Here is a 72,089-nt window from a genome sequence, read left to right on the forward strand (position 1 = left end):
AATCTGTTTTTCATTTTGAAAAAATCATTCTGATTTTTTTATTTACTTGACGTGTTTGAAGTTTACGGGAGTCTGATGTTTCCTCTGAAACTACGACTTTATAAACTACGACAGGACTAGTGATGGTTAAGCTTCAAGACCAAGGACTAGTGATGGTTAAGTTTCGAGACCAAGGACTAGTAGTGGTGAAGCTTCGAGACACAGGACTAGTAATGGTGAAGCTTCGAGACCCAGGACTAGTAATGGTTAAGCTTCATGACCAAGGACTAGTGATGGTTAAGTTTCGAGACCAAGGACTAGTAATGGTGAAGCTTCAAGACCCAGGACTAGTAATGGTTAAGCTTCATGACCAAGGACTAGTGATGGTTAAGTTTCGAGACCCAGGATTAGTAATGGTGAAGCTTCGAGACCCAGGACTAGTAATGCCAAAGCTTTGAGACCCAAGACTAGTTATGCTGAAGCTCCGAGACCCAGGACTAGTAATGGTGAAGCTTTGAGACCCAGGACTAGTTATGGTGAAGTTCCGAGACCCAGTTCTAGTAATGGTGAAGCTTCGAGACCCAGGACTAGTAATGGTGAAGCTTCGAGACCCAATACTAGTAATGGTGAAGCTTCGAGACCCAGGACTAGTTATGGTGAAGATCCGAGACCCAATACTAGTAATGCTGAAGCTTCGAGACCCAGGACTAGTAATGGTGAAGCTTCGAGACCCAGGACTAGTTATGGTGAAGCTCCGAGACCTAGTTCTAGTAATGGTGAAGCTTCGAGACCCAGGACTAGTAATGGTGAAGCTTCGAGACCCAGGACTAGTAATGGTGAAGCTTCGAGACCCAGGACTAGTAATGGTGAAGCTCAGAGACCCAGGACTAGTAATGGTGAAGCTTCGAGACCCAGGACTAGTAATGGCGAAGCTTCGAGACCCAGGATTAGTAATGGTGAAGCTTCGAGACCCAGGACTAGTTATGGTGAAGCTCAGAGACCCAGTACTAGTAATGGTGAAGCTTCGAGACCCAGGACGAGTAATGGTGAAGCTTCGAGACCCAGGACTAGTGATGGTGAAGCTTTGAGACCCAGGACTAGTAATGGTGAAGCTCAGAGACCCAGGACTAGTAATGGTGAAGCTTCGAGACCCAGGACTAGTAATGGCGAAGCTTCGAGACCCAGGATTAGTAATGGTGAAGCTTCGAAGCCCCAGGACTAGTGATGGTGAAGCTTCGAGACCCAGGACTAGTAATGGCGAAGCTTCGAGACCCAGGATTAGTAATGGTGAAGCTTCGAGACCCAGGACTAGTAATGGCGAAGCTTCGAGACCAAGGACTAGTGATGGTGAAGCTTCAAGACCAAGAACTAGTGATGGTTAAGTTTCGAGACCAAGGACTAGTAATGGTGAAGCTTCGAGACCCAGGACTAGTAATGGCGAAGCTTCGAGACCCAGGACTAGTGATGGTGAAGCTTCGAGACCCAGGACTAGTATAGCGAAGCTTCGAGACCCAGGACTAGTGATGGTGAAGCTTCGAGACCCAGGACTAGTATAGCAAAGCTTCGAGACCCAGGACTAGTGATGGTGAAGCTTCGAGACCCAGGACTAGTGATGGTGAAGCTTCGAGACCCAGGACTAGTTATGGTGAAGATCCGAGACCCAATACTAGTAATGCTGAAGCTTTGAGACCCAGGACTAGTAATGGTGAAGCTTCGAGACCCGGGACTAGTTATGGTGAAGATCCGAGACCCAATACTAGTAATGCTGAAGCTTCGAGACCCAGGACTAGTAATGGTGAAGCTTCGAGACCCAGGACCAGTAATGGTGAAGCTTCGAGACCCATGACTAGTAATGGTGAAGATTCGAGACCCAGGACTAGTAATGGTGAAGATTTGAGACCCAGGACTAGTAATGGTGAAGCTTCGAGACCCAGGACTAGTAATGCCAAAGCTTTGAGACCCAAGACTAGTTATGCTGAAGCTCCGAGACCCAGGACTAGTAATGGTGAAGCTTTGAGACCCAGGACTAGTTATGGTGAAGCTCCGAGACCCAGTTCTAGTAATGGTGAAGCTTCGAGACCCAGGACTAGTAATGGTGAAGCTTCGAGACCCAATACTAGTAATGGTGAAGCTTCGAGACCCAGGACTAGTTATGGTGAAGATCCGAGACCCAATACTAGTAATGCTGAAGCTTCGAGACCCAGGACTAGTAATGGTGAAGCTTCGAGACCCAGGACTAGTTATGGTGAAGCTCCGAGACTTAGTTCTAGTAATGGTGAAGCTTCGAGACCCAGGACTAGTAATGGTGAAGCTTCAAGACCCAGGACTAGTAATGGTGAAGCTTAGAGACCCAGGACTAGTTATGGTGAAGATCCGAGACCCAATACTAGTAATGCTGAAGCTTCGAGACCCAGGACTAGTAATGGTGAAGCTTCGAGACCCAGGACTAGTAATGGTGAAGCTCAGAGACCCAGGACTAGTAATGGTGAAGCTTCGAGACCCAGGACTAGTAATGGCGAAGCTTCGAGACCCAGGATTAGTAATGGTGAAGCTTCGAGACCCAGGACTAGTTATGGTGAAGCTCCGAGACCCAGTACTAGTAATGGTGAAGCTTCGAGACCCAGGACTAGTAATGGCGAAGCTTCGAGACCCAGGACTAGTTATGGTGAAGCTTCGAGACCCAGGACTAGTAATGGTGAAGCTCAGAGACCCAGGACTAGTAATGGTGAAGCTTCGAGACCCAGGACTAGTAATGGTGAAGCTTCGAGACCCAGGATTAGTAATGGTGAAGCTTCGAAGCCCCAGGACTAGTGATGGTGAAGCTTCGAGACCCAGGACTAGTAATGGCGAAGCTTCGAGACCCAGGATTAGTAATGGTGAAGCTTCGAGACCCAGGACTAGTAATGGCGAAGCTTCGAGACCCAGGACTAGTGATGGTGAAGCTTCGAGACCCAAGTATAGCAAAGCTTCGAGACAGAGGACTAGTGATGGTGAAGCTTCGAGACCCAAGTATAGCAAAGCTTCGAGACAGAGGACTAGTGATGGTGAAGCTTCGAGACCCAAGTATAGCAAAGCTTCGAGACAGAGGACTAGTGATGGTGAAGCTTCGAGACCCAGGACTAGTATAGCAAAGCTTCGAGACAGAGGACTAGTGATGGTGAAGCTTCGAGACCCACATGAGCTGTTAAGTGTTAATAAGAGGCTATTTATAGTTACATATGTTGATAAAAATAACTTTTAGCCTTGTTCAGAGCCTTGTTCACAGCCTTTTTCGCACCCTTGTTCGCACCCTTGATCGCACCCTTACTCACAGCCTTGTTCACAGCCTTGTTTGCACCCTTGTTCGCACCCTTGTTCACAGCCTTGTTCACAGCCTTGTTCACAGCTTTGTTCACACCCTTACTTGCACCCTTGTTCACAGCCTTGTTCACAGCTTTGTTCACACCCTTACTCGCAGCCTTGTTCACAGCTTTGTTCACACCCTTACTCGCAGCCTTGTTCACAGACTTTTTCACAGCTTTGTTCACACCCTTACTTGCACCCTTGTTCACAGCCTTGTTCACAGCTTTGTTCACACCCTTACTTGCACCCTTGTTCACAGCCTTGTTCACAGCCTTGTTTGCACCCTTACTCGCACCCTTGTTCACAGCCTTGTTCACAGCTTTGTTCACGCCCTTACTCGCAGCCTTGTTCACAGCCTTGTTCACAGCCTTGTTCGCACCCTTGTTTACACCGTTGTTCACGGCCTTGTTCGCAGCCTTGTTCACAGGCTTGGTCAATCCCTCGTTTACAGCCTTGTTCGTAAGTTATTCGCGGTCTTATTCGCGGCCTTGTTTGCACCCTTGTTCGCAGCCTTGTTCGCAGCCTTGTTCACAGCCTTGATAACGCCCTTGTACGATCCCTCCTTCGATCCCTCCTTCGATCCCTCCTTCGCAGCCTCGTTCGCAGCCTTGTTCGCAGCCTCTTTGTGTTCCGGAACAATCTTAAATAATTCTCTATATTCTCATTTTAACTCTCACTGTAAGACCAGCATCTGTCACATGAACTCGGGGTCAAGTGCTGACGTGGCTAATGATCTCTCACATGAGGTTTCCTTCTCTTTCTTTTCATTCCACCTCCGACTCGAACCTGCTCCCGACACGAACCAGATGTTCCTCCTCGTCCCCCCTTGGGTCCGGTCCGTCTGTCTTCACCCCCGTCCCACCGTCCATCACTTCTCTGCGTCCCTCCTCCTCATCTCCCTCCATCACGTCCTCTTGTTTACGTCGCAGGAAACAAACGTACGACGGAGGATAAATCGGTCGATAAACAAAGCTTTAAGATGCGATTCCTCACTTTCTGACGATCCTCGTTCGTCCGGAGCTTTTCCTCATTTCTCTTTTCACTGGTTCGTCTGTGATTGAACCATCGATTCACTTAAGGAGGATCCAATTAGGCTGTTGAATGATTCGCTGGACGCCTGGAAGAGAAACAAACCAGCAGCTTAAATTTATCCTCAAAACTTTCCCATCCGTCATCTCCCGGCGAGAGTGCTCCGACCTGACATCCATGATTCCTCAACGTAATTAGCAAAAAGGATCTTAAACTAAAGACAGAATGGACGATTATTTTTACTTTGATTTCCTCGTTGATGAATGTGACTCCAGACTTCAAGTGATAGTTTCGCTCAAACTTTCTACTCTCATATCGACTAATGTGGATTATTTTCATTAGTACTCTGTTCTTTTTTAAAATTGAAGACAAAAATGTTTGTTCATTTTAATGTAGCGACTGGAGCTCAGTTGTCTTCGTCTTCATCTTCTTCCGAAAAGACACTTAAAAACATCTAAATACCTCCTTACTCGACGAGAGTATTGTTCGGTAAGAAATTAAACAAAGCTGTGTCTTGTACTTGTGTACTTCAACTTAGTATTTTTAGTGCATAATTGCGTATCAATTCTTAGTATGTAAATGTAGTGCTCCATACACACTAAATTGTCACTAAAACACTCACAAAACTGAGTATGGATCGATGAACACTTTCTACACTAAACGACTCCATCTTAGTGACGTTGACATAGTAAACGGAAGTTACGTCATATATATATATTTATGCATGTACTTACAGGTGCATTTTTAGCCAGCAGCGGGTTGAAATCATCATTAAATAGTAGTATAAGAAGAAGCTGTCGCATCATTTCCTGTTAGTGTGTAGCAGCAGAGTTTGATTTGAGACATACTATCTGTGGAGGATTAGTTACTAGTTAGTACGTACACTATCATGATGCACACTAACCAGTGCACTAAGAGAAGTATGCGATTTGAGACACAGCACAAATCTGTATTTTAAGGTTGAAGCTAACATGCTAACATATTAACACAAGCTTCTACTGTGTCTTTCACGGTTTGGTTGAGCATGAATTAAAAAGCAGTTTAAAGGTTCAACAAGAAGTATATTAAACATGTTATTATTGCAGACTGTGATGTTCAAGCCTCGACGTTTCTGTTCGGTCGAGATCAGAAGTTTATCTGGTAGATTTCAAGCTTTCGATGAAGTGAAAGGAATTTGAAGGAAAGACGAGAAAGCAGATGTGCGGCCATGAGAACAAGCCTCTCAAGTGAATAAGAATTTGTTGTTGGCTCCCGACGTGGTTTGAAACATTCGTCCTCTTGATTGAATTTGACACGAAACTTTTCTAAAAGTGAAAATATCTTCGCAAAAATCAACACGATTCTTGATATGATATGAAATACATTGTTTTTTATCACTGGAGATCTGGTGATGATTTCATTTGACTTTCTTACTGTTAAAGATGAACTAAAGTGTGTGTGATGTGTGACTTTATTGTATCATCAGTGTGTGTGTGTTGTTGTGATGTGTGACTTTATTGTATCATCAGTGTGTGTGTGTTGTTGTGATGTGTGACTTTATTGTATCATCAGTGTGTGTGTTGTTGTGATGTGTGACTCTATTGTATCATCAGTGTGTGTGTGTGTTGTTGTGATGTGAGACTTTATTGTATCATCAGTGTGTGTGTGTGTTGTTGTGATGTGTGACTTTATTGTATCATCAGTGTGTGTGTGTGTTGTTGTGATGTGTGACTCTATTGTATCATCAGTGTGTGTGTGTTGTTGTGATGTGTGACTCTATTGTATCATCAGTGTGTGTGTGTTATTGTGATGTGTGACTCTATTGTATCATCAGTGTGTGTGTTGTTGTGATGTGTTACTCTATTGTATCATCAGGGTGTGTGTTGTTGTGATGTGTGACTCTATTGTATCATCAGTGTGTGTGTGTGTGTGTTGTTGTGATGTGTGACTCTATTGTATTATCAGTGTGTGTTTGTTGCTGTGATGTGTGACTCTATTGTATCATCAGTGTGTGTGTGTGTGTTGCTGTGATGTGTGACTCTATTGTATCATAAGTGTGTGTGTTGTTGTGATGTGTGACTCTATTGTATCATCAGTGTGTGTGTGTTATTGTGATGTGTGACTCTATTGTATCATCAGTGTGTGTGTGCTATTGTGATGTGTGACTCTATTGTATCATCAGTGTGTGTGTTGTTGTGATGTGTTACTCTATTGTATCATCAGGGTGTGTGTTGTTGTGATGTGTGACTCTATTGTATCATCAGTGTGTGTGTTGTTGTGATGTGTGACTCTATTGTATCATCAGTGTGTGTGTTGTTGTGATGTGTGACTCTATTGTATTATCGGTGTGTGTTTGTTGCTGTGATGTGTGACTCTATTGTATCATCAGTGTGTGTGTGTGTGTTGTTGTGATGTGTGACTCTATTGTATCATCAGTGTGTGTGTTGTTGTGATGTGTGACTCTATTGTATCATCAGTGTGTGTTTGTACAAAACTCTCTTTTCATTGAAATATTGACATTAGAAAATTATCTTAAGCTCCGCCCACTGAAAACAATTATTCTGGAGATGAAATCTTGTTCACCATAACCACAATCCTTAAAGTCTCCACCTCCAAGGGACTTGTTGAATAAACAAAGTGGGGTGTGATTACAGCTTGAGGAGGATTATTACGTCATAATGGACTCTCGTAACCTCTCGTTCGTCCAGATTTCAGAGCAACTTTATAAAGTAATAAAGTGTAAAACATGGTCATGATGAGAAGTTACTGCGTCTTGAAGAACATTCACTACATGAGAGGAGAGTTGAGTTTAACATTCATTAATCTTTAAGAAATTATGTTAAGACAAACAAATATAAAAACACGAATGATGAAGACAGAACTTGTGTGGACAAGAAAATTGACTAATTGTTTAATAATAAATAAAAAAAAAACATTATTTGTTGCTGCAGTTCATATAAAACTCTGCAGACAGATTTCTGAGCCGCTCAAGTTGAAGAACTCACATTTCTCTGATCTTTAAATCTAAGCCTTGGAACCATCTCTAGGTTTGATGATCCACTGACTCCTTCAAGAAACATCTGTGTTTGATGATCTACTGACTCCTTCAAGAAACATCTGTGTTTGATGATCTACTGACTCCTTCAAGAAACATCTGTGTTTGATGATCTACTGACTCCTTCAAGAAACATCTGTGTTTGATGATCTACTGACTCCTTCAAGAAACATCTGTGTTTGATGATCTACTGACACCTTCAAGAAACATCTCTGTGTTTGATGATCTACTGACTCCTTCAAGAAACATCTCTGTGTTTGATGATCTACTGACTCCTTCAAGAAACATCTGTGTTTGATGATCTACTGACTCCTTCAAGAAACATCTGTGTTTGATGATCTACTGACTCCTTCAAGAAACATCTCTGTGTTTGATGATCTACTGACTCCTTCAAGAAACATCTGTGTTTGATGATCTACTGACTCCTTCAAGAAACATCTGTGTTTGATGATCTACTGACTCCTTCAAGAAACATCTCTGTGTTTGATGATCTACTGACTCCTTCAAGAAACATCTGTGTTTGATGATCTACTGACTCCTTCAAGAAACATCTGTGTTTGATGATCTACTGACTCCTTCAAGAAACATCTGTGTTTGATGATCTACTGACTCCTTCAAGAAACATCTGTGTTTGATGATCTACTGACTCCTTCAAGAAACATCTGTGTTTGATGATCTACTGACTCCTTCAAGAAACATTTGTGTTTGATGATCTACTGACTCCTTCAAGAAACATCTGTGTTTGATGATCTACTGACTCCTTCAAGAAACATTTGTGTTTGATGATCTACTGACTCCTTCAAGAAACATCTGAGTTTGATGATCTACTGACTCCTTCAAGAAACATCTGTGTTTGATGATCTAGTGACTCCTTCAAGAAACATCTGTGTTTGATGATCTACTGACTCCTTCAAGAAACATCTCTGTGTTTGATGATCTACTGACTCCTTCAAGAAACATCTGTGTTTGATGATCTACTGACTCCTTCAAGAAACATCTGTGTTTGATGATCTACTGACTCCTTCAAGAAACATCTGTGTTTGATTATCTACTGACTCCTTCAAGAAACATCTGTGTTTGATTATCTACTGACTCCTTCAAGAAACATCTGTGTTTGATGATCTACTGACTCCTTCAAGAAACATCTGTGTTTGATGATCTACTGACTCCTTCAAGAAATATCTGTGTTTGATGATCTACTGACTCCTTCAAGAAACATCTCTGTGTTTGATGATCTACTGACTCCTTCAAGAAACATCTCTGTGTTTGATGATCTACTGACTCCTTCAAGAAACATCTGTGTTTGATGATCTACTGACTCCTTCAAGAAACATCTGTGTTTGATGATCTACTGACTCCTTCAAGAAACATCTCTGTGTTTGATGATCTACTGACTCCTTCAAGAAACATCTGTGTTTGATGATCTACTGACTCCCCCAAGAAACATCTGTGTTTGATGATCTACTGACTCCTTCAAGAAACATCTGTGTTTGATGATCTACTGACTCCTTCAAGAAACGTCCGTGTTTGATGATCTACTGACTCCTTCAAGAAACATCTGTGTTTGATGATCTACTGACTCCTTCAAGAAACATCTGTGTGTTTGATGATCTACTGACTCCTTCAAGAAACATCTGTGTTTGATGATCTACTGACTCCTTCAAGAAACATCTTTGTTTGATGATCTACTGACTCCTTCAAGAAACATCTGTGTTTGATGATCTACTGACTCCTTCAAGAAACATCTGTGTTTGATGATCTACTGACTCCTTCAAGAAACATCTGTGTTTGATGATCTACTGACTCCTTCAAGAAACATCTGTGTGTTTGATGATCTACTGACTCCTTCAAGAAACATCTGTGTTTGATGATCTACTGACTCCTTCAAGAAACATCTGTGTTTGATGATCTACTGACTCCTTCAAGAAACATCTGTGTTTGATGATCTACTGACTCCTTCAAGAAACATCTGTGTTTGATGATCTACTGACTCCCCCAAGAAACATCTGTGTTTGATGATCTACTGACTCCTTCAAGAAACATCTGTGTTTGATGATCTACTGACTCCTTCAAGAAACTTCCGTGTTTGATGATCTACTGACTCCTTCAAGAAACATCTGTGTTTGATGATCTACTGACTCCTTCATGAAACATCTGTGTTTGATGATCTACTGACTCCTTCAAGAAACATCTGTGTTTGATGATCTACTGACTCCTTCAAGAAACATCTGTTTGTTTGATGATCTACTGACTCCTTCAAGAAACATCTGTGTTTGATGATCTACTGACTCCTTCAAGAAACATCTGTGTTTGATGATCTACTGACTCCTTCAAGAAACATCTGTGTTTGATGATCTACTGACTCCTTCAAGAAACATCTGTGTTTGATGATCTACTGACTCCTTCAAGAAACATCTGTGTTTGATGATCTACTGACTCCTTCAAGAAACATCTGTGTTTGATGATCTACTGACTCCTTCAAGAAACATCTGTGTTTGATGATCTACTGACTCCTTCAAGAAACATCTGTGTGTTTGATGATCTACTGACTCCTTCAAGAAACATCTGTGTTTGATGATCTACTGACTCCTTCAAGAAACATCTGTGTTTGATGATCTACTGACTCCTTCAAGAAACATCTGTGTTTGATGATCTACTGACTCCTTCAAGAAACATCTGTGTTTGATGATCTACTGACTCCCCCAAGAAACATCTGTGTTTGATGATCTACTGACTCCTTCAAGAAACATCTGTGTTTGATGATCTACTGACTCCTTCAAGAAACTTCCGTGTTTGATGATCTACTGACTCCTTCAAGAAACATCTGTGTTTGATGATCTACTGACTCCTTCATGAAACATCTGTGTTTGATGATCTACTGACTCCTTCAAGAAACATCTGTGTTTGATGATCTACTGACTCCTTCAAGAAACATCTGTGTTTGATGATCTACTGACTCCTTCAAGAAACATCTGTGTTTGATGATCTACTGACTCCTTCAAGAAACATCTGTGTTTGATGATCTACTGACTCCTTCAAGAAACATCTGTGTTTGATGATCTACTGACTCCTTCAAGAAACATCTCTGTGTTTGATGATCTACTGACTCCTTCAAGAAACATCTGTGTTTGATGATCTACTGACTCCTTCAAGAAACATCTGTGTTTGATGATCTACTGACTCCTTCAAGAAACATCTGTGTTTGATGATCTACTGACTCCTTCAAGAAACATCTGTGTTTGATGATCTACTGACTCCTTCAAGAAACATCTGTGTTTGATGATCTACTGACTCCTTCAAGAAACATATGAAGATACTTTTATTTGAGCTTTTCCCTGATTTTCTGCGACTCCTGTGTTCGTCTCTATGTTATCTTGACCTTTTAAGTATTTATTTTATTGACTATTGTTTTGATTGTTTAAGCGCTTTGTGACCCTGGTCTGGAACAGATCTACAAATATCACTTACTTACTTGAGCGTAAACACAAACATTAAACATCTGCAAATATTTACTGGAGTCGCAGGTTTTCGACGGAGATGAAATGTGATATCATTTTTTAACGTCTCAGCACGAACACACAACGATTACACAGACACACACATTAACGGTGACCTCATGCTGGACGGGGCCCCGGGGCCTCGCATGCTCGCATGAACAACTCTCGACGGAATCTCATAAATTGTGTTTTTGTTTTGTGTACAGCAACAGATTCACATCTGTTGTTTGTTTTTTTTTGTTTTTTTTACATCCTTCCCCTCCATCCTTCGCTTCTCACCTGCAGCGAACACATAGTCCAGGGTGTCATGTGACACGTCGGTTCCGGGGCCCGGTGAAGTTCGTTGTGTGTGTCGTCGCTGAAAGACTCACATCTGGTGCTTGATTTACGTCCTGGATTACAGGGAAGCGTCGGGAGGTAAACGCACATGTCAAGCGTCTCCGGGTTCGAAGGATTCACCGCAAGTTTCTTTCTCGACCACTTGACGTGACAACAGTCAGGTGTTCTTCTTCTTCTTCTTCTTCTTCTTCTTCTTCTTCGCCGCCGCCGTAAATCCCTGACGTCTCCACCCCCCGGTGACTTTTATGTTCCCAGGGGCCCCTAGAACCTCACACACCTGCCTCACACATTGTCTTCGTCGTCGTGTGGAAATCTGGCTGGAGGTCTCGGAGCGTTTAAACCCAGCTTGAGTCGTTGTTCCAGAGTCGTCTTCACGTCTTCACCTGCGTCGATGACGTCACTGCGACGTCCGAGCAGGAAATAAGATGCAGGTTTAGAATTTGAACGTGTTTTTGATGATTGTTTATATATTGACAAGCTGTTAACAGCTCAGGTTGTTTACTTTTAATGAATCAAAGATGAATTACGACTGTTTTTCCAACTCTGGCATCAATTATTTTTATTGTTACTATTTAATCGTTCTTTTGTTTTTGTATTTAAACAAAGGTGTTCATTTTAATATATAACATTATTTGAGGACAATATATTCTTTTAGTGGAATCCACTGTGATGAAGGGAAGTTATATATTTATGGAGCGACGTTCAGGAACAAAACTGTCAAAATAAAACACATGGAGTTAATGTTTCACTCATTTTCTGTAGTTTAAATGTGTTTTTTGTTCTTTAGTAAACTTGACTGAAACGAGCATCTTGACGCGTCACTGAATAATGTTCAATAAATTCCACCTTTTAATCATTTAATAATCATTGAATGGAAGATTTACAGAATTTTTGAAGTTAAACTCATCAAGTTGTTGTTGGACTTTGTCGACTTGAGTGACTTTATATTATAAACGTACTATATTACTTACATTGAAAGATGGATTTTGTGATTTGCAACCAATTAAATGAACTTTAAATTTTTTCTTTTATTACATTTTGACAAAAGATAAGTACATATAAGTTGCAGTTGTTGCAAAGGATGACACAGAGGAGGAACTCGAGGGGACACCCTGGAAAGGTCTTAATTCTATAGTCTGTGTTCAATCAGTTTTGTCTACAGTGAGATCAAACCGGAGTGTCCAGACCTCTGCCAAGCAGCTCATTCACACTCACTTTAGTTTGTTTTTTACCGAACATTCATTTTAATTCAATAATTATCGACAAAATTCTTCAAAAAGATCCGAAATCCAGCAGAAAACCAACGGTTTCTTGTCATTAACGTGTCCTTACGAGATGGAATTATACAGAATTTGATTCTTATACCACGTAACGTTGGCGACTGACCTTTGACCCGAAAACCACGACGGACCTGAGATCACATCAGAGACTCAACTGTGAGTTTTCGTCACAAACTTCACGAGCTGGCGTCGCTCCAGACCGAGCGAACCTTCACGAGCGTTGCAGCGAAACAGACTAAACACTCGTCCCGAGCATTTTATTGAGCATATATATTATATACAACCGTCTCTGGACTCGTCTGCGTCCTTGGTCTGATGAAGGTCGTTCTTCTTGGTCTGATGAAGGTCGTTCTTCTTGGTCTGCTGAAGGTCGTTCTTCTTGGTCGGCTGAAGGTCGTTCTTGTGTCTTTGTGTTAGCAACGTTTCTGGAGGTTTTGTTTTCAATGAGATTCTAAAGATCTCTGGACAAGTGATTTAAGATGTTAATGTGATGTTTTTTCTTTAGTTTTATTATGACTGAAGAAGGTTTGAATCTTCACTTGTACTAATGTTCACTCACTTGGTTCTCCTGAGAACAAGACAACAAAGAATCAAACGATCAAAACAGTCAAACAAACTTCCATGTGACTATTTGTTAATCTTTTATTTTCAAGTGTGTTAGAAAATATCAATACAGCGATATTTGTCTTTATATCGTTTTTCTTGATTCTGTGTCAATACTCGACAACACTGTATCAATTTGTTTTATTTTTGGCTTTAAAATTATAGTACTCGACAATACTACACATATATCCTTGTTACTACACTATCACAACACCAGAGTCAAGTACTGGACAATACTACACATATATACTTGTTACTACACTATCACAACACCAGAGTCAAGTACTGGACAATACTACACATATATCCTTGTTACTACACTATCACAACACCAGAGTCAAGTACTGGACAATACTACACATATATACTTGTTACTACACTATCACAACACCAGAGTCAAGTACTGGACAATACTACACATATATCCTTGTTACTACACTATCACAACACCAGAGTCAAGTACTGGACAATACTACACATATATCCTTGTTACTACACTATCACAACACCAGAGTCAAGTACTGGACAATACTACACATATGTACTTGTTACTACACTATCACAACACCAGAGTCTAGTACTGGACAATATTACACATATATACTTGTTACTACACTATCACAACACCAGAGTCAAGTACTGGACAATACTATACATATATCCTTGTTACTACACTATCACAACACCAGAGTCAAGTACTGGACAATACTACACATATATCCTTGTTACTACACTATCACAACACCAGAGTCAAGTACTGGACAATACTACACATATATCCTTGTTACTACACTAGCACAACACCAGAGTCAAGTACTGGACAATACTACACATATATACTTGTTACTACGGTTCATCACTATATATATCACTATATATCGTGTTGTTGTAATGTGATATTTATCGTATAAAAATAAACTTATACACAACACAAGTAAGATTTGTCTGGTGGTTTGCGTTCGAACTTCAAAACGACTGATTCTTGTGTCAATGTCGAGGTTCAAAAACAAAAAAAGACTGAGCGTCAATATAGAAGCGTTTCATGGAACCAGGGTCGCAGGTTAAAAAATCTTGGCATGAAGCGAAACATTGACGAATCACAGTCCAAACTCAACGTTCGTGCTCACGGAGAAACTCTGATTTAAAAGTATTCAGCGAGAAGTATGGAACTACTCAAACTGTTGATGGATCCAGAGACGGTCCTGGGCTGCGTCTCATATCGTGCACTTCTCTAAGTGCACTGCTTTACAGTACACTGTAAGACAGTGCACTTACTTTCACAGTGCGCACAGTGTAGTTCCGTCTTAAATCAAACTCTGCTGCTACACACTAACAGGAAATGACTCGACAGCTTCTTCTTCTACTACTTTTTAACACTGATTGTAACCAGTCGTTGAAACACTATCATCGACACTTGACACTTTTCTCCAATCGAAACAAGTTTTTAGTTGTCTTTCATTGTGTTATTGCTGTTGTTGTGTTGTGTTGTGGTAAAATGACTGTTTTCTCGAGACATTTTCGTCGGTATCTGCTGTGAAGACGCGTCGTCAGATGTGAATCTGAAACAAAACAAATCTGTACACAAAACAAAAACACAATTCATGAGATTGTGTTGAGAGTTGTTGTGAGTCTTCATGCGAGCATGTGAGGCAGCGGGTCACCGTGGAGCTAATGTGTGTGTCTGTGTAATCGTGTGTTCGTGCTGAGAAGTTAAAAATGATCACATTTCATCTCCGTCGAACTGAAGTAAACATTTGCAGATGTTTAATGTTTGTGTTTACGCTCAAGCAACAATTTTTTTTAAACTATTACTCAACTTTATTCATAAAGCGCTTTAAAAACACAACAGTCGTTACAAAGTGCTGTACAGCGACACAAAAGGAAGCACAGCTAAAACACACAAAGGTAAAAACAATATCAAATAAAACAAGTAAAAAGCACTAAAAACAGCTCAGAGTCTCATGCTGTGTTCAATAAAAGTGTGTTTTAAGACGAGATTTAAAAATGGACGGTGAGTAACTTCCATTTAGCGTCATCTACGTCACTAGGATGGAGGACGTTGAGGGCGGAAAGTGTCCATCGATCCACACTCAATTTCTGGCCGATTGAGTGCACTGATTGCACACTAATTTCTGCACACTGTTCATCGGGACGCACTTGTGCACTGAAAACATTAAGTGTAAGTGCAAAAGTGCGTGATTTTGGACACCCCCCCAGTGCTGTGTCTCAAATCACATACTCAAAGTTAGTATTTTTAGTGCATAAGTGTGTCTCAATTCTTAGTATGTAAATGTAGTGCTCCATACACACTAAATTGTCACTAAAACACACACAAAACTGAGTATGGATCGATGGACACTTTCTACACTAAACGACTCCATCTTAGCGACGTTGACGTTGTGAACAGAAGTTATGTCATATATATTTATATATATATATATATATATATATATGACGTAATTTCCGTTCACAACGTCAACGTCACTAAGATGGAGTCGTTTAATGTAGAAATATTAATATTTATATACTGTATACTTACAGGTGCATTTTCAGCCAACAGTAAAAGTATTTAGTGCCTCATATTTTTTCTTCATTTCTTCTTCCAAACTTGCAAAACGTGCTGCCAGCAGGTGGCGATAGCGTTCCAACAGTTGGTTGCAACCATTGTTTAATAGTAGTAGAAGAAGAAGCTGTCGCGTCATTTCCTGTTAGTGTGTAGCAGCAGAGTTTGATTTGAGACATACCATCTGTGGAGAATTAGTTACTAGTTAGTATGTACACTATCATGATGCATACTAACTTCTAGTATACTAAGAGAAGTATGCGATTTGAGACACAGCACTGGTCTTTTTTCCCCTCTTTGATCTGCCAGTTTGATTTTCCACTAACTTTAGACCCCCAGCTGATTGATCTTGACAAACGTGAGGAAGTTTTTTTTTTTTCTGCCAAATCAGTGAGAAAGCGAACCTATTTTACGTTGACCTTTGATCTTGAAGGTCATTTCATTGTTCTTTAATGTGTACTCTGTGTTTCATAAGTCAATCAGCTCAGCATCCATAAGGACTTCACAACAACAAAAAAAACAACAACATCCTGGCAACGGGGTCCGGTCCGGTGATTCATGGAGCGTCCCGGGACACGCCGCGACCTAAACAGCCACAGCTGGTCGAGCTCGACGACACCGAGAGACGCAACAAAAAACAAAAAAAAAAAACACCCAGTGACCTCAGCGAGTCCTTCCTGGCGTCCAACACATGGTCGCGCGGCAGCATGTAGGTCAACTCCTCTGTCACTCCAGGAGTTATGGCTTCATTAGGTCGGACCCCGGTGGAAAAAACCCTTTCATCCGCCGACAGACGCTCCCGATTTCAACGCTCGCGTCGTAAACAAATGTATCGTTAAAACCGTTAGCATCGGCGCCGACGCCGGCCTCGTCCCGACCAGCTGTTTCCCGGAGGAACCTCATCTGTCGTCCATACACTGTGTGGGAGAGAGAACGAGTCCGGGTTTCCACCCGAAAAAAGTAGGCCAGCGAGTTGGCCCGCGAGTCGGAGCGTCGTCCCCGCGGGAGGAGACTCCCTAGCAACCGCTGCGACCCTACAGACGCCCAGACCTGGACCACCGTCGCTCAGGTACCAAGCACCTGTGCGGCAGACGATCCGGTCTCCGTGGCGACGCCCGTATAAACACAACAGCCCGGGCGAGCTCACAGCTGATGGAGTCACGTGGACGAGCGGATCCTCAGCAGAGCGTCGTCCGTGATTGATCGCCATGAATCATGAGGGTTTATTGATCGCAGACTTCCGAGGTATCGCAGCTGCTCGAGAGGAGTTTGAACTCTGATGACATCACACGAGTCTCATGAGTCCTTCTTCGAGTCCACTTGATTTTTTATTGGATCCACCAGGAAAAAAGACGCCCCAGTCGTCCTTTTCTTTAGAGCTTGAATATATAGAAAAACATGATTTATTAATCGATTTTCCACCTTCACTTGTGTGACACGTGTCAGAGGTAAAGATGTGAGAAATATAGATACACTTAAATAATGATTTTCTTAACAATACCATTCAACAGCACTGTATCCATTTTTTTTTATATATTTATTTTATTCTTCTATTTTACATTTTAATACTTTTTTTGTCTTTAAAATCACATTTATTTGGATCATAGGTTCTGGAACCAGATGGTTATTTGGGCATCTAACAAATATGTCATTTTTGCGTTGAGTTTTGACCTCTGTGTGTCGTACTTAACCATTGTGTTTTCACAGGGTCAAGGTGACCCAATGGCTCATAAACAAATGTGTTTGTGGTATCCCTTGTGTTGTCTCTGGGTCAAGGTGAACGACCTCCACCACAACATATGTATTTATGGAAGCCAGGACGACATCACAAGAGATAGCACAGAAACATTTGTTTTCAGCCTTTGGGTCACCTTGACCCTGAGATAACGCAAGGGTTGAATAGCAACTAAGAGCAGAGGTCAACTAGTGATCAACTCTGGTATCATGTAGTAAATGTTCTTCAAGACGCAGTAACTTCTCATCATGACCATGTTTTGAATGTATTATTTTATAAAGTTGCTCTGGAATCTGGACGAACGAGAGGTTACAAGAGACCATTATGACGTAATAATGGCTTCACTCCTTCACTCCAGCCCGCTTTGTTTATACAACGAGTAGGGATGTATACTGAGAACCCCTGGTACTTTTTGGTACCGGCTCCTAATGGGGTCGGGACCAGGGTACCGTTAAGATTCTGGACAAACTGTACTGTTATCTGCACTTTTTTGGACGTCTACCAAACTGTCGCGTAATATACGACACCGTCGCCGTCGACTGGTGATGACGCGGCGCCTGGTTTTCTAAGGTTTGGGCTCGCTTGCGTCCAAGGGAAGGAACACGAGCAACATCACGAAACACTTGGAGTGCGCCCATAGTATAAAGCTTTGATTGCTATAACAAAGCTAGTAAAGTTAGCAGCCCAGCTAACGCTAAAGACTGCAGCAGCACCCGGTTTTTGTTTCTGCGACGCCAAGTCACGGTAAGTTTGTCGTAAAGTTTGTAATCATTACAGCATCGATTTCATCACCAGGGATATGTTACGCTAACCCTGTAGGCGGCATGAACCAGTCGACCCCGTTCACAGTGGCCGGACAAATGAAGACCAGAGCAGAAAGAATGCAGGAATGCCAGAGGGTCGTCACAAGGTTCATTGTGAAGGATCTCCAGCCCTTTTTTACAGTAGATAATCCAAGTGGTTACGGTAAGTAGGTAGTAGTTAGTCTACCTAAAGTCAGTGTGAGCACGGTTACCCTTCTTGTTAATCAGATATTAACTAGTTTTATGTTGCTTTTTTCTGTGATGGTGAGTGTTAGGGAGATTACTTTTTGCTTCTGAGAAGTAGTTATAATTGCATAGTTCCTGTTCTATTGAAGCTTTATTATGACCTTGTCGTCGTAAACATCTTGAAACGACATTATTTTTGACACAAATTTACATGTTGTAGTATCCATAAGAGTATCAATAAGTATCTGTGCCAATAAGAATTATCAGTACCAATAAAATCATAAAGATATATACATCCCTTACAAAGAGTCCCTTGGAAGTGATGATGACGCGTGGTGACAAACCTCCATGCTTGTCCAATCACAGCAGAGTGGGTGTGGTTATGGTCAACAAGATTTCATCTCCAGAAAAACATCTTCACTTTAAGACAGATATCAACACAGTCTACTGACTCCTTTAAGAAACATCTTAAGATGCTTCTATTTGTTCAGGCTTTTCCTTGAATTTCTGGAACTCCTGTGTTGTTCTCAGTATTATCTTGATCTTTAAAGTATGTACTTTTTTGAGTATTGTTTTGATTGTTTAAGCGCTTTGTGACCCTGGTCTCGAAAAGCGCTATATAAATAAATATTACTTACTTACATTAGTGGGTGTTTTGATTTTGATTGTTCAAGCGCTTTGTGACCCTGGTCTAGAAAGACGCTTTAAAAACGTAGTTTAAGTTCAATAATAAGTTGAAGTTGAAACAATAATATTTGATTTAAAGGTTCCTTTGGAGATATTTAAAACAAAAAAATCTGCTTTAAAGGAAAAACAATCCTGAGGTCTTTTACTTCCCAGATTGTACATAAACGGCTCAAAGATTGAAGCGAGAGTTGATGAATTTTTCAACAAACCTTCAGGGAGCAGAGCTTTGATGGATAACTGCCTCTTAAGTACTCACCAGCTCCTCGCTCAGCAGGGGGTCCAACAATCCTTCCTCAAGATTAATTCCTCATTCTCTTGAGCAGGCCTGGAAAAAATTAATCCTGTGCTGTGTCTCAAATCGTGCTCTTCTCTAAGTGCACTGCTTTAAAGTACACTGTAAGAGTGTACTTACTTGCTCACATTCGGACAGTGTAGTACTGTCTTAAAATCAAACTCTGCTGCTACACACTAACAGGAAATGACTCGACAGCTTCTTCTTCTACTACTTTTTAACACTGATCAACCAGTCGTTGAAACACTATCATCGACACTTGACACTTTTCTCCAATTGAAACAAGTTATTAAGTTGTTTTTCATTGTGTTATTGTTGTTGTTGTTGTGTTGTTTTGTGGTAAAATTATTTTTTTCTCGAGACATTTACGCCAGTATCTGCTCCGAAGACAAGTCGTCAGTGACGTAGCTTCAGTTTAGCTTCAGTTTAGCTTCAGTTTAGCTTCAGTTTAGCTTCATTTTAGTTTAATTTTAGCTTCATTTTAGCTTGATATCAGTCAATCAATCTTCAGTTTAGATTCATCTACGTCACTAAGATGGAGGACTTTGAGGGTGGAAAGTGTCCATCGATCCATACTTAATTTTCTGGTCATTTGAGTGCACAAGTTGAGTGCTCATAGCGCGATACGCAACTTATGACCTTTCTGTGTGAGTCTGTACGTTCTCCCCGTGTTGTTTACTCCGGACGCTCCGGTTTCCTCCCACAGTCCTAAATCCGCCAAACCCCTGCCTGTCGCCCCGAGAAACTGGGAAAACTGTATTTTTTAAAAACATTTTAAATAATTTAAATGGGAAATGTATCAATTAATTTTATTTTCTACCTTTCTTTGTTGTTTTTAAATGTTACATCAACACAGTTTTATATGAATTAAACTAAACTATTAAGCTTTAATGTTCTGATTTTGAATAAATATCTACTTCAATGATTGATTTAAAAACGTATTTAATGTTTGTATTTTCCTTCTTTTGCCCTTTTATTAGTTTCACCATCTATTCTTCCATCCATCCATCCAATGAATATTAATTTTAAAGTAAATATTAAATCCAATTATTTTCAAGTTCTGTGTTCGGACCACAACTCTGGCTAAACTTGAAAACGGCTTGACCACTTGTCGAAGGATATAAAGGAACTCGTTTCTCTTTCTTCGGTTTTTATTTTCTTTCTGATGATTTCAGTCGAAGATTCCAGTTCGGAATATAATTGTCAGTAAAGAATAGGTTAATAACTTTTATAACAGAAACATACATTAGTCTGAATACATTTCAATAAAGGTCAACGTTTTCTTAAATAAAATGTTAATATAACTTGCTTTTCAAACAAAGCTTTCAAAATTATTTAAGTATGTGCTTAAACATTCGGTTTGAAGTGTAAACAAAAGACATAATACAAGCTTAAATTAGCTTAAACAAAAGTTAGCACTCAGGAGCAAACATAATCCTCAATAAAAGTCGTTTTTTTTTCCTACCAGTTGCATCTTCGTGGTGATCAGGAGCTGTGGTCCTGTTTTCAGTCCAAACATTTAAGCCATGCTGTTCTGGTGGGTGCACAGGTGAATGTTGTCCTACTGGCAACACATGCCAGAATGTTGGTTCCACCAGAGTCTTTTGCACATGTTTGCCCTCTGCAGGTTTGGAGTGTAATTGAGTCTCAACTTGACAATTATCCATGTAAGCGTCCTCTCTGGGAGTTGAACTGCCAACCTCTGATGCTTGATTCTCCAGTTCAAATCTTATTTCTACCTTTTCGATCCGTTTCAATGTCGCCTGTTGTTGTTCCGCCACAAACACGATGTCGACACGTGACGTCAAGATAGAATGTTTTGGTTGCAATGTTCACTAACATGAGCTAATGGCTTCCAAGCACGCGAACAGTAGCTAATACGGCGGCGGGACAATGATCTACTGCTAACAAAGACGCTTTGAACTCCAGTCTTTATCTTTCACTGACATTTTTGTGGCTCTTCAGATTTACTGCTCGTCTGCCTGGTCCACTGGTCTGCACATGTTTCTGCTCCTCCATCTCAAATCTTCTCGCAAACGTCCGAGTGAATCCGACAGGAAGCTCGGAAACGTCTCCCTCCAGCTCCGGGATCTTGACGGATCCGGACTAAATGAGCCGAGCGTGTTGAAATACTTCATACGTATCTCCACACAAAGTGTTCCCCCCAAAGGTTCTTCAGGCCTTGAATAATTTTCCAATTATGACCACGCCGGGAAGGTTCCATTAAAGGGCTTTAATGAAAGTTCTGGGTCTCGTTCCTGTTATTAATGTCTTTTTTATAGAAGCTGAATAAAAGAAATAAACGTCTAATGAAGGATCCAGACTGAAAGTCTCTTCCCTCTGAAGGCTCTGAGGGAGCATTAGAGAAGTGGAAAGTGTTGAAGTCGAGGCGTCTGCAGCTTCTCTGCAGGCGGCGGATCAAGCTGTGATACGAAGAGAGACGTGTCCTCCATCACTGGTCTGGACATGAAGCACTGAGAAGTCTGGGCCAGATCCAGGAGAACATGCCAGACCCTCCTGAACATACAAAAGTTAAACACAGGAGGAGGACGACTGCTAAGAACAGGACGACACAATTCAGGAAAATAGATTTAGGTTCTACTCTGAGTCTCTTCCAGATGACGGAGCTGCTCGCCCAAGAGTCCAGAGCCAGTGGTGGGCAGTTAAACGTGGGCCAGGGGCCACATTTCAGGAGCCAAAAGTATCAAATGAAGTAATAAAATCAAGTTAAATATTTTTTTTAATATCGTTTTATTGTATTTTATATAACTAACTCAAATATGATAGAAATATTTCAAAAATGTTTCAATACGACTTTGGTAAACCAAGAGAAAATACGAGAGAATTATGACTACCATATTTTCCGCACTATTAGGCACCGGATTATTAGGCGCATCTTCAATGAATGGCCTATTTTAGAAGTGTTTTCATAAATAGTTTGGCCCATTATTATAAGGCGCATTGAATAAAAGATACAGTCAAACGTTTGACTGGGGTTGTGTTATGCATCCACTAGATAAAGATGTGCTAAAGGGAATGTCAACAAAACAGTCAGATAAAGCCAAACTTTATTGTTTGTTCTGACAACTCAGTTCACTCCCATGGTAACAATGTTCAAATGATGTTTAAAAGTGTTCAAGCAGCAGCGCAAGGCTGGTGTTGTGAGCAGACAAATGTTGAGCGAGCAGCAGTGAAGTTGAGCGCATGTATGACAGCTAGAGGGCACTGCGTATGAGTGGTTGAGCGGGATTTGGAGTGTACAACAACCGAGACACACTCGCTCAAAACTGTGGCAGTAATCTTACTCCGTAGACATCCGCCATGATGTGATGTGCGTCGTTAATCCCACCCCGTGATGACGCAATGACTTAATTCCGCCCACGGCGTGTCGACGCAGAGTCATGAAAGTGTGTGTAAACAAGTAACCCACCAGGTGTTGTTCATATATAAGGCGCACTGTCGTTTTTTGAGAAATTTAAAGGCTTTTAAGTGTGCCTTATAGTGTGGAAAATACGGTACTGTAGTCAGGAGCCTCATGGTAGCATGTTGTGTGTTTCAACATCACATCATAGTTTGTGTATATGAGGACCACGAAATGGCCTCTGTTAAGAGCCATGCTCACAAAGTGGATTTCAAACTCATCACAGAGTAGAACATTGGAATAAATGGTTAGAGAAGTGTTTTGTTTCTCTTAAAGCAGCTCTGGGTAGTTTCTTTGTACCTTAATACTTTTGTACTAAAATAACTTGTGATGACATCAATTAAAACTAGTTGAATGACTCTTGTACGGTAACTTGAGGTGTTTTGAGGGGGGGTGGGGTACAAAAACGAAGTTAAAGTATTATTATTTACAAACAAAAACAATGTAAAGGTTATGTTATTTACAAACAAAGTTAAAGTTATGTTATTTACAAAGAAAAAACAAAGTTAAAGTTATGTTATTTACAAACAAAAACATAGTTAAAGTTATGTTATTTACAAACAAAAACATAGTTAAAGTTATGTTATTTACAAACAAAGTTAAAGTTATGTTATTTACAAAGAAAAACAAAGTTAAAGTGATGTTATTTACAAACAAAAACAAAGTTAAAGTTATGTTATTTGCAAACAAAAACAAAGTTAAAGTTATGTTATTTACAAACAAAGTTAAAGTTATGTTATTTACAAAGAAAAACAAAGTTAAAGTGATGTTATTTACAAAGAAAAACAAAGTTAAAGTTATGTTATTTACAAACAAAAACAAAGTTAAAGTTATGTTATTTACAAAGAAAAACAAAGTTAAAGTTATGTTATTTACAAACAAAAACAAAGTTAAAGTTATGTTATTTACAAACAAAAACAAAGTTAAAGTTATGTTATTTGCAAACAAAAACAAAGTTAAAGTTATGTTATTTACAAACAAAAACAAAGTTAAAGTTATGTTATTTACAAACAAAAACAAAGTTAAAGTTATGTTATTTACAAAGCCGTCATATCATATTTCCTTACAATCTGATTCATGACCTCATCAGTTTCATCCTTCATGCTTACGAGATGGATTTCAAACTCATCACGTAGCAGAACATGGGAATAGATGGTTGGAGAAGTGTTTTGTTTCTGCATCTTATAGTTGGAACATGTTGAAAATGTCTTCCTGTCTGGTCGTTAAACTCTTTTTCAACTTGAATGACTTGGACTTGGATCTTGGAGCGTTTGTTGGTCTGCATCTGTTGACCCACATTCTGAAGTCAAACTTTTACAGCTCCAACAAGCTCGGACGTCTCTTCCGCTCCAACCGGGACTAACCGGGTATTTTCTGGGTTCCTCGTCAGAACGGCTGCATTCGTGGCCCCGCGGTGAGCGGATCAAAGCCGTAAACAACATGAAACATTTGGGCTGATGCTGCACGACTGCAATATTAATCTATCCTCCAATAAATCTTCTCGCAAGAACTGATACTGTTTGGCGGCGATCCAACCGCACAGCTTCTAATATCCATCAACATCTGCCTTCATTAACCAGCGCACGGCGGTGGATCGTATTCACTCTCCACCTGTGCTAGGTGTTGATTTAGAGCGAATATTAAGGCCATCATGTCGACACTGCACGGCGCGGAGCTGCTCGGCTGGATCTGCGCCGTGTTGGCGTTTCTTCCTGTTTCCCAGGCAGTGAAATATGATGTCAGAGTTAAGACCTTCTTCCTGGTTTGACAGCTGAGCCCAGGATAAGACGCCTTTCTTCTCATAATACACTCAATTTCCTGCCTGGGCGACGACTCTCTTCCTTCTCCGACAAATTCACACCTTTTCCACCGACACTTTTTCCACAGAGTTTATTTAAAAAAAATGCTTTTGAAAATATATAATTGATGCACCATAATGTTTGTATCCACTTTTGCATGTAAAAAAAATAACTTATTAACAATATAAACTTGAATAGTTTTGGTGTTTGCTACAACTGTGGGAGGAAACCAGAGCGGGAACACCCAGGTACAGGGTGAGAGCGGTAGAAAATACTATCACAACTTTTAAAATCTAGATCCTGATGTATATTAACAGACTCTTAACTCGCGACACATTATCTGAGTCAATGATTTAACAATATTTAGGAGCTGTAACAAAATCTTAAAAAGGGCAAAACAACTTCTTTGATAAGTCTTACAACATAAACCTGGTATTAGTATGAATATGTTGCGTGAGTTAGAAGATAAAACCAGTGTTGCATTTAAATAAAGTCATAAAACACTCTGAAATAAAACACATTTTCATAAAAACAGAAGCAGGCGAAGCAAACGTGATGTCGTCTGTTCGGGGAAAATGCCGATAGAAGATGTGTGAAGTCTTTTCTGTGCTTCATGCAGTTTCTCTGGGCGTCGTCGACAGTTTTGATCTACTCTCCAGTTCGTTACGAGATTCTCTGCTGCTCCGTGTGTTAGATCACATGTAGGTACGTGGTCTTGGTGTCCAGTCCTATCACATTTTTGGCAGTGCATCTGTAGAACCCGGTGTCTCTGCTGGTTGGATTCTGTATCACCAGGGAGCCCTGAGGGCTGAGGTATCGGTTGCCATAGACACGGGCCTGACTCATCACCCTCAGCTGCGTCGTGTCGGGGGCTTCCCAAGTAACCGTGGCTTTGGGTGTCGCTATGTTGCGACAGGGAAGCTCCACGGCAACCCCGGGTCGAGTGTAGGTGACGGGCGAGGGGCCCGTGGTGATCCTCGGGGGATACGCGATGACGATGACGGGAACGGTGACGATGGAGGCGAGGGCGTGGTCCGGGCTGGTGGATCTGCAGCTGTAGGCCCCTCGGTCGAAGACGGACGCCTGCTGGACGATGAGCGTGCCGTCGTCTTGGACCGTGTATTGGCCTGAAGGGTCTTTATCGCCCTTTGACATCAGCTTGCCGCTGGGAAAAGTCCAGGTGATGGAGGTGCGGGCGTGACTGGCAGGGCAGGGCAGCCGCAGGGTCTCTCCATTCAAGATGCTGACCAGCGCCGCTGTGTTGGTGCTGACCGCTGACGCTGGTGGAGCCCTGATGGGCAGAGGACTGGACTGTACAGGTGAACTTGTGGCTCGTGGATTATCCCGTCTTTTCTCAGAAGATACCGTTTGAGCTCCCGGGACATGGCCGTGGGTATCAACCGGGCTCTTCTGCACTGGAATCTGACCCAGCGGACCCCGGTATGCAGCTTCTCCTTCCTGCTGCTCTTTGACCACGAGCTCTACCTGTACTTTCGTTTCACCTCCAGAACCTTGTATGAGGCATACCAGGGTCCCGCTGTCGCTGACCCGGACACCCCGCAGCTCCAGTGAACCGTTGCGATGCACCGTGAGTCGACTGCCGTAATAAGGCGCAGGCAAGACCCCGTTCCCGGGCAGAAGCCAGGAAAGCCTGGGAGGAGGGGACCCCTGCGACGGACAGGGCAGTATGACGGTTTGACCTCTCGTTGCTTGTTGTTTCACCTTCTTGATCGTACTCGCCGCCACTTCAGAATTGCGCATTGCGGCGCCGGAACTCCTGGAAGTGTCGCCCATCTTGTCGAAGTCATTTTTCCCACCTTGAACTCCTCCTGCCGTGCCGGGATCAGCCCCGTTGTTTATCGAGCCCGGTGCATACTGATACATCCCAGCGTTGTCCGCCTTAAAGCCGACGTTCCTGCCTCCCTGCAGTCCCACGCTGATGACTCCACCGGCGTGTTTAGAGATACCAGGTCTGTTGAATCCATCGCTGGGATTAAAGGTTCCAGTTGTTGCTCTGTTAATACTCTGCACCGTGTTCCTTATCTTGTCACTGTGGTCGTGACTGCTGCTGGTGTTACTCTGAAGGTGGCGGGTCACTTCAAACTGGTTGGTTCCTCTGTTGCTCGATCCTCCGTCGCCCCAGCTCGGGCTCGTTTGCTGACGATGAGTATCTTCCACCTCCAGGCCGACCACCATGTTGACCGCTCCTGCTGAATTGGTTGCTCTGCAGGTGTAGTTCCCAGAGTCACTCTTCTGAGCCTGCCGCACCTCCAGGCTTCCCCCGGGAGCCGCCGTGACTCGCTGATAGTAAGAGGTTCGCAGCGGGACGAAGCGGTGGACCGGAGAGTACCACACCACGGAAGGTAGGGGATCCCCTGTTGCCTGGCAACGGATCACGGCCGTGGTTCCCTGTTGCACCTTGAGTGTACGATAACTTCTTCCATCGGAGAAAGTTGGAGGAGACGTCATCATGACCTTGACGTTGACCTACAGGCAAAAAAGTGACAGTTTTTATTTATTTTTACTACAAACATGAAAAGCCTGAAAAGACCCTAAAATAATTCAAAATTCTCTTTATTTTTTACCAATTTGTTTGTTCTGTCATTATTGATTATATGATACTATAAAATATGATTCTAAACTATAAAACTTGAATATCTTAAAGGTCAACTAATGATGAAACTCTAACTCTGGTGTCATGTAGTAAATGTTCTTCAAGATGCAGTAACTTCTCATCATGACCATGTTTTACACTTTATTACTTTATAAAGTTGCTCTGAAATCTGGACGAACGAGAGGTTACGAGAGTCCATTATGATGTAATAATGGCTTCACTCCTCCTCCAGCTGTAATCACTCCCGGCTTTGTTTATTCAACAAGTCCCTTGGAGGTGGAGACGTGTGGTTATGGTCAACAAGATTTAATCTCCGGAAAAACAAAGTGTTTTCAGTGGGCGGAGCTTAAGATAATTTTCTAATGCTTAAATAAAAAGAGAGTTTTGTAAAAACACACAATGATGATACAATAGAGTCACACATCACAACAACACACACACACACTGATGATACAATAGAGTCACACATCACAACAACACACACACACACTGATGATACAATAGAGTCACACATCACAACAACACACACACACTGATGATACAATAGAGTCACACATCACAACAACACACACACACACTGATGATACAATAGAGTCACACATCACAACAACACACACACACTGATGATACAATAGAGTCACACATCACAACAACACACACACACTGATGATACAATAGAGTCACACATCACAAAAACACACACACACTGATGATACAATAGAGTCACACATCACAACAACACACACACACACTGATGATACAATAGAGTCACACATCACAACAACACACACACACTGATGATACAATAGAGTCACACATCACAACAACACACACACACACTGATGATACAATAGAGTCACACATCACAACAACACACACACACTGATGATACAATAGAGTCACACATAACAACAACACACACACACATACACACATTAGTTGCCTGTAATTAAAAATGCCAACAACTTTCTTGTCTTTATTTATTATTCATGTAGCAACACTTATTACTTGCATGTTCAGCCATTGGAAAGATCATTGAAGTGATATAAAAAGGTTGAAACGCTTCCAACCCGTCGTACCTTCATGGTGTCTTGACCTCCTTGATTTTCCGCGAAGCATGTGTACTCGCCCTCCTCTTTGATTCCCACAGCTGGAACCAGTAAAGTTCCATTGTCGAACACAGTGAGTCTTCGCGCTCGCCCACTCCTGTCCTGCCCTCCCAGCACACTGTTCACCATGGTTCCATCTGGAAGACTCCAACGCACGGCCGGGTCAGGGAGTCCAGAAGCCAAGCAGTCCACCTGCATGGAGAATACATTTAGAATCACGGAGGCTGAGGACCACTGCCAAGGTTGTCTTCTCTTCAATATCCCATCTTTTTTTTTTTTATATAATTTTGTTCTTTGATGAGAGTTAATATTTTTTATCTAACCGATCATCCTATTGTTTTAACCTTCTACCGCCACCATAATAATTGTAAGAATTCTGTCAGATTAAAATGATTATATACGTATACGCCACACTTAAATTAATGCTTAAAGATAATTAAAATATAGTAGAGTAGAGTATAAATTACTCGCTTGATCTGAGAGCGCGAACGTTTGACTACACATTCACAATAAACATTCCACTCCAGACTGATTCACTCTGGTTCGAGGCAAGCTTGGATCAGGATTAGAGATACGACACCAGTAATTTGAAACATCTGTTTATCTGCAATTCACACCTTAAATTGTAGATCAAAGAACGAAGCAAGACACGCCCGGGAAAGGGGGGCTAAAAGACGGAAGAGAAGATAACCCCAGCCCGAGAACATTTGAATGATTAGATTACAAGAAAACAAATTAGGATGTCTCTCTGCGGGGGGTCGTGACGCAGGGAACTTGAAAGAACTATTTGGCCGGAAAGAGACGACCTCCCGGATGGGAAATTTGCCTTAAATATAGCGATGTTTCTACAGCTCGGAGCCAGTCTTCCCGGGGCTATTGATCTGTAAAGTTGCCGGGAGATCATGGGTCCGGTCGATCGTAATCGAAAGCTTGTATTTTGTTTGACTTAAAGTGGCGAATAAACGATCCGTGACACACTCTTGATTGTTCATCTAGCTCCACAACACGAAGTATAAGACCCGGGACGGAAGTGTCTCCATGTTTTGACCGTTTTAATTCTCAAAGTTAAGCTGTCACTGTGTAAGAAAGTCTCTTCAGGCAGGAAGTCGGGGGAAGCAGGACCATCTGTCACTTTACCTTCAGAGTTTTTCCCAGCGACACCATCTGATTGAGCGGCAGCTTGGGCTCTATCTTGGCAGGTTTGGTAACCACGGAGACGCGCAGCAGACGATAATCGTCCGCCACCTTGTTACGTGCGATGCAGAGATAATCCCCGACATCCTTCTCTGTCGCCTGCCGGACTGACAGCGTGCCGTTGGGGTGCACCCTCAGACGTCTGTCGAAACTGGAAACGTAGCAAGGACGGAACATCGTGAACAGTTTTCAAGGACATTTGAAGACAAACACTCGACGCTACCTGAAATGGATGTCCACCAGTTTCCTGTGGGGGGTCCTCCATATGATAGTAGGGGGTGGGTTGCCAGTCACAGAGCAGTGCAGATGCACATCCCTCCCGTAGAACACGGTGGTGAAAGAAGGCGAGGTGGAGACGATGGAGGCTTTGGTGAAAGGAGAAACGGGTATTGACGACACTGTGTTGTTGACAATAGAAGATGGGGTTCTGTTGGCGGGCAGTGTGTTGGGTTTGGAGGTCTGGTAGACTTTTGATGGATGAGGAGAGGACACGACTGTCTTGGGTCTAGAGTTAGAAGTAGAAGTAGAAGGGCTGTCAGTGATCTTAGTTTTCTTTACTTCCTCTTCGACTTTTATCCTGACGGTTCGCTTGTCAGTTCCGACTGAGTTGCTTGACGTGCATTCGTAAATCCCAGAGTCCTTCAGGGTCGCCTGTTGAATGTGCAGGGTCCCGTTGGGTAGGACAAACAGGTTGCCATGTAGAAACTGCGACGGGCGAACGAAAGTGCCATCCGGGATACGCCAGCGCAAAGTTGGCGTTGGAGCCCCGCGGGCAGTGCAGGGGGTGTAGATCGACGCCCCGAAGGGTAGAAGCAGGTGTTCCTGTTTGGATTGCTGGATCACTGGGGGGAGCGACGACACGTGCAGCCTCACGGAGGCGCTGGCGGCGCCGGCGGAGTTGGAGGCCACGCAGCGGTAGATTCCCCTGTCGCCGGGCGCGCTCGACGAAATGCTGAGGGTCCCGTTGGCGTCCATGACTATACGATTGTCGGGGGAGCCGGTGGAGGTCACTACGGTGCGGTCCGGCAGAACCCACGACAGCAGAGGAGTCGGAACGCCGGTGGCCTTGCACTCCAGCTGGAGATCCCCGCCTTGATGGATGTTGGCTTCTCTGTTGCTGGCCAGAGTCATTCGCGGAGGGCGAGTCCAAACGTCCAGAGTCGTCAGCAAACTGTAAGAAACATTTGATAAATTTTTAAAAAATGAGGAGACGATAAAAATATGTAGGACAGAAAACTTGTCTTGATTTAAAACATGTGTCCATAGGGATCTTGGTTATTTGAGAAAATGACAGGCTAGCTCAGGGGCAATTCAAATTCTTCAAGGGCCACATTAAGTTATGTGAATGTTGTTAGGGGCCGTCAAGCAAAAAGAAAGACAAAAAAAATCCCTATAAAACGTTCGTCATTAGGCCGTGACTTTTATTAAGCTAAATAAGCTGCAATTTGATTCTTGTATATATGAGTTTTTTTCAAAACATTTCTTCAACTAATTTATAAAAAATGTTTTGAGGGATTAATATATACTCGAAAAATTACACCCAAAAAGTAAACAAGTGTTAAGTTGAAATGTAAATGAATAATAAATACAAAATACATTTGTTAATGCATTAGAACCGTTTGTACATGATCATACTTTGACATTACGAGGGCCGCGTAAATACAGTCAAAGTAAGTAAGTAAGTAATATTTATTTATATAGTGCTTTTCGAGACCAGGGTCACAAAGCGCTTAAACAATCAAAACAATACTCAAAAAAGTACATACTTTAAAGATCAAGATAATACTGAGAACAACACAGGAGTTCGAGAAATTCAAGGAAAAGCCTGAACAAATAGAAACGTCTTAAGATGTTTCTTAAAGGAGACAGTATGTGGCCCCCGGGGCCAGCTGGTGCTAGAGGTTCCTAAAAACTGTATATCTTCTTCAAGAAACATCTCAAGACATTTCTAGTTGTGCAGGATTTTCCTTGATTTTATGAGACTCTTGTGTCTCAGTCTTGACCTTTTAAGTATTTATTTTATTGGGTATTTTTTTTATTGTTTAAGTGCTTTGTGACCCTGGTCTGGAAAGCTCTACAAATATTACTAACTTACAATCTAACAAGATATGGACAAATGTGTAGATCCTTCATGTCTTTGTTTCATGATGACGTCTCATCTGAAGGAGCTACGAAACATTCTGTATTTCAAGGGGGCAAATCTTGGTCCTCTTACAAGAATTTTCTTCCATTCATTTTTAATTTTTTCAGTTTTTTTGTAGCGCTGCGCTACGTCCCGTTAAGGGGCCACAGAGTCCACTTTACAAACCACTTAATCAAGACAACAAACTCCTACAAATGTTGTTTTGCATTAGATTATGTCAAGTGTTTCTTTCCTTCCTCTCCATCCCGCCCATCGTTGCGACGTATGTGTGGGGGTCTCACCGGTCTCGCCCCAGAAAGCTCTGAGCGCTGCAGATGTAGGTGCCGCGGTCCTGCAGCTGGACGTCGTGGATAACAAGAGTGCCGTTTGGCAGGACTTCAAAACGCTGAGCCCTGGAGTGAATCGACATCACAGCTCCTGAGAGAAGGTGTGACACAAACAGAGAAAGCAAACAAACTTCAGACTCAGTTATTAGAGGAGTTTTTCAGAGGAAAGTGGATTTCCATTACGGTGTCTTTTCCAGCCTCGCTCCAGAAGAGACCACTGTTGTCGAGCCAAAAGCGTCGAAGCGTTTACGCACTTGTTAAAGCTCGCTCTGGATTCTGACCTTCAGTTGAAAATATTAACATCAATGGGTTCGTTTGAATTGTCTGGAGCTCACGTATGAATGTTTGGACGTCGACTCTCGAGAGCTGGACCATTAAACTTTACAAGAGAACACATTAGAAGCTTGTTCTGCTACTACGAGAGACTGGAATAAAAGTGTTCTATTTTTTTATTTTATATATGGAAAATACTACCTCCCTTTATATATATAAAGATGTACAGTATATATACATGTTTTATATATATATATATATATAAATTGAAATAAAAATGAGTTCATGTCATATTACAATGAAAAACAATACAATTAAAACAGAAAAACTGCTTAAATTTGACTTTTATTATCAGCAACATTAACAACACTTATTTATCCACTCAGTTGAATTTAGTTGTTTTTAATCCTATTAACTCGCACAGAACAGAAGGTGAGAATTTAAGGCTCAAGATACGACGTTTGTTTTTCTTTATCAACCCACACACACACACAGGTGTTGACCGTTGTGTACCTGTGGCCACCTTGGTCCAGGTGACGGCCGGGCTGGGCTCCCCCTGGGCTTCACAGTCCAGCAGAGCGACTCCCTCTGCGGGGAACGACGCGGCCCGGATGTGAGGATCTGCAATCTTGGGTCTGGATCTCAGCACCGTGGACTGTGAACGATAAGACGCTGAGTTATTCCGGTTGAGGCTGGAATTGTAAATCACGTCTGCCTCCGCGAATAAAAAAAAGCAGAGATATTTAAATGTGGGTTCTTTTGGCAGATGACATTTTTTGGCAGGAATGAAGGATCACAAGAGCAAAACAGTTTTTCTTTGTTTTATCGCTTATAAAACAAATGAAAATGCATAAATATTATTGTGTAAATGTTCATTTTCTGCCCTTTTTCTTGCTCTCAACATAGCTCGGGTTAAAAGTATTTTATTTGTTGAATTCATGTACGTTTTTGATCAAATGTGGACACTAGATGTGAAGAGTTCTGTATGTGAATGAGTAAAGAATTCTGGATTTAACTACTAATCAACTCTCCTCTCATGTAGTGAATGTTCTTCAAGACGCAGTAACTTCTCATCATGACCATGTTTTACACTTTATTACTTTATAAAGTTGCTCTGAAATCTGGACGAACGAGAGGTTACGAGAGTCCATTATGATGTAATAATGGCTTCACTCCTCCTCCAGCTGTAATCACACCCCGCTTTGTTTATACACTGAGTCCCTCGGAGGTGGAGACTTCCGGTATTGATGACGCGCAGTGACAAACCTCCATGCTTGACCAATCAAAGCAGAGTGTTTTCAGTGGGCGGGGCTTAAGATCATTTTCTAATGACAACATTTCAATGACAAGAGAGTTTTGTAAAAACGCACACTGATGATACAATAGAGTCACACATCACAACAACACACACACACTGATGATACAATAGAGTCACACATCACAACAACACACACACACTGATGATACAATAGAGTCACACATCACAACAACACACACACACACTGATAATACAATAGAGTCACACATCACAACAACACACACACACTGATGATACAATAGAGTCACACATCACAACAACAACACACACACACACACTGATGATACAATAGAGTCACACATCACAACAACACACACACACTGATGATAAAATAGAGTCACACATCACAACAACAACAACACACACACACACTGATGATACAATAGAGTCACACATCACAACAACACACACACACACACACATGCTGATGATACAATAGAGTCACACATCACAACAACACACACACACTGATGATACAATAGAGTCACACATCACAACAACACACACACACACTGATAATACAATAGAGTCACACATCACAACAACACACACACTGATGATACAATAGAGTCACACATCACAACAACAACACACACACTGATGATACAATAGAGTCACACATCACAACAAAAACACACACACTGATGATACAATAGAGTCACACATCACAACAACAACACACACACTGATGATACAATAGAGTCACACATCACAACAATACACACACACACAATGATGATATAATAGAGTCACACATCACAACAACAACACACACACTGATGATACAATAGAGTCACACATCACAACAACACACACACAATGATGATACAATAGAGTCACACATCACAACAACACACACACAATGATGATACAATAGAGTCACACATCACAACAACAACACACACACTGATAATACAATAGAGTCACACATCACAACAACACACACACTGATGATACAATAGAGTCACACATCACAACAACAACACACACACTGATGATACAATAGAGTCACACATCACAACAAAAACACACACACTGATGATACAATAGAGTCACACATCACAACAACAACACACACACTGATGATACAATAGAGTCACACATCACAACAATACACACACACACAATGATGATATAATAGAGTCACACATCACAACAACAACACACACACTGATGATACAATAGAGTCACACATCACAACAACACACACACAATGATGATACAATAGAGTCACACATCACAACAACACACACACTGATGATACAATAGAGTCACACATCACAACAATACACACACACACTGATGATACAATAGAGTCACACATCACAACAACAAACACACACACAAACACACTTTAGTTCAACTGTAAACTAAACTAATGAATCTTAATCTGATTTTCCTCTTAAATTGTTTCATAAATGTAGATTTTGTTCATCCTGGGACATGGACTTGAGTTTGAAATAAAGAGTCTTTTCATTATTTATATTTTCTAATGGGTCAATTAAGGGTCTGAAGATAATCCCAGCTACTTAGAGCAAGAGACTGGGGACACCCTGGAGTGGTGAGCGTACTCCACTCAAACAAGCTTTGGAACGATCTTCTCTCTCTTTGCTCTTGATGATCTACTGACTCCTTTAAGAAACATCTGTGTTTGATGATCTACTGACTCCTTCAAGAAACATCTGTGTTTGATGATCTACTGACTCCTTTAAGAAACATCTGTGTTTGATGATCTACTGACTCCTTCAAGAAACATCTGTGTTTGATGATCTACTGACTCCTTCAAGAAACATCTGTGTTTGATGATCTACTGACTCCTTCAAGAAACATCTGTGTTTGATGATCTACTGACTCCTTCAAGAAACATCGGTGTTTGATGATCTACTGACTCCTTCAAGAAACATCTGTGTTTGATGATCTACTGACTCCTTCAAGAAACATCTGTGTTTGATGATCTACTGACTCCTTCAAAAAACATCTGTGTTTGATGATCTACTGACTCCTTCAAGAAACATCTGTGTTTGATGATCTACTGACTCCTTCAAAAAACATCTGTGTTTGATGATCTACTGACTCCTTCAAGAAACATCTCTGTGTTTGATGATCTACTGACTCCTTCAAAAAACATCTGTGTTTGATGATCTACTGACTCCTTCAAGAAACATCTGTGTTTGATGATCTACTGACTCCTTCAAGAAACATCTGTGTTTGATGATCTACTGACTCCTTCAAGAAACATCTCTGTGTTTGATGATCTACTGACTCCTTCAAAAAACATCTGTGTTTGATGATCTACTGACTCCTTCAAGAAACATCTGTGTTTGATGATCTACTGACTCCTTCAAGAAACATCTGTGTTTGATGATCTACTGACTCCTTCAAGAAACATCTGTGTTTGATGATCTACTGACTCCTTTAAGAAACATCTTAAGACGTTTCTATTTGTTCAGGCTTTTCTGGAACTCCTGTGTTGTTCTCAGTATTATCTTGATCTTTAAAGTATGTACTTTTTTGAGTATTGTTTTGATTGTTAAAGCGCTTTGTGACCCTGGTCTGGAAAAGCGCTATATAAATAAATATTACTTACTTACTTACTTACATACCAAAATCTCTGGATGAATATCTGCTACTTCTTTCACACGCTGTGAATCGAAAAACAATGTCACTGCCTATGATTGTTGTTTCTAAATATTTCCAAGACGACACACATTTGAAATAAACCACTTGAACATTCACTGAAATCAAGTCTCGGCAGCAACGCTCTGAAAATTAGGAAGTCATTATTTGAAATCCAGCGAGATTCAACTGGCGAGCGAACAACGCCGTTGATCCGGGAACATGTGTTCTTCATCTCTAGATCAGACGGAGATCTTCAAACGCCATCAAACCCACGGAGGAAATGATACAAACATCCCTCAGTTTTAACAGCAGGTCACAGATTAGAGGAACTTTCAAATCTATTACTTCTTTTCAGCTCGGGCCCCCCGAGGGCCCCCCCGGCACGGTTGCATGTCGAGTGTCCACGCGTGTGGCCGTTTTCTGGACACGCTTAAGAAACACGTTCGTGATTCGCTTGGACCGACCTCGGGTCGCCAGAGTCGCCGCTCGAGCTGAACCATCCCAGAGCCTGGTTTCACCTGCCGACCCGGTTTGACTCGTCATCGTTCCATCCTTCAAATCAAAGCTCTAACGTTCCACACGCGTGTGCGTCCGCGAGCCGCAGGACGTGCAACCGGACCGCGTCAGGTGAGCGACCAGGACTCGGACGCAGCTGTTGAAAATTACTTCGGTGTGTCTTCATCTCGGTAAAATGTCAGACCTGAGGATGTTTGGAAGAAGCCATGAAACAAATGCACAGACGGAATCGGGTTGAAGGAGGTTTGGAGGCAGATTCTCGTCCAAGAAAAGTGGGTCAGAGTCTCTTTGCTGGACCACATGTGTTCTACGACGGTGGCCCTCGGACCGGGACGGGGACGTTTGTTGGAAACAAAACTCCTGTTTCAGATTCATCTTTACTATATAAATAATGCTTAAACACAAACTCACACATTTACACAAAGTCTCTAAAAACTAGGAGACTCACACATACAGAAAACTGACCAGAAACTGTTTCCTTCAACTGAGAAAAATCTCTAAACTTAGGAAAATGTTGTCACAACATGATCTGGAGCTTGTAATCCATGCGTTTGTTTCTTCTCGTCTGGACTATTGTAACAGTTTGTTTTCATGTCTTAACAAGAAGGATCGTCTCGTCTGCAGTTGATTCAGAACTCTGCAGCGAGAATTCTGACCCGTTCAAGTAGAAGAACTCACATTTCTCCGATCCTTAAAACTCTTCACTGGCTTCCAGTTTCTTTCAGGATCAACTTTAAAATTCTGGTTCTTACTTTCAGAGCTATTCATGGTCAGGCTCCTCCTTACATCACTGATCTGATCCAGCCTTACACCCCAGCTCGGGCTCTGAGGTCTGTGGATCAGAATCTACTTATGGTTCCACGCACACGGCTCAGGACCAGAGGAGAGAAATCTTTTCAGGCTGTTGCTCCTAAGCTTTGGAACAATCTTCCTCTCTCTTTGCTCTTGATGGATCTACTGACTCCTTTAAGAAACATCTTAAGATGTTTCTATTTGTTCAGGCTTTTCCTTGAATTTCTCGAACTCCTGTGTTGTTCTCAGTATTATCTTGATCGTTAAAGTATGTACTGTTTTGAGTATTGTTTTGATTGTTAAAGCGCTTTGTGACCCTGGTCTCGAAAAGCGCTATATAAATAAATATTACTTACTTACTTACTTACTTACTTACATACACAACACAGTCGTCAGCATACAGTCAAACATACATCGCTGCAAATACACAAACATCTTGTTGTAACCAGAGCTCTTCAGCGTTATGTTGTTTTCATGCACTTGACTGTAGTTTTTTACAGGTCCTGCTATAGTATTTTTACTTTTTTCTATCTGAACGTCAGTATAATCCTGACATTTAACAGGTCCGTGGTATAAAAAAGGGTCTACGTGTTCTACAACATTAAATTTGTAAAACATTTTGTGTATTTTATTATTCATTTGAAAAAACTTCACAAGTTCAACCACAGCTTATTATGTAGGTGAGACAGAGGCTCCCTGAGCCAGAGTATCAAATCAATATGAGGTCACATCATCCAGGCTCCTTGACTTTGGAACAGTCTTCATGAGAAGTGTGTTGGAGTTTTTTGTTTACAATGATGTTTTATTTTGTGTTTTGTTCACTGTATATACAGTATATTCACAGGTTTTCTAAGGATGTATGAGCTTTCCCATCTACTTTGATCGAGGGGGCAGGGACACCCTGGAAAGGCCCCAAGACTCTCAAAGTCCACTTATATACAACATTTAAAGCTTCTCACAAAATCCCTCTTTGAATTCATCATATATTCAACGATTCAAGTGTCATAAAGAAACACACACAGAGAATACACGCACACAAACACACACACCCGGTGAGAGAGAACACACAAAATAAGACGGACCTCACGTACCGATTTAGAAAACAAATACTAGCCGAGTCCTCGAGGTGAAGACAGTGTGTGAGTCACTGCACACATCACTCAGTTCAGCTCCAGGATGTTTGAATGTGTCACAAGATGTGGGTTTGAATCCTGGTTTTTCAAACACATTTTTAACATCTTTTTTATTTGATTAATTTTCATGTTTAATTCAATTATATCCTGTTAAAAATACACAATAAGATGAATTAAAAATGTATTTTTTTTAATTGAATTACAACTATATTGTCCTTTACATTACAAAAAAACAACACATTTATAATCTGTTATAATGTATCAAAAATAAGGCTTTTGAGGATCAAAACAAGCCACCATTTTTTCATCAGTCTTTTAAATTCTACAATACTTACAATGTTTTCACCCACAAAGACCGTTTGTGACCTGAAAACCTCTAAAGATCAGAACCGAATATGGAAGAAAACATGTTGTGATTCAAAAAGAGAAGATTCTGAGGTGAGAAGAAACCACTCATACTTCTAATAAGACTGATTATGTTTTCACTCTGATTCCCCGACACCACTGGTTTCATTTCTACCCAAACACCTGAATTAGGATAGAAAGTACGTGAAGTGTGAACTCACCCCGGGTGCAGCAGGAAGTGACGGCGATGACGGCCAGCGTGGTCGGTTGCCATGTGAGTCTGGTATTGAATTGGCTCCGGGGTTCCTCCAGTCGAACGGGTGTCGACTTTGCGTCGGAGGACTCGGAACCGGCTTCGCTCTGGGGTCGACTTGACCGACGCTCGGCCTCCCGTGGGACGCCGCTGTACCGGTCCTCAGTGTGGTTGTCGTGAAAGCTGTTGTCGTGTCAGTAGTCGTGGGTTGTGTTGTCAAGATAGACGCCGTGGTTGTTGGTGACGGGCTCGTGCTGGCTGTAGTGGGGATGACGGTGGTGGGACTCGTGGTGCTGAGAGGGAAGCCACTGAGTGACAAAGTCGGACTCATAATAGCACTTGTAGCTGTCACTGTAACAATAGGAGGATTAGTTGTTGTGCGACGTATTTCAACCGTGGGGGAAATCATTCCGGTATAAGTGGTACTGGAAGAGTTTACAGCATACATTTCTTCCAACAAATTGCTCTCGAGGTCTTCGCTGTCGCTGCTGTCGACGCGTTTCCCAACAGCTGTGTGTGCTTTTTCTGGAATGCCTTGTGTATGTGTCTTGCTGTGTGTGGCAGACATATGGACCTGTGTCGTCGCAGTGTTTGACTGAGTGGTTGTTGGTGTTTGAGTGCTAAAGACAGTGGGTTCAGCAGTGTCTGGTATGCCGAATGAGTGAGTCATCTGGTCTATACGTGTCTTTGTATAGGAAGGGGGTAATGAGCTGGGGGGGGAGGGGGAAGAAGTCGGGTTTTGATGTCTGTTAGAAACAGCAGGAGGGAAAAGATTTATGATTCTTCCCCTTGGAGTCGAAGATACAGTCCCTTGTGTTGACAAAAGGGCCGGAGTCGAGGTGGTGGTCGTCATCGACCGCATCATTTGATCTCTTGTAGGGTCATGAGTTGCTCCAGGATTCACGGGGTGAGGGATAGGTCGTGGCGGGTTCAAAGGTCGCCCTCTCGTCCTGTTGCCGAGACGTCTTCTCTGGCCAAACCTCCTGCGAGAGTTCCACGGGTTCTGGGGCCGTCCATTTGGGACTAAATTAGGTAGGAATCCTCGTTGGGGTTCTTGAGGCCTTGGACTGGAAATTGTGGGTGACTCTTCTTGCTCTTCTTGAACTGGTTCAGGAAGAATTTCATTAGTGCCGAAGATGCTGTTAGATGTGACTGCATCTAGACGTGGATCCGGGATAGTTTCCGAATGTGGATTTCTGCCATCATACTTGTTGACAGTTGACGTCGACCTTGTCGCTGTCACGGTGCTGACCGTCATCTCTACTTGCGTTTGTGTTGATGCGCCAACTGTGAATAAAGACTGTGGACCCTCTTCTTTGAGGGACTCGTCATCGGAGGAAGACCCCTCTTTTTCAACGATTTCTTCATCATCAGCATCCGCCTTGTTTCTGTTCTCTGCCTTCGTCGGTTCACCTGCCGTCTCTCCTGCTGTGACATGCTGACGGTCTGGACCAGTGGTCTTCTGACGAATCTTAGCCAGCAAATCAGCCCATTTTTTGGGATCGATTTTCTGTTTGTTTGGTGTGACTCTACTTCTGGAAAGAACTCTCCCGGGACCAGATCCTCCTTTGACAGGTCGCCGTTGTGTTGGTTTTCTATATGGATAACGTCTATTTAGAGGAGGTTGACGTGGTCTCGACTGTGTTGTCTCCACAGAGAGGTGTTCCTGGCTCTCCTCTGCTTCGTCCGCTGATCCTTCCTCAACTTGAACCAGTATTGGTGCTTGTATCTTGGTGGAAAGTCCTGAAGCTGACTGCGGTCGTCGCGTAAACAGAGGTCTTACTGCCGGTGCTCGTTGTGAGCTTATCTCCACTTGCGTCGACAGGGAGTCGCTACCGTACTGGCTGACGGCGATGCAGCGGTAAAAGCCATTATCTCTTTGAGATGTTTTTGAGAGAGTTAGACTCCCATTTGTTTGTACAGTGAGTCCTCCCGACGCAGCTAATCCACGCCATACTACGTGTCCGTCTGGTAAAACCCAACGCAGGTCAGGTTTGGGCGAACCTGTGGTCTTGCAGGGAAGACTAACAGACTGTCCAGCTCTTACAGAGATGGACGGACCAACTTGCTCCCCTGAAGGTGGGACAGAAGACTCAACTACTGCCAAACGTAGAGGCCACACATCAACATCTTTTCCAGCCTGAGCTACACAGTAGTATATGCCTGCATTCAAGAGCTGCACTTTCTCTAGAACCAATCCATTTGCTGATAGTGGCCCACCAGCTGGGCTATTAGAAAGCGAACTTATTCTGGACCCATCTGGAAGAATCCAGTGCACTTTGGGACTGCCTGAACTCTGAAGAGGGCAGGGGAGTTCAACCGTACTTCCTGCTACGACTGCGAGGGATTTGGTTGTCTGGTTGGTTAAAATAAGCACCCACGGTTGAGTGGCAGCAGGGGATTTTAGACCGGTGGGGTCAGGGCGAGCAGACACTCTGGTCGTGTACGTGAGCGTCACTCTGTTCGCGTTCGACTGCACCCGGTTCAGCTGGAGATCGACGGCCGACTGCAGCAACCACAACGGCCTGGCTTTAACGGATGCTTTGACCCCCGTGTTGTAATGTCCTCCTGCATGTGTGGCCTGCTTGTAACGATACGCCAACTCAGGTGCTTTACTCAGCATGAGCTCCCTCTCAAGATGAACTGCCGTCTCACTGTAGTAAGCCAGGATCCTCCACAGCTTCTCATAGCTCTGTCTCTCCACGGGGCACTCCAGAGAGAGCGATAATGCGAAGGGGATGGGCGAGGAGGAAGAAAGTGATAGATCTGGAGCGGAGGAAATGTCGCGGGAGCCTGCCGAGTGAGTGATATTGCATCTTAAATCAACACTCTTTCCCTGCTCATCCGACAACCCCAGAAACGCAGTGCCCAGTGGCGCTCTGAAGGAATCGCTTGATTGGATCTCGCCGGCGTCGGTTTCTGAAGGTGAGTCTCTTCCAGGTGAGAGGATTTGTGGAGAGTTGCACTTTAGTTCCGTCTGATCCAGGAGGCTCTGTCCGTGGAGAGTCGGCGGCGAGTCGCACAGCGGACACTGATCCCCTCGACATTTCGTCAACTCTGATCAGAGGAAAGAAAAATGATAACAAAAAGACACTTTAATGGATTCACGATTTTCAAAACTTCTCCTAGAACCACGTCGCAGAATCAATCTCTCGTCTATTAGCTCAGGTTACTTCTTCATCTGCCCCCGGATCAGACCACGCGTCGCTTCATTAATCACCTGCGATCATTGGCATGCGGAGATGACGACGTGAAATCAATGCTGTCATCATAGATTAGTCACAGTAGATTGAAAGTGGCACATCCACATGAGACGCTCCACAGTCCAGCCTGCGTTCATGTCTCAATAACAGCTGGGAAAACGGAAGATATGAAGCAGATGGAAAGACTTGCTGAGGCATCTCAGATACGAAGCCAGATGTGGAGAAATTACTAATTTAAAACACGCTTGTAATGTGCACCTTGTTGTGTGTAATTTCCTCGTCTCAGACTAAACACAGATATTATTCTGATCATCATAAAGACAGGGAGGGAAACTACTCAAGAAGAATGGCTGATGTCATTATTTTGATTATTCTCTTCATTTTTTTCTATTCATTTATCTTCCTTTTAAATCCAAAATTCACTTGTTGCTGCTTGGAAAATGTAACAATTCAAATTGCCATAGCTAAGGTTTATCCCACCCTAGAAAATTCAAACACCTCCTGGAAGAAGAGAATCTGTATCGGTACATAAACCACTTTATCAGTAAGACAAACACAGACTGGATTCATCTGCACCCGGAGTCATGAAGCATCTCTGTATAATGACTTCTAAAATCAGGGTATTTTTTTGGTTGGAAAACTAACAGACTGGATGAAGAGGGTGAAGAAGAATTCACTAAAACACAAAACCAATGAGTTCTGAAAGTGAGTTACGTAAGTCTTGACAATATTTTACTTATAAGGCTTTTTATCTTTTTAGTTTAAGATTATTTAACTGAGAGTCATTGCAACAATCCATCAGAGCAAGAACACTCTGCTACTCAGTGCTGCTAAATATGGACTTGAACAATTTTCCTTTAATTGCATTTTTTGCAATGACAAATTACAAAACATTAAGACATTTAAAATGTATGGGACAGAAAAATTATTCAGCCATTACAACAATATAACCACAGATGATATTTTTTTGTAGTCTGAAAACGATTCACTCCCTGACGAACTTTTCAACCTCAGACATGAGTCATCGCTCAGGGTTCCGTGAAAAGACGGGTCGTTACCTTGATGAGCCGAACTCCAGCTGAGGAACCAGCTCATGTGACAGTCACAGCTCCAGGGGTTGCCCTGCAGCACCAGGGTCTCCAGCAGAGGAGCCGTCTGTACCGACACTCTGGGTAAAGTGGTCAGACTGTTGTTGGACAGATCCAGATGTCTGCGAGAGACAAATATGAAATTATGGCACTTGTAGTATGATGAGTGGCGGGAGCTCACAGGCTATCTATTAGCATTTTGAGTCCTGGATGTGGCCCATGAGCCATAGATATAAAAAGACAGCCATTACTAATAACCTCTTTTTCACAGGCTTAGCCCTACTCAACACAACTCTGTTTTTGTTGTGTTTCCACCAGCACGGTTGGTTAAAGCAGATACTATTTTTAGTGACTACCACACCATCGTTCCGGCCAAGCCAAGCTAGCACCTTAAAGATGACGTTTACCGACTGCCGGCGCCTGATTGGTTGGAGAGTGACGTCAGTGAAGAGTCGTCAGCTCGACTCCCAAAATAAGAGATAAAATGGCCAATTTGCAATACCAAAAACTAAAGGAGTACAGTACACCATTGCCTCAAGGTTCCGTGGCGCTATGTTATGACGGCACTGTCCACCGAGGGTAGATATCATGGCCGACAGAAACGCAACAGATTCGATTTAAGTAGGGCTTAAACTGTGTAGTGGAAAAGCGCCATAAGGGTTTGTGCTGCATCCAGGTACCAGATAAAGTTTTGTTGAGTATTGGAGGTTTGCTGGGGCAAGAAGGGTTTGCTGCTGTTCAGACCGGACGCACCAGGAAGGAACCCCAGTCTCTCCTGTGGTTAGACGAGCCCACAAATGCACAGACTCAGCCGCAGACTTTATAGTCTCGTTTCCCCTCATACAGACTGGGTCTCATCTACAGGTCTGCACTACAGCCAAGCTCAGAGTCAAACTAAGTCACTTTCGTGTGCTCACTCAGGTTATCAAAAGTTTCCAAAAAAAAAGAAGGGTTCTCACCTGAGAGTGGAGAAGTAGTAGGTGTTCAGCAGGGACAGTGTGCACAGAGCGTGAGGATGCAGTTGATGGAGCTGGTTGCCTTGTAGACGCAGCAGTCTCAGACCGGGCAGCTGCAGGAGCGCCCGCGGGTGGACGTGCCTAAGGCGGTTGTGGTCCAGGTACAGTCGCAGCAGGGACGGCATGCCGGCGAAGGTCAGGGCCGATGAGATCTCGCGCAGCTTGTTGTAGCTCAGCTTCAGTATCTGGGGTGCGGAGAGAGGAGGAAGTTTAATGTCAGCGAAATTGAGATTCTCACGGAAAATGATGCCACGGAATGTTTTGGGTTAATGGGTTGGAAACCAGAGTTCATGGTTCGCTTCCTTGATAGCGAAGGATCAGCGTGAAGTTGTAGGTTTATAAGATATTAGCAGTCAACAGGTTCGAAAATTCATCTGATCTCAAGCCTATTCACTAAATAACGAGGCATTTGTCCAAGACTGAGGACACGCTGGAAAGCTTCATCTTAGATGACCTCGTTTTACTCAAGTACTTCCCCAGAAGAGCTTGAGGGTTCAAAGGGGGGAGTCTGGGCCTCTTGAGCGGTACGACTGATGACTAGACTTGGAGGTAACTTAGAAGTACCATCAATGAAACTGAGATCCCTTCAGGTTCCGGTGTTAGGCTCAGAGCCCTGGGATTGAAAGTCAAGCTGTATAACTTGATTTAACATCGATTGGCGGAAACAAACTAGCTTAACTTTAACTCAAGAGTCTCTCTCGTCTTACGAGGTGCGGTGTTGAAAGAGAGCAACTCATTTCTTGTAACCATGGCAATTTTTTAATGCTGGAATTAGCATTTTAAAATGAGCATGGATGGAAACTTCTGTGTAAAGGAACGACTATCAAATGACGTCTTGAACCTTCAACAATGGTTGTATTTGAGCAATTTATTGAGATTTAAACATAAGTTAGCACGTTAGCTAACTCATATCTTATTTCAAGGTGAAACACGGACCAAAAGGTTCTCATAAAATATGAATAGGGAAGAAAATAATAGATTCATGTTTGATGATTTTGGACCCGCCTTGAGGAACGATCTATATTTCCAGTCCATCCAGTCAAAGATTATCTTCGCTCCATAATTGTTGAAACAATCTGTGCTTTTCCCTCCGGAGCGAGATTCTCCAGGGATCTCCTCCCAGCAGTGGAGTGTGAAGGACTCATCATAATTTAAGAGACGGACCATGAAAAGCCACATTGTGGAGTCGTGTTTCTCCGAGCTCGCCGTAAATCGTCTCTCTGGGGAGGCTACTTAGCCGGAGAAGTTAAAGCCGCTGACAGATCCGACACGTGGGGATGTCAGCGCCGCGAGATATGGATCCTATTATCACCCAATTGTGTTATATCAACATGTGTCTCTGAGATAAAAGGAACACTCTCATGGTGAGTAATGCCAGTTCCCCCCGTGGACCGCCGGCCGGACTGAGGAACCTCCAATGTGTTTTCTCTCACGAGGGAATGAGCTCGAGGACGAATGGATCATAAATTCTCTCTTACTTTTACTTCTTATGAAGCCGTTTGTTTTGTGTACAGCACATTTGTCTACTTTGAAGTGAACATGTTTTTTTATGATCGATGTTGAAGCAAAACGGATGGGTTTGAACTTCTCCGGGGAATTCCTGTCTTTCTGTCCTCATGAAAGTTCCATCAAATTGAAACGAACAATGATATTTCTAACACCAAACTCACATACTTTCAGTTTTTTTCTTAAACTAGCTGAAAACATAAGGCCCGCAGATACTTTTACATGACGATGGTACGTTTAAAAAAAAGTTTTGGAATCCTGAAGCCAACTGACTGAGATCCATGGTTTTGAATTTAGAGAAGCTGATCCTCATCATGACTACTTCGACATATATTGATATATTTAAATTAATCTTAATATTTGAGTCTGATTACTGACTTTCTATTTAAAAATAAGACATTTATTTGTTAATTTCTCTCAGTATATTGAGGTTTATCTTATATAACTTTTAGATTTTAAAAACATCATGTCATGAATCCATAAAAAAACAGACTGAAACAATAGAAAATCCACCAGAGTTAAACAGTTTCCACCAGTTAGTATCTACTAGATTATTTGTTCTCCTGTAAAGACCGTTTACCTGCAGCGACTTCAGGTCTTGGAAAAGTCCCTCGGGAAGGTGGTGCAGATCATTGCTGTGGAGCATCAGGAGCTCCAACTGGGTCAGTCCGACCAGGGAGTCGTTTCTGACGCTGTTGATGCTGTTGAAACTGGAAGATGCAGAAGATAAACTTTGTAAAAACTGCTGAAAATACTTTGTCCTGAGACTCTCGTTGTTTGTGCCTGTAGACACGCAGCGTACGATCAAGTCCCTCATGCGTCAGCTTGATTTATTTCACTACTTTTGTCTTTGTCTTTCCTTCGGCATCTCAAGCCAGCCTCGTCCTTCTTAACGGTGGTTTCTTCCATTCTTCTTTCTGTCCTGTCCTCACTTTCTATTTAGTTTTTTTGCCTCAAACATAACATTTTGTTTGGTTAATTACCTCCGGCAAGGAGGTCATGTGACCACATTGTTCGTTTTCTTGTTAGAAAAATAACTTATAATTAATAAACTTCAAGAATCAGATGAAGACGACGCTAAATTGAATTAAGACTCACAGAGAATTAACTCGTCTGAAGAATCTTAGAGACTCCAAATATTGTTCCCTTTTTCCTACTTCCAAGTCAACGTTGATGACTTTCAACTAACTTTAGACCCGCCCACCAGCAGATTGACCTAATTTCTAGATCTACTTGAGCGACAGTTTGAAGTCGGCTACGTTAGCGCAACCGTCGCTTTTCCTGTAGAGTCACTATAACTGACTCAGGGGGAGGTTCGTTAAACGGTTCTATAGCATATATATATATACCTGTATAAATTTTCATGCACTTTCTGGGCGAACGAGAGGTTACAAGAGTCCATTATGACGTAATAATGGCTTCACTCTTCCAACCAGCTGTAATCACTCCCTGCTTTGTTTATATAACGAGTCCTTTGGAATTGGAGACTTCCGGGATTGATAAAACCTATTGACAAACCTCCATGTTTGACCAATCACAGCAGAGTGAGTGTGGTTATGGTCAACAAGATTTAATCTCCAGAACAACAGTGTTTTCAGTGGGCGGAGCTTAAGATCATTTTCTAATGTCAATATTTCAATGAAAAGAGAGTTTTGTACAAACACACACTGATGATACAATAGAGTCACACATCACAACAACACACACACACTGATGATACAATAGAGTCACACATCACAACAACACACACACACTGATGATAGAATAGAGTCACACATCACAACAACACACACACACTGATGATACAATAGAGTCACACATCACAACAACACACACACACTGATGATAGAATAGAGTCACACATCACAACAACACACACACACTGGTGATACAATAGAGTCACACATCACAACAACACACACACCGATGATACAATAGAGTCACACATCACAGCAACACACACACACTGATGATACAATAGAGTCACACATCACAACAACACACACACTGATGATACAATAGAGTCACACATCACAACAACAAAACACACACTGATGATACAATAGAGTCACACATCACAACAACACACACACTGATGGTACAATAGAGTCACACATCACAACACACACACTGATGATACAATAGAGTCACACATTACAACAACAACACACACACTGATGATACAATAGAGTCACACATCACAACAACACACACACTGATGATACAATAGAGTCACACATCACAACAACACACACACTGGTGATACAATATAATCACACATCACAACAACACACACACACTGATGATACAATAGAGTCACACATCACAACAACAACACACACACTGATGATACAATAGAGTCACACATCACAACAACACACACTGATGATACAATAGAGTCACGCATCACAACAACATACAGACACTGATGATACAATAGAGTCACACATCACAACAGCACACACACTGATGATACAATAGAGTCACACATCACAACAACAACACACACACTGATGATACAATAGAGTCACACATCACAACAACAACACACACACTGATGATACAATAGAGTCACACATCACAACAACACACACACTGATGATACAATATAATCACACATCACAACAACACACACACACTGATGATACAATAGAGTCACACATCACAACAACACACACACTGATGATACAATAGAGTAACACATCACAGCAACACACACACACTGATGATACAATAGATTCACACATCACAACACACACACTGATGATACAATAGAGTCACACATCACAACAACACACACACACTGATGATACAATAGAGTCACACATCACAACAACAACACACACACTGATGATACAATAGAGTCACACATCACAACAACACACACACACTGATGATACAATAGAGACACACATCACAACAACAACACACACACTGATGATACAATAGAGTCACACATCACAACAACACACACACTGATGGTACAATAGAGTCACACATCACAACACACACACTGATGATACAATAGAGTCACACATTACAACAACAACACACACACTGATGATACAATAGAGTCACACATCACAACAACACACACACACTGATGATACAATAGAGTCACACATCACAACAACACACACACTGATGGTACAATAGAGTCACACATCACAACACACACACTGATGATACAATAGAGTCACACATAACAACAACAACACACACACTGATGATACAATAGAGTCACACATCACAACAACACACACACTGATGATACAATAGAGTCACACATCACAACAACACACACAATGGTGATACAATATAATCACACATCACAACAACACACACACACTGATGATACAATAGAGTCACACATCACAACAACACACACTGATGATACAATAGAGTCACACATCACAACAACAACACACACACTGATGATACAATAGAGTCACACATCACAACAACACACTGATGATACAATAGAGTCACACATCACAATAACACACACACACTGATGATACAATAGAGTCACACATCACAACAACAACACACACACTGATGATACAATAGAGTCACACATCACAACAACACACACACTGATGATACAATAGAGTCACACATCACAACAACACACACACTGATGATACAATAGAGTCACACATCACAACAACAACACACACACTGATGATACAATAGAGTCACACATCACAACAACAACACACACACTGATGATACAATAGAGTCACACATCACAACAACACACACACTGATGATACAATATAATCACACATCACAACAACACACACACACTGATGATACAATAGAGTCACACATCACAACAACACACACACTGATGATACAATAGAGTCACACATCACAGCAACACACACACACTGATGATACAATAGAGTCACACATCACAACAACACACACACACTGATGATACAATAGATTCACACATCACAACACACACACTGATGATACAATAGAGTCACACATCACAACAACACACACACACTGATGATACAATAGAGTCACACATCACAACAACAACACACACACTGATGATACAATAGAGTCACACATCACAACAACACACACACACTGATGATACAATAGAGTCACACATCACAACAACAACACACACACTGATGATACAATAGAGTCACACATCACAACAACACACACACTGATGGTATAATAGAGTCACACATCACAACACACACAGTGATGATACAATAGAGTCACACATTACAACAACAACACACACACTGATGATACAATAGAGTCACACATCACAACAACACACACACTGATGATACAATAGAGTCACAGATCACAACAACACACACACTGATGATACAATAGAGTCACACATCACAACACACACACTGATGGTACAATAGAGTCACACATCACAACACACACACTGATGATACAATAGAGTCACACATTACAACAACAACACACACACTGATGATACAATAGAGTCACACATCACAACAACACACACACACTGATGATACAATAGAGTCACACATCACAACAACAACACACACACTGAGGATACAATAGAGTCACACATCACAACAACACACACACACTGATGATACAATAGAGTCACACATCACAACAACACACACACACTGATGATACAATAGAGTCACACATCACAACAACACACACACTGATGGTACAATAGAGTCACACATCACAACACACACACTGATGATACAATAGAGTCACACATTACAACAACAACACACACACTGATGATACAATAGAGTCACACATCACAACAACACACACACTGATGATACAATAGAGTCACACATCACAACAACACACACACTGGTGATACAATATAATCACATATCACAACAACACACACACACTGATGATACAATAGAGTCACGCATCACAACAACACACACACTGATGATACAATAGAGTCACACATCACAGCAACACACACACACTGATGATACAATAGAGTCACATATCACAACAACACACACACACTGATGATACAATAGATTCACACATCACAACACACACACTGATGATACAATAGAGTCACACATCACAACAACACACACACACTGATGATACAATAGAGTCACACATCACAACAACAACACACACACTGATGATACAATAGAGTCACACATCACAACAACAACACACACACTGATGATACAATAGAGTCACACATCACAACAACACACACACTGATGGTACAATAGAGTCACACATCACAACACACACACTGATGATACAATAGAGTCACACATTACAACAACAACACACACACTGATGATACAATAGAGTCACACATCACAACAACACACACACTGATGATACAATAGAGTCACACATCACAACAACACACACAATGGTGATACAATATAATCACACATCACAACAACACACACACACTGATGATACAATAGAGTCACACATCACAACAACACACACACACTGATGATACAATAGAGTCACACATCACAACAACACACTGATGATACAATAGAGTCACACATCACAATAACACACACACACTGATGATACAATATAGTCACACATCACAACAACACACACACTGATGATACAATAGAGTCACACATCACAACAACACACACACACACCAATTGGTTAAGATAAGATAAGATACGGAGATTATTGATATCAACAATCAAGCCAAGACACTATATTTCTGCCATTATCTCCTTCTTAATACCTCAAGATACCTCACATTGAGAAAAGGCCTGATACACAAACAAATGCATACACAAAACACATGTTTGCAACCTTGTGTCGCGCACATCTCTAACATGGTGTTGCTGTTGTTACCCCAGGTTGATGCGGCGAGTGCGAGCAGGTAAGCCACGAGGAACGGTCATCAGCGAACGGAAGGTGCAGTGGACCTCGCTGGTCTGGTAGCAGTTACAGCTCCTGGGACAGCTCCGGCCCTCGGGCACCCGGAGCGTCAGCACCAGCAGAACCAACAACACGCTCGGAAACATCTTCTCTCCACACGACCAGCAGCTGCTCAGATCTTCTTTAACTGCCGGACAGAGAGAAGGAGAAGATTGATGGAGGGATCGGGAACACGACGACTGATGGAGTCGGGAGGAAACATGGGAAACCTGTCGGGAATATCGGTCGTTTGTTTTATGACGTTCCTGCTCAGAACCGAAAGTAATATCAGCTTCTGTCATGGATTTAACAAGTTAACATCTATTAAAGATCTTATTAAAAATCTCTGCCAACAGAAGGTAATTCAAATTCAAATAAGACTTTTCGACAGTTGATCGTAACCACATGTTGCATGAAAATAAAAAACATCTTTTATCAGTAAAATCATCATTAAAACAAGTAAATACAATGTATTGCTCATAAATAAATAATAAATAATGCATTTAGAGTCAAATAACTCAACCCATCACTCGTGAACTGGAGCTCCGTCATCCATAAGAGACTCAGAAAGTGTTTGTGTCGGAGATAGTTTTGCGTCTTTTTACCTTCACGCTTCGTTTGGCAAACTTTTAAACCAGTTACCTTCAAAGATCTTGCTCATCCTCACCTGGATTCAAACCCACAACCCTCTTTATCGATTTGATGTCTTCGACTTCTCTATGAACCGTGAAAGAAATGTAGTTTAAATCTCGCCGAACCGAAGATTATTGAACTCAGAAGATCACGACATCTTCATATTCTCTTTTTATTAGACTCGAGCTCCTGTTCATTGTCATTTAATTCTATATATATATATATATATATATATGTACTGTATATATATTCATAGAAAAATCTTAAAAATCTCTGGCAACAGAAGGTAACTTGAATTTAAATACAGTTGACCGTATCCATGTGTTGCATGAGAATAAGATACATCTTTTATCAGTAGAATCCATCATTAAAACAACAATTATATATATTATATATATTGTATATATACACATATATATATATTGGGAATTATATTAGAACTATTTGGTGGTTACCAGCGATGGGCCTTAGAAGTGTATCTATGGGCCACAAATGGCCCCTTGGTCATGACTTTAAAGGTGCCCATAAAGAAGAGATTGAGCAGGAAAAATAGCAGGAAGTTAAACCAACAAAAAATATATAAAAAATAAAATGTAAACCCTTTAAAAACTGCCATTATTGCTTGGATGGTTGCAGCATCTGCAGGCGTACTTAAAGATAATGATTTGATCATATTATTTACGGACAATTGTATCAGTTTGTTAAACTTATTCATCATATTTTAATCCCCAAATCCCTCAAACGAACACGAGCTCTGCTCCGAGTCTCTAACATATGCCTCACTGTCTCCTGGAGCCTCCAGAGCTCTTCACATCTGCATCTCTTCACATCATCCATGATGATCTTCATCTGCTGTGACGCGCGCTCGTTCACGCGCAATGTCGCGGAATGCCACACAAAAAGAGACGCAACGGTGCGACACACACGCACACACACACACACACACACACACACAGTGTGTCGAGATCGAAGCAGACACGAGTCTCCTCTCGTTCTTCTCTTTCACTTCCAAACGTTCCGTCAGATGCGCCCGCAGCAACATTTCCAGTGCGCACTATTCAATTTCAGCGAATTACGCAGCGTGGTAAAAGCTCCTCAGATGAATACGGTAATGAGAAAGAAAGTGCAGGTATAGAAGCAATTATATTAAAATATCCTCTTCTGTGTGAGACTTAATGGCGTCTCCCGGCGAGTACTTACCTGGAATCACTTTGCTGCGGATCCCAGAGTCATTCCAGGGAAATAATGGTGTCTTTGATCAGGTCTTGGGTCAGTCCTGATGAGATCAGATCCTGGGATCAGTTCCTGAGATCAGATCCTGGGATCAGATCCTGGGATCCATCAGAGTCATGAGTCCAACAAGTGACAAAAAACACTGGAGACCAAAAACTTTCATTTCATTCAAAGTGATGAAGACGCAAGACTGAGCCCACGCGCGTGTGTGTGTGTCAGTGTGTGTGTGTGTGTGTGTGTGTGTGTACCAGCAGGACAGAGTGTGTGTGTGTGTGTGGGTGTGTGTTGGGAGTTTTTAGGGAAGGACCCAAGTGAACTTCCAGTGACGCTGAGACAAGAAGGGACCGTCAAAGGAGGAGCTTTTTTTTGGAGGTGGCAAACAAACACACACTTTAACACACACACACACACACACACACACACACACACACACACACACACACACACACACACAGTGGGATTGACCTCATCCCTCGAACGTGTAAAACTCTCAGTTGTTTTTAATTACAGCAGGATTTTGGAAAAGGGATTTAAATCATGAGTCAAAATCCCAGAAGGATTTTTTGTTAAAGCCAGACCCTCAACTCATGGAGCCACAAACTCACTCATTCATCCGCAGACGTGTTTTTTTTTTAATGGCAACCTGGTGCGTGTTTTTCCCACGCGTTCACCCAATAGTTGAATATCTTGAAGTGTTAAATGTGGAACTTTCTTCTGGTGCAGGTAGTTTTTTTTTTTGTGGGTCTTGAAAACACACACGTGTAGCTGCTGCGGGTCAGGCTGTGGGTCTGTGTCCGGACACACTTAGACATTAACCTCCATATAGTTTGTGGCAGAAAACCACAGGAAACTCGTAAAATAAATCCACGGAAAAGACCCAAATTGGCCCCCGACCCGTGGCGGCTCGTCCATAGGGGGCGCTGGAGGCGCCGCCCCTTTCACAGACTTGACAATGTTCTTTGAATTTCTTTATCTTCTTTGGTTTTAAAATAACCATCAACATGGATTTATGTCTTCAGAACTCATTGATTGACGTTCTGATTATAATCTTGGTTTGTGTCGTCATATCCTGTCTGTCTAGGTGTCGCGTTTTCAAGCGCCCGCCAGTGACGTCACGTTTCTGGAGAAGTACCTTATCTTGACACTTTCATTTTACTTGAGTTTTTTTTTTCTTCTTTGCAGTGTATTTGTGTGTGTTTGTGATAGTTTGGTAGAAAGTATCTTTGAGGTTCTGGTGCAGACGAGATCGTTTTTAATTCAATTAAGTTTATTCTGTATGATGTATGTTATAGTTTAATTAAAATGTGTTTCATTTGTATCTAAACAAGGTGAATAATAAACATTATTATCCATCGTTAGCTTTCAAATGGTTGATTTCAACATGTCATTAGTAAGTTTAGACAATTTTCGACTGATTCTATCAATGAAAATGTAGTGGAAAATAGCGCCACCTAGAATACTGTTCACCAGCCAACCCTGTGTTGCGTCAACCTTCTTGCCGTGAGGAGACCCCGACTCACTGGACCTCCACATCCTGAGCTTGGATATTTGAACACATTTGAACCTCCCACTGTCAAATACATAGAGATATTGATCGTTTACTTCTGATCATATACTTTTCCACTAACATTGAGTTTTTCCTTCATGGGTTCGAGATCAGAAGGACTTGATACGTATAATAACTTAACTCTCCACGACTCTTTGTACAGGAAATATTAGCGAGCTTGTAGCTGACGTTAATACTATACTATACTATAATACACTATACTATACTATACTATACTACACTATACTATACTATACTATAATACACTATACTATACTATACTATAATACACTATACTATACTATACTATAATACACTATACTATACTATACTATAATACACTATACTATACTATACTATAATACACTATACTATACTATACTATACTGCACTATACTATAATATACTATACTATACTGCACTATACTATAATATACTATACTATAATACACTATACTATATTAAACTATACTATACTGCACTATACTATACTATACTGCACTATACTATACTATACTATACTATACTATACTATACTATACTATACTATACTATACTGCACTATACTATCATATACTATACTATAATACACTATACTATATTATACTATACTATACTGCACTATACTATAATATACTATACTATAATACACTATACTATAATATACTATACTATACTGCACTATACTATAATATACTATACTATAATACACTATACTATATTATACTATACTATACTGCACTATACTATACTGCACTATACTATACTATACTATACTATACTATACTATACTATACTGCACTATACTATACTATACTATACTATACTATACTATACTGTACTATACTATACTTTTTTTTATATCTGTATTCTTTCTTTCAGGAGCAGCTGTAGAAGTCTTTTGATGAGATTCCCGCAGTCTTGCCAGTTTTCCCAAAATGTGACTGAATGGAAAAAGGAAGAAACACCGAACTGAATGAAGAATGAAAATTTCACTGTTTGAGGATCAAAAAGCTTAAATAAAGAAAGAAAATGAACTCAAGAAAACATTTTTCAAAGTATTTCCGAAGAGGTTTGGTGAGCGAGTGAGTAGTTGTTTGACCTTTGCACTTACGTTTGATGACCTACAGTAAATCCGCTGCCTTTTGTCTCCGGGACTATTTTGTTGCTACAGTTCCTGCAGGAATTCAAGGAATTTCCAAAGAGCAGAAGTTTAAGCTGCAGAAGTTGTTTCAAATTAAGAGTAAAGGCAGCAGAGAAGACCATCGTTCTACAGTATTTCATCTGGACTTGGACGCTCCAGGGTTTGTGTACGTCTAGAAGTATCTTCTGAAGTGAACACAGTGAAGCCTTTTTAAAATATCCTTTCAGAATTAAAACATAGTTCAGCGAATCTTAAGTTGTTATTTTCAAAAACATCACTAAAAACAACACATTAATAGTTTTCAATTTAAGGTTCAAGTCATACTTTCGGTGTAAAGAATAACCATCTGGATCCATTTATTTTTTGAAGGGTACTCCAATTTCTCTATAGACTCCAGTGAATCTCTTCTGTATTCGCTGTGTGTTGTGCAAGCGAGCTCTGAGACACTTCTGTCCAAATCATCCGGTTTGAACTTGACCTTGAATCAATCCATTATGTCTATAAAATACATTAAAAAAATTATTGATTATTGATCATATTATAGATGTTGTATTTGAAAACACATTTAGAGGAACTTTGACCTCTGTGTTACTCTTTTTCTTTGACCTATTTAAGGATAAAAATGACCTGTTAAGTAAAATAACATAAATTTAGTTGTGATTTTATTAGCAAAAACCCTCAAAAAACACATAAATAGTTTTAAATTTAAGGGTTAAAGGCATACTGTGGGTGTTAGGAATAACCATCTGGATCCATTTACTTTTTGAAGGCTACGTCAATTTCTCTACAGACTCCACTGAATTTCTTCTTTATTCACTTCTTTATTCAAGTATTCAACTTTTAATCAATCAATTTGATCAATTAAAATAAGTTAAAAACACAATTAAGTTCTTCTTGGAAAGTTTGATCTTCAAGATTATCGATCAGATTATAGATGTTGTATTTGAAAACACATTTAGACGTTCATTGACTAACTTTGACCACCGTGTTACACTTTTTCTTTTACCTATTTTCGGATAAAAATGACCTGTTAAGTAAAACAACTTAAATTCAGTTGTGATTTTATTAGCAAAAAACAGTTTGTTAGTTAGTTATTTTTCAATTTAGATGTTGAGACGTATTGGAAATGTTTGGAATAACCATCAGGATCCATTCATTTGTTGAAGGTCGGCATCCATCTCTCTCTACAAACTTTATTAACTGCGTGTGTTGTGCAAACGCTCACCAATAATTACATCAATTTTATAGAATTGAATGCATTAAAAAACTGTAATATTCTGTATGAAACGATCAGCGTCTTGAGGTCTGCGCTCTCTGAGTGCTTTTCTAGTTTCTATATCCGGCTGTTAAACGAAACAAAGAGTCACTGACGTCTCGTTTTTAATGTATTTTTTCTGCCAACTCGACTTTTTCCGCGACCGACGCTCGCCAACGCCGATGCCTTCGCTCATTATCCTGCAGATTTGAACGCTTTTCGACGGGTTACCTCACTGAGACCCGACGCTCGGACTCCACCTGGTGACGGATCATTGACCCGTGAGTCGCTGACGTGACGGACGTCTGACCTGCACTCGATGATCTCGGAGAAAATAGACGTCAGCTGTCGTCTCTCAAGGTTCCTTTCATCAGAAGATCGTCTGCTGCAGCATCAGAGTCACGTCTGATCGTTGAATGAAAGTACGATTGACTTCCTTTGATCCTCCGAGGATCCAAGAGCTGCTTTACATTAGATCGGATTAAACTTTATTAATCCCTCTGGAGATCTTGTTCGGGAAATTGTGTTTCAAGTTCACAGCAGACGATGGTTTCATAAAAACAGGAACAAAGTGCAGATGATTGAACAAAGTGTAAGTGATGACAAAGCAAATATAAAGAACTTAGAGTGCTGCTGTTGTGTAGTGCTACTGTTGTGTAATACTACTGTGGTGTAGTGCTGCTGTTGTGTAGTGCTACTGTTGTGTAGTGCTACTGTTTTGTAGTGCTACTGTTGTGTAGTGCCACTGTTGTGTAGTGCTGCTGTTGTGTAGTGCTACTGTTGTGTAGTGCTACTGTTGTGTAGTGTTACTGTTGTGTAATGCCACTGTTGTGTAGTGCTGCTGTTGTGTAGTGCTACTGTTGTGTAGTGCTACTGTTGTATAGTGCTACTGTTGTGTAGCGCTACTGTTGTGTAGTGCTGCTGTTGTGTAGTTCTACTGTTGTGTAGTGCTACTGTGGTGTAGTGCTACTGTTGTGTAGTGCTACTTTTGTGTAGTGCTACTGTTGTGTAGTGCTACTGTGGTGTAGTGCTACTGTGGTGTAGTGCTGCTGTTGTGTAGTGCTAATGTTGTGTAGTGCTACTGTTGTGTAGTACTACTGTGGTGTAGTGCTGCTGTTGTGTAGTGCTACTGTTGTGTGGTGCTACTGTTGTGTAGTGCTGCTGTTGTGTAGTGCTGCTGTTGTGTAGTGCTGCTGTTGTGTAGTGCTAATGTTGTGTAGTGCTGCTGTGTGTAGTGCTACTGTTGTGTAGTGCTACTGTGGCGTAGTGCTAATGTTGTGTAGTGCTACTGTTGTGTAGTGCTACTGTTTTGTAGTGCTGCTGTTGTGTAGTGCTACTGTTGTGTAGTGCTGCTGTGTGTAGTGCTACTGTTGTGTAGTGCTGCTGTGTGTAGTGCTAATGTTGTGTAGTGCTGCTGTGTGTAGTGCTACTGTAGTGTAGTGCTACTGTTGTGTAGTGCCACTGTTGTGTAGTGCTGCTGTTGTGTAGTGCTAATGTTGTGTAGTGCTGCTGTGTGTAGTGCTACTGTTGTGTAGTGCTGCTGTGTGTAGTGCTACTGTTGTGTAGTGCTGCTGTGTGTAGTGCTAATGTTGTGTAGTGCTGCTGTGTGTAGTGCTACTGTAGTGTAGTGCTACTGTTGTGTAGTGCCACTGTTGTGTAGTGCTGCTGTTGTGTAGTGCTACTGTTGTGTAGTGCTACTGTTGTGTAGTGCTGCTGTTGTGTAGTGCTACTGTTGTGTAGTGCTGCTGTTGTGTAGTGCTACTGTTGTGTAGTGCTACTGTTGTGTAGTGCCACTGTTGTGTAGTGCTGCTGTGTGTAGTGCTACTGTAGTGTAGTGCTACTGTTGTGTAGTGCCACTGTTGTGTAGTGCTGCTGTTGTGTAGTGCTACTGTTGTGTAGTGCTACTGTTGTGTAGTGCTGCTGTTGTGTAGTGCTACTGTTGTGTAGTGCTGCTGTTGTGTAGTTCTACTGTTGTGTAGTGCTACTGTTGTGTAGTGCTGCTGTTGTGTAGTGCTGCTGTTGTGTAGTTCTACTGTTGTGTAGTGCTACTGTTGTGTAGTGCTGCTGTTGTGTAGTGCTAATGTTGTGTAGTGCTGCTGTTGTGTAGTGCTGCTGTGTGTAGTGCTACTGTTGTGTAGTGCTACTGTTTTGTAGTGCTGCTGTTGTGTAGTGCTACTGTTGTGTAGTGCTGCTGTGTGTAGTGCTACTGTTGTGTAGTGCTGCTGTGTGTAGTGCTAATGTTGTGTAGTGCTGCTGTGTGTAGTGCTACTGTAGTGTAGTGCTACTGTTGTGTAGTGCCACTGTTGTGTAGTGCTGCTGTTGTGTAGTGCTGCTGTTGTGTAGTGCTAATGTTGTGTAGTGCTGCTGTGTGTAGTGCTACTGTTGTGTAGTGCTGCTGTGTGTAGTGCTACTGTTGTGTAGTGCTGCTGTGTGTAGTGCTAATGTTGTGTAGTGCTGCTGTGTGTAGTGCTACTGTAGTGTAGTGCTACTGTTGTGTAGTGCCACTGTTGTGTAGTGCTGCTGTTGTGTAGTGCTGCTGTTGTGTAGTGCTACTGTTGTGTAGTGCTACTGTAGTGTAGTGCTACTGTTGTGTAGTGCCACTGTTGTGTAGTGCTGCTGTTGTGTAGTGCTACTGTTGTGTAGTGCTGCTGTTGTGTAGTGCTACTGTTGTGTAGTGCTACTGTTGTGTAGTGCTGCTGTTGTGTAGTGCTACTGTTGTGTAGTGCTGCTGTTGTGTAGTGCTACTGTTGTGTAGTGCCACTGTTGTGTAGTGCTGCTGTTGTGTAGTGCTGCTGTTGTGTAGTGCTACTGTTGTGTAGTACTACTGTGGTGTAGTGCTGCTGTTGTGTAGTGCTAATGTTGTGTAGTGCTGCTGTGTGTAGTGATACTGTGGTGTAGTGCTACTGTGGTGTAGTGCTACTGTTGTATAGTGCTACTGTTGTGTAGCGCTACTGTTGTGTAGTGCTGCTGTTGTGTAGTGTTACTGTTGTGTAGTGCTACTGTTGTGTAGTGCTACTGTTGTATAGTGCTACTGTTGTGTAGTGTTACTGTTGTGTAGTGCTACTGTTGTGTAGTGCTACTGTTGTGTAGTGCTGCTGTTGTGTAGTGCTACTGTTGTATAGTGCTACTGTTGTGTAGCGCTACTGTTGTGTAGTGCTGCTGTTGTGTAGTGCTGCTGTTGTGTAGTGCTACTGTTGTGTAGTGCTACTGTTGTGTAGCGCTACTGTTGTGTAGTGCTGCTGTTGTGTAGTGCTACTGTTGTGTAGTGCTACTGTTGTGTAGCGCTACTGTTGTGTAGTGCTACTGTTGTATAGTGCTACTGTTGTGTAGCGCTACTGTTGTGTAGTGCTGCTGTTGTGTAGTTCTACTGTTGTGTAGTGCAAAAATAGTGTTTTTTAAATGTAATTTACAAAATATTGTATAATGTATTTAAATATTTTTATTTTTATTAAAGTCGTCGTTAAATGTCAAATTGAACCTCTGTTGCGAAACACTTGTTTGACTCTGATCTAGATGTAAAGCTCGCAGCCACGAGCACCAGAGGTCACGTGTCAGAAATAACACGTCATCTGTCACCAGTCAGCAGCGTCTCCTCCTCAGACCCCCGCGGTTCACGAGCTCCTCCTTCTCCGCTGACTCCTCGTCATGACTGGTGAACAGTTCAGTCGCTGCAGGGTCAACGTCATCTGGGTCAGTCGTGCTGAGTCATCAGAGTGAGACGAGAGTCAGAGTGAGACGAGAGTTAGAGTGAGTCGAGAGTTAGAGAGAGACGAGGGTCAGAGTGAGACGAGGGTCAGAGTGAGACGAGAGTTAGAGTGAGTCGAGAGTTAGAGAGAGAGACGAGGGTCAGAGAGAGAGACGAGGGTCAGAGTGAGACGAGGGTCAGAGTGAGACGAGGGTCAGAGTGAGACGAGGGTCAGAGTGAGACGAGGGTCAGAGTGAGACGAGAGTTAGAGTGAGTCGAGAGTTAGAGAGAGAGACGAGGGTCAGAGTGAGACGAGGGTCAGAGTGAGACGAGAGTTAGAGTGAGTCGAGAGTTAGAGAGAGAGACGAGGGTCAGAGTGAGACGAGGGTCAGAGTGAGACGAGGGTCAGAGTGAGACGAGGGTCAGAGTGAGACGAGAGTCAGAGTGAGACGAGGGTCAGAGTGAGACGAGAGTCAGAGTGAGACGAGCGTCAGAGTGAGACGAGAGTCAAAGTGAGAGAAGAGTCAGAGGGAGACGAGCGTCAGAGTGAGATGAGAGTCAGAGTGAGACGAGAGTCAGAGTGAGACGAGAGTCAGAGTGAGATGAGAGTCAGAGTGAGACAAGAGTCAAAGTGAGACAAGAGTCAGAGTGAGACGAGAGTCAGAGAGAGAAACGTGTCAAATTGAGACGAGAGTCAGAGTGAGACGAGCGTCAGAGTGATACAAGAGTCAGAGTGAGACGAGTGTCAGAGTGAGATGAGAGTCAGAGTGAGTCGAGCGTCAGAGAGAGACGATGGTCAGAGTGAGACGAGCGTCAGAGTGAGAGGAGATTCAGAGTGAGAAGAGCGTCAGAGTGAGATGAGAGTTAGAGTGAGTCGAGCGTCAGAGAGAGACGATGGTCAGAGTGAGACGAGAGTTAGAGTGAGACGAGCATCAGAGAGAGACGATGGTCAGAGTGAGACGAGAGTTAGAGTGAGTCGAGGATCAGAGTGAGACGATGGTCAGAGTGAGACTAGGGTCAGAGTGAGTCGAGCGTCAGAGAGAGACGAGGGTCAGAGTGAGACGAGGGTCAGAGTGATACAAGAGTCAGAGTGAGACGAGCGTCAGAGTGAGACTAGAGTCAGAGTGAGACGAGAGTCAGAGTCAGACGAGAGTCAAAGAGAGAAAGAGTCAGAGTGGGACGAGAGTCAGAGTGAGATGAGAGTCAGAGAGAGACGAGAGTCAGAGTGAGACGAGGGTCAGAGTGAGACGAGGGTCAGAGTGAGACGAGGGTCAGAGTGAGACGAGAGTCAGAGTGAGACGAGAGTCAGAGAGAGACGAGAGTCAGAGTGAGACGAGGGTCAGAGTGAGACGAGGGTCAGAGTGAGATGAGGGTCAGAGTGAGACAAGGGTCAGAGTGAGACGAGAGTCAGAGAGAGAAAAGTGTCAAATTGAGACGAGCGTCAGAGTGATACAAGAGTCAGAGTGAGACGAGCGTCAGATTGAGATGAGAGTCAGAGTGAGACGAGAGTCAGAGTGAGACGAGAGTCAGAGTGAGACGAGAGTCAGAGGGAGACGATAGTCAGAGTGAGACGAGCGTCAGAGTGAGACGAGCATCAGAGGGAGACGAGCGTCAGAGAGAGACGAGCATCAGAGTGAGACGAGGGTCAGAGTGAGATGAGGGTCAGAGTGAGACGAGAGTCAGAGTGAGACGAGAGTCAGAGTGAGACGAGCGTCAGAGTGAGATGAGAGTCAGAGTGAGACGAGAGTCAGAGTGAGACGAGAGTCAGAGTGAGACGAGAGTCAGAGGGAGACGATAGTCAGAGTGAGACGAGCGTCAGAGTGAGACGAGCATCAGAGGGAGACGAGAGTCAGAGGGAGACGAGCGTCAGAGAGAGACGAGCATCAGAGTGAGACGAGCGTCAGAGGGAGACGAGAGTCAGAGTGAGACGAGAGTCAGAGTGAGACGAGGGTCAGAGGGAGACGATAGTCAGAGTGAGACGAGCGTCAGAGTGAGACGAGCGTCAGAGTGAGACGAGCGTCAGAGGGAGACGAGAGTCAGAGTGAGACGAGAGTCAGAGTGAGACGAGGGTCAGAGGGAGACGATAGTCAGAGTGAGACGAGCGTCAGAGTGAGACGAGGGTCAGAGTGAGATGAGGGTCAGAGTGAGACAAGGGTCAGAGTGAGACGAGAGTCAGAGAGAGACGATAGTCAGAGTGAGACAAGCGTCAGAGTGAGACGAGCGTCAGAGTGAGACGAGAGTCAGAGGGAGACGAGAGTCAGAGGGAGACGAGCGTCAGAGTGATACAAGAGTCAGAGTGAGACGAGCGTCAGAGTGAGACGAGCGTCAGAGTGAGACGAGAGTCAGAGTGAGACGAGCGTCAGAGTGAGACGAGCGTCAGAGGGAGACGAGAGTCAGAGTGAGGCGAGCGTCAGAGTGAGACGAGAGTCAGAGTGAGACGAGCGTCAGAGAGAGACGAGCGTCAGAGTGAGACGAGAGTCAGAGTGAGACGAGGGTCAGAGTGAGACGAGGGTCAGAGTGAGATGAGGGTCAGAGTGAGACAAGGGTCAGAGTGAGACGAGAGTCAGAGAGAGAAAAGTGTCAAATTGAGACGAGCGTCAGAGTGATACAAGAGTCAGAGTGAGACGAGCGTCAGAGTGAGATGAGAGTCAGAGTGAGACGAGAGTCAGAGTGAGACGAGAGTCAGAGTGAGACGAGAGTCAGAGGGAGACGAGAGTCAGAGTGAGATGAGAGTCAGAGGGAGACGATAGTCAGACTGAGACGAGCGTCAGAGTGAGACGAGCATCAGAGGGAGACGAGAGTCAGAGGGAGACGAGCGTCAGAGTGAGACGAGCGTCAGAGTGAGACGAGCATCAGAGTGAGACGAGGGTCAGAGTGAGATGAGGGTCAGAGTGAGACAAGGGTCAGAGTGAGACGAGAGTCAGAGAGAGACGATAGTCAGAGTGAGACAAGCGTCAGAGTGAGACGAGCGTCAGAGTGAGACGAGCGTCAGAGTGAGACGAGAGTCAGAGGGAGACGAGAGTCAGAGGGAGACGAGCGTCAGAGTGATACAAGAGTCAGAGTGAGACGAGCGTCAGAGTGAGACGAGAGTCAGAGTGAGACGAGCGTCAGAGTGAGACGAGAGTCAGAGGGAGACGAGAGTCAGAGTGAGGCGAGCGTCAGAGTGAGACGAGAGTCAGAGTGAGACGAGCGTCAGAGAGAGACGAGCGTCAGAGTGAGACGAGAGTCAGAGAGAGACGAGCGTCAGAGTGAGACGAGAGTCAGTGTGAGACGAGCGTCAGAGTGAGGCGAGCGTCAGAGTGAGACGAGCGTCAGAGTGAGGCGAGCGTCAGAGTGAGGCGAGCGTCAGAGTGAGACAAGCGTCAGAGTGAGACGAGAGTCAGAGAGAGACGAGCGTCAGAGTGAGACGAGAGTCAGAGTGAGACGAGCGCCAGAGTGAGACGAGAGTCAGAGAGAGACGAGCGTCAGAGTGAGACGAGAGTCAGAGAGAGACGAGCGTCAGAGTGAGACGAGAGTCAGAGAGAGACGAGAGTCAGAGGGAGACGAGAGTCAGAGGGAGACGATAGTCAGAGTGAGACGAGCGTCAGAGTGAGACGATAGTCAGAGTGAGACGAGCTTCAGAGTGAGACGAGCGTCAGAGAGAGACGAGAGTCAGAGTGAGACGAGCGTCAGAGTGAGACGAGGGTCAGAGGGAGACGATAGTCAGAGTGAGACGAGCGTCAGAGTGAGACGAGCGTCAGAGTGAGACGAGCGTCAGAGGGAGACGAGAGTCAGAGAGAGACGATAGTCAGAGTGAGACAAGCGTCAGAGTGAGACGAGCGTCAGAGTGAGACGAGAGTCAGAGGGAGACGAGAGTCAGAGGGAGACGAGCGTCAGAGTGATACAAGAGTCAGAGTGAGACGAGCGTCAGAGTGAGACGAGCGTCAGAGTGAGACGAGAGTCAGAGTGAGACGAGCGTCAGAGTGAGACGAGCGTCAGAGGGAGACGAGAGTCAGAGTGAGGCGAGCGTCAGAGTGAGACGAGAGTCAGAGTGAGACGAGCGTCAGAGAGAGACGAGCGTCAGAGTGAGACGAGAGTCAGAGTGAGACGAGGGTCAGAGTGAGACGAGGGTCAGAGTGAGATGAGGGTCAGAGTGAGACAAGGGTCAGAGTGAGACGAGAGTCAGAGAGAGAAAAGTGTCAAATTGAGACGAGCGTCAGAGTGATACAAGAGTCAGAGTGAGACGAGCGTCAGAGTGAGATGAGAGTCAGAGTGAGACGAGAGTCAGAGTGAGACGAGAGTCAGAGTGAGACGAGAGTCAGAGGGAGACGAGAGTCAGAGTGAGATGAGAGTCAGAGGGAGACGATAGTCAGACTGAGACGAGCGTCAGAGTGAGACGAGCATCAGAGGGAGACGAGAGTCAGAGGGAGACGAGCGTCAGAGTGAGACGAGCGTCAGAGTGAGACGAGCATCAGAGGGAGACGAGAGTCAGAGGGAGACGATAGTCAGAGTGAGACGAGCGTCAGAGTGAGACGAGGGTCAGAGTGAGATGAGGGTCAGAGTGAGACAAGGGTCAGAGTGAGACGAGAGTCAGAGAGAGACGATAGTCAGAGTGAGACAAGCGTCAGAGTGAGACGAGCGTCAGAGTGAGACGAGCGTCAGAGTGAGACGAGAGTCAGAGGGAGACGAGAGTCAGAGGGAGACGAGCGTCAGAGTGATACAAGAGTCAGAGTGAGACGAGCGTCAGAGTGAGACGAGAGTCAGAGTGAGACGAGCGTCAGAGTGAGACGAGAGTCAGAGGGAGACGAGAGTCAGAGTGAGGCGAGCGTCAGAGTGAGACGAGAGTCAGAGTGAGACGAGCGTCAGAGAGAGACGAGCGTCAGAGTGAGACGAGAGTCAGAGAGAGACGAGCGTCAGAGTGAGACGAGAGTCAGTGTGAGACGAGCGTCAGAGTGAGGCGAGCGTCAGAGTGAGACGAGCGTCAGAGTGAGGCGAGCGTCAGAGTGAGGCGAGCGTCAGAGTGAGACGAGCGTCAGAGTGAGACGAGAGTCAGAGAGAGACGAGCGTCAGAGTGAGACGAGAGTCAGAGTGAGACGAGCGCCAGAGTGAGACGAGAGTCAGAGAGAGACGAGCGTCAGAGTGAGACGAGAGTCAGAGAGAGACGAGCGTCAGAGTGAGACGAGAGTCAGAGAGAGACGAGAGTCAGAGGGAGACGAGAGTCAGAGGGAGACGATAGTCAGAGTGAGACGAGCGTCAGAGTGAGACGATAGTCAGAGTGAGACGAGCTTCAGAGTGAGACGAGCGTCAGAGAGAGACGAGAGTCAGAGTGAGACGAGCGTCAGAGAGAGACGAGCGTCAGAGTGAGACGAGAGTCAGAGAGAGACGAGCGTCAGAGAGAGACGAGAGTCAGAGTGAGGCGAGCGTCAGAGAGAGACGAGAGTCAGAGTGAGACGAGAGTCAGAGAGAGATGAGCGTCAGAATGAGACGAGAGTCAGAGTGAGACGAGCATCAGAGTGAGACGAGAGTCAGAGAGAGATGAGCGTCAGAGTGAGACGAGCATCAGAGAGAGACGAGCGTCAGAGTGAGACGAGAGTCAGAGTGAGACGAGCGTCAGAGTGAGATGAGAGTCAGAGTGAGACGAGCGACAGAGTGAGACGAGCATCAGAGTGAGACGAGCGTCAGAGTGAGACAAGCATCAGAGTGAGACGAGAGTCAGAGTGAGACGAGAGTCAGAGTGAGACGAGCATCAGAGTGAGACGAGGGTCAGAGTGAGACGAGGGTCAGAGTGAGATGAGGGTCAGAGTGAGACAAGGGTCAGAGTGAGACGAGAGTCAGAGAGAGACGAGAGTCAGAGAGAGAAAAGTGTCAAATTGAGACGAGAGTCAGAGTGAGACGAGCGTCAGAGTGATACAAGAGTCAGAGTGAGACGAGCGTCAGAGTGAGATGAGAGTCAGAGTGAGACGAGAGTCAGAGTGAGACGAGAGTCAGAGGGAGACGAGAGTCAGGGTGAGACGAGCGTCAGAGTTAGACGAGCGTCAGAGTGAGACGAGCATCAGAGGGAGACGAGAGTCAGAGTGAGACGAGAGACAGAGGGAGACCATAGTCAGAGTGAGACAAGAGTCAAAGGGAGACGAGAGTCAGAGGGAGACAATAGTCAGAGTGAGACGAGCGTCAGAGTGAGACGAGAGTTAGAGTGAGTCGAGCGTCAGAGTGAGACGAGAGACAGAGGGAGACGATAGTCAGAGTGAGACGAGAGTCAGAGGGAGACGAGAGTCAGAGTGAGACGATAGTCAGAGTGAGACGAGCGTCAGAGTGAGACGAGCGTCAGAGTGAGACGAGCGTCAGAGTGAGACGAGAGTCAGAGGAAGACGAGAGTCAGAGTGAGACGAGCGTCAGAGTGAGACGAGAGTCAGAGTGAGACGAGCATCAGAGTGAGACGAGAGTCAGAGTGAGACGAGAGTCAGAGTGAGACGAGCATCAGAGTGAGACGAGAGTCAGAGTGAGACGAGAGTCAGAGTGAAACGAGCATCAGAGTGAGACGAGAGTCAGAGTGAGACGAGAGTCAGAGAGAGACGAGAGTCAGAGTGAGACGAGAGTCAGAGTGAGACGAGCGTCAGAGTGAGACGAGCGTCAGAGTGAGACGAGAGTCAGAGTGAGACGAGAGTCAGAGTGAGCAAGAGTCAGAGTGAGACGAGAGTCAGAGTGAGACGAGCGTCAGAGTGAGACGAGAGTCAGAGTGAGACGAGCGTCAGAGTGAGACGAGAGTCAGAGAGAGACGAGAGTCAGAGTGAGACGAGAGTCAGAGAGAGACGAGAGTCAGAGTGAGACGAGAGTCAGAGTGAGACGAGAGTCAGAGTGAGACGAGAGTCAGAGTGAGACGAGAGTCAGAGAGAGACGAGAGTCAGAGTGAGACGAGAGTCAGAGAGAGACGAGAGTCAGAGTGAGACGAGAGTCAGAGTGAGACGAGAGTCAGAGTGAGACGAGAGTCAGAGTGAGAGAAAAGAATAATTTTGAAATTTTCTTTAGACTTAATTATTAAAAAAAATTGTTTCGAAACAAATTCTAACATTTCATCATTTAATTAGAACAAATTTAAACCTCCAATAAATTAATCGAAATATTAAAAAAAAAAGATACTAAATGCTTAAAAAAAACATTTCAATTTCAAAAAGTTCCAACATTTGAAATGTAAAAAAAAAAATCCTATTAATAAATCCTGATGACACTGATTTACATCCATACGTTTCCTGTCTATCAAGTTCATGTCAAAAAGTGAAACTCTTGAAAAGGAAGCTAACTTTGGAAAAAAAACGAGACCTTAAATTACATTCCTGGTGACCTCTGGTGACCTCTGGTGACCTCTGGTGACCTCTGGTGACCTCTGGGCTCCGAGCGGGCCGAGGCTCTGAGCTCGTAAAGTTCTGGGTAAAAACAGCCGGGACAGGTTGAGTGCTGCTATAACTGGACCTTCCATGATGTCACCACTTTTTCTGTAGCCATTAGCTCTGCTGAGAGTTAAACTCATTGTCCTTCAGTTACTTCTGTGTCTCCGTGTCGGCTGCAGGTTTCCTCTGGGAACTCCTGTTTCCTCCCACAGTACTAAAGTGTACTTTCTTGTTTCAATCAGTATTTTGTACTCGACAGCCTGTCAATCATCATCTTTGTAACCAATCACAAGGGCTCGTCAGGAACGATGCTTTCAAGGACCGTCAGAAATTGTTGCTGCAAGTTATTTTCTTCACCTCAACATTGTGTGACGAGTAAAGAAGGTCCCACAGCTTGTTTCAAACTCCGATTTCCTCCCACGGTCCAGTGACAAAGAGGTTAAATGACGAATCGTGAACAGGTGAGAGAGGTTTAGGTCTCTCACCCCGAGTAGCTGGGATTGGTTCCTGTTTCTACGTGGGTCGTGCGATCAGAAACAATAATATTGTCATTAGGATTTTTTTAGTGTTTGTCTTTTTTTTCTCTACAATTTAACGAACATTTTTGGTGGTCCCTTGTCTCCTAAGGCTTGACGGTCCCTAACGACAGTTTATCGTTGTTAAAAGTGAGATTATTTTCCTGTCAATCAAAGACTTTGACGGTCGATGAAGCTACGACTGGACCAGTCGTGGAACTCTGTTGAAGTAGAAACGAAGGGTCATGTTTAGTTTTGTGTCAATAATTGCTCCGTACAGTTGACGCCCCCGTACCTTAGAACACGAGGAACCTACACCTGGACCAGGTGACGTGGAGACGTGGAGCAGAACCATACAGTCTGGTCTAAGTAGAAACGTTTTTAAGATCGTAGCAGAAGAAAAAAACTTTTGGGGGGTGTTTTGTCAATCACCGAACGTGGTAGATAATCTCACCGTAAACAATAAAAACATCTTTACATCCCGTGACCTTCTCTCGGACCAGAACCTTCAGATCCATTATTGATCTCAGACCCAGACTTTCTAAAGGTCGTCCATGTCTTGTTTAGAGAAATCCAACCGGGCCTCGTGTTTACCTCGCCTGACGCTCGACTGCGTTGCTATGGTGACGTTCATTTCACCAGACGGCGAGTGGAACATTATGACCACCTGGTGTAGGTGGATTGTTACGTTTGTTCTTCTCCTGAAAGGAAGATGTCGACTGCCTTTAAAAACTACAAGTACACAAACAAGTATTTATAAGAGAGACATGTTTGACGACATGAAACAAACAAGTGTAAAAATGTGTTTGAAGAACTTTCTCATGTAGTGAATGTTCTTCAAGACGCAGTAACTTCTCATCATGACCATGTTTTACACTTTATTACTTTATAAAGTTGCTCTGAAATCTTGACGAACGAGAGGTTACGAGAGTCCATTATGACGTAATAATGGATTCACTTTATAAAATGGGTCCCTTGGAGGTGGAGACTTCTATGATTGATGAGGCGAGGTGACAAACCTCCATATTTGACCAATCACAGCAGAGTGGGCGTGGTTATGGTCAACAAGATTTCATCTCCAGAACAACAAAGTGTTTTCAGTGGGCGGAGCTTAAGATCATTTTCTAATGTCAAAAAAAATAATCTTGTGATGAGTTTATTAGAGAGAAGGTTTTTTTTTTTTAAGTATTTATTCACATTTAAATGGTTATATTTATTTATCAACAAATGATGTATTTCTTCAGTTATTCCAGCATTTTTGTCCTGAATCTTCATTCATTTCTAATAATCCTGTCGTAGGTTTCGATCTTAACGGTTAAAAATGAATCACGTGAGGTTTAAACTCAAGTGTCTCTGACTCTTAACCACGAGTCATGAATTAGAGATTGAAGCGAAGAAGAAAGGTCACTGAGGTGTTGAGGAGGAGAAGGAGGAAGAATGAAGGAGGAAGAATAAAGAATGAAGGAGGAAGAATGAAGGAGGAATAATAAAGAATGAAGGAGGAAGAATGAAGGAGGAAGAATAAAGAATGAAGGAGGAAGAATGAAGAATGAAGGAGGAAGAATAAAGAATGAAGGAGGAAGAATGAAGGAGGAAGAATAAAGAATGAAGGAGGAAGAATGAAGGAGGAAGAATGAAGAATGAAGGAGGAAGAATGAAAGAGGAAGAATAAAGAATGAAGGAGGAAGAATGAAGGAGGAAGAATAAAGAACGAAGGAGGAAGAATAAAGAATGAAGGAGGAAGAATGAAAGAGGAAGAATAAAGAATGAAGGAGGAAGAATGAAGGAGGAAGAATAAAGAACGAAGGAGGAAGAATAAAGAATGAAGGAGGAAGAATGAAGAATGAAGGAGGAAGAATAAAGAATGAAGGAGGAAGAATGAAAGAGGAAGAATAAAGAATGAAGGAGGAAGAATGAAGGAGGAAGAATGAAGAATGAAGGAGGAAGAATGAAGGAGGAAGAATAAAGAATGAAGGAGGAAGAATAAAGAATGAAGGAGGAAGAATGAAGGAGGAAGAATGAAGAAAGAAGGAGGAAGAATGAAGGAGGAAGAATAAAGAATGAAGGAGGAAGAATGAAGGAGAAGAATAAAGAATGAAGGAGGAAGAATAAAGAATGAAGGAGGAAGAATGAAGGAGGAAGAATGAAGGAGGAAGAATGAAGAATGAAGGAGGAAGAATAAAGAATGAAGGAGGAAGAATGAAGGAGGAAGAATGAAGAATGAAGGAGGAAGAATAAAGAATGAAGGAGGAAGAATGAAGAATGAAGGAGGAAGAATAAAGAATGAAGGAGGAAGATTGAAGGAGGAAGAATAAAGAATGAAGGAGGAAGAATAGAGAATGAAGGAGGAAGAATGAAGGAGGAAGAAGGTAGAATGAAGGAGGAAGAATGAAGAATGAAGGAGGAAGAATGAAGGAGGAAGAATAAAGAATGAAGGAGGAAGAATAAAGAATGAAGGAGAAAAATAAAGAATGAAGGAGGAAGAATAAAGAATGAAGGAGGAAGAATGAAGGAGGAAGAATGAAGAATGAAGGAGGAAGAATAAAGAATGAAGGAGGAAGAATGAAGGAGGAAGAATGAAGGAGGAAGAATAAAGAATGAAGGAGGAAGAATAAAGAATGAAGGAGGAAGAATGAAGGAGGAAGAATGAAGGAGGAAGAATAAAGAATGAAGGAGGAAGAATAAAGAATGAAGGAGGAAGAATGAAGGAGGAAGAATAAAGAATGAAGGAGGAAGAATGAAGGAGGAAGAATAAAGA

The 72,089-nt window shown here is 42.8% G+C and overlaps 1 protein-coding gene across 1 annotated transcript; it reads right to left on the bottom strand.

The window, feature by feature from the left end:
* Positions 1-25,279: 25,279 nt before the first annotated feature.
* On the bottom strand, positions 25,280-52,095 carry LOC148068039 (matrix-remodeling-associated protein 5-like). The gene is made up of 11 exons (XM_087804767.1): positions 51,891-52,095; positions 46,618-46,747; positions 44,475-44,716; positions 43,486-43,637; positions 39,193-42,281; positions 32,762-32,903; positions 31,931-32,066; positions 29,730-30,677; positions 29,450-29,657; positions 28,283-28,504; positions 25,280-27,076 (listed from the first exon to the last, which is right to left on the bottom strand). Exons 1-11 carry the CDS (start codon positions 52,061-52,063, stop codon positions 25,280-25,282), a joined length of 7,239 nt encoding a protein of 2,412 aa, XP_087660893.1. The 5' UTR covers positions 52,064-52,095.
* Between the last annotated feature and the right edge of the window lie 19,994 nt (positions 52,096-72,089).

The sequence above is a fragment of the Callionymus lyra genome, chromosome 12 (assembly GCF_982586985.1).
Source record: "Callionymus lyra chromosome 12, fCalLyr1.hap1.1, whole genome shotgun sequence".
Taxonomy (NCBI): Eukaryota; Metazoa; Chordata; class Actinopteri; order Syngnathiformes; family Callionymidae; genus Callionymus; species Callionymus lyra.

Bases quoted from the DNA above. Each gene is read 5' to 3' on its own strand.
- LOC148068039 (XM_087804767.1), bottom strand. From the start codon at position 52,063: ATGTTTCCGAGCGTGTTGTTGGTTCTGCTGGTGCTGACGCTCCGGGTG. The intron at 28,505-29,449 runs GTAAAGTGACAG...TTCTCCATGCAG, and splicing joins CGCTGGGAAAAACTCTGAAG to GTGGACTGCTTGGCTTCTGG. The intron at 27,077-28,282 runs GTACGACGGGTT...TTTTGCCTGTAG, and splicing joins GAGGTCAAGACACCATGAAG to GTCAACGTCAAGGTCATGAT.